The sequence below is a fragment of the Budorcas taxicolor genome, chromosome 6 (assembly GCF_023091745.1).
Source record: "Budorcas taxicolor isolate Tak-1 chromosome 6, Takin1.1, whole genome shotgun sequence".
Lineage (NCBI taxonomy): Eukaryota > Metazoa > Chordata > Mammalia > Artiodactyla > Bovidae > Budorcas > Budorcas taxicolor.
Genome location: NC_068915.1, coordinates 116,430,178 through 116,497,916, shown reverse-complemented (window position 1 = coordinate 116,497,916; position 67,739 = coordinate 116,430,178). Strand labels below are relative to the sequence as shown.

The window sequence follows — 67,739 nt, the reverse complement described above, 5'->3', positions numbered from 1 at the left end:
CGCGGAAGAGGGGTGGCACGGCAAGGTGGCAGGACCCAGAGGCGCTGCCAGAAACTCCCCAGGCCCACCCATGGTGCCCTGCTCAGCCTGGGCAGGGTGGCTTCCCTGGGGACTCTGTGGGCTGTTGAAACCTCCTGCCCCCCGGGCTTCGGGTCATGCGGGAGCCGTGGCCCAGGCAGGGCCCTGGCTCAGAGCTGAGGCCTCCCCATGGTGACGGGGCCCGGCACAGAAGAGAGCTGGGGGGACGAGAGGGCCCCGGAAAGACTGAGTAGGGGCCAGACTGGGGGGTGGGGTGGGCTGTCTCCGCCCTGTTTGCCTCCCACCCTGGGGAGCTGTGTGGCCTGGGAGAGGCTGCCCATCTCTGCAGGGACCCTGAGGTCCGGGGCTGCAGCCAGACCTCTCCTCCTGCTCCCAGCCCACCTGATGGGGGGCTGTCAGCACGGGGCCTCGAGGTTTCTGGGGCCCCAGGCCCGGCTCACAGGGCGGCCCGCTCTCTCACTCCTGCCCTGGAGAGCTGCAGACCGGGGCGGTGAGGCCCAGACACTGAAGGGGTGCACGGGGCCTTGGCGGGCAGAGGCCCCATCTCAGCCCACAGGGGCCCTCAGTGCCACTCTCCGCTCTGGTAGGCAGGGGGTGTGGTTGGGTGGGAGGCCTCTGCTTCCTGGCCAGCCAGCACTGTGACCCTGCTGACCACACCACTTGGGGCAACCCCGGGCCCAGAGCCTGACCAGCCAGTCCTGCCGCAGGCCCCAGCCCGCTCCTTCTGTGCACACAGATGTGCGGGCACATGGGGTGGGCGTGTGTGTGTGGACGGGCATGGTGAATCCCAGCGTGCAGCCGTGGAGGGGGCTGAGGGTCTGCACAGAGGGGTCTTGGGGCCGCGCGGTGACCCAGTTCTCAGCCGCCCATGGCACGGACACTCAGACACAGCTGCCGAGACCCAGCGATGGCGGGGGCTCGCGGAGCAGCCAGCCCATCTCACAGAGCGGGAAACTGAGGCTGTGGAGGTGCTGCAGGCACTAAAGGTTTCCCCTGGTTGCAGGGCAGGGCCGGGATCGCGAGAGCCAGACCGGGAGCTGGGCGCCCAACCCGAGCTGCTGCGGCCAGGGCCTCCCTGCCTGCCCTCTTCTGCTGAGTGGTTGGGCCCAGGTTTGGGGCCGGTCAGGTGTGGGGGTGGTTCATGTTTTGGAGAGAGGGGGACCACCTACCCCCTGCCCCTCCAGGAAGCCCCCTCCCCGCAGTCCACTTGGGGCACTGGGTTTTGGGGCCATTTGTGAGCCCGAGCGAGTTACACCCCTGAACGGAGCTGATGGCATGGTGGCAGGCTTCCCATCTCCCTGCCCCGCCCCCACCGGGGGCCCAGGCCCGCCGTGTCCACCCCCTGGCCCGGCAGGAGCCTGGTGCCAGCCCTTGTCCCCCGGACAGCCGGTGAGCGCAGCGGGCGCTATCTGTACCTGCAGCAGAAAGGGCCCGTCGCACCCAGGCCAGGTGTCGGCGCCTGGGAAGGGGCCAAGCAGAAACCCGAGCCCGCCACCCCCCATCTGCAGCCAGGCTGGCCGTCCCCAGAGACGGCACCCTGGTCCTCAGCCCCTCCCGGGGCGATCCGTCCCAGATCCGGGCGGGGGCCAGCCCCGGGGGGGCCTGCAGCCGCTTCCGGGGTTGGGTGGAGGGTGGGAGAGGCGGTGGGAATGGAGGGCCTGGTAGGCCTTGTGCCCCGTCTGCGTGAGGGGCCACGCACTTGGCATCTGAGCTGAGGGGCAACCTCGGATCCCTGCCCCCTGCCTGCTCAGACGCCGTGAGATCTGGGTCAGGACGGGGGCCGGGGGCAGCGGGGCACCCGGTGTGGGCTTACCGCTCTCACGCTGCCTCCCATGGGCACCCGGGCCAGACCATCCCCAGGGGGTGACCCCACCCAGCTGCGGTCCCCCCGCCTGGGGCCCTGCACACACTGCCCCTGCACTGGCCACCCGCGTCCTCGCCTCTGAAACCCCCGCCCGGCTGGGGCCTGCCTGGGAAGCCCCTTCTGAGCCCACGGCTTGGGGCCTGCCCCCCAGCCCTCACTGCTCGTGATGAGGGCTCCCAGGCGTGGGGCGTGTGTTCTGAGCCCTCACGACTGAGTGAGGGGGATGGGTGTTGGGCCCCCAGAACAGAGTGAGGCGGGCATGGGGAGCCCCCCAGCCTGCCTGGCCTTCGGCTGGCCCCTCGTTCCCAGGAGCGGGCTCCCCGGTCCAGGCAGCGCACGGGGCTGGGCCCGTCCCTGGGAACGCTCTCGGTTTTCCCTGCGTCCTCAGCCTTGCCGCTGACTGCTGGGTACTGCTGCCTTCCTGGACGCTTGGGCAGTGTGTGGGGGTCCTCGTCACCCCCCGAGGCCTCCCAGCTGACAAGCGGATGGCCTTGTCCTCTGCCCTAGGGTTCTCTCGTCGTGCCCTCCATCCTCAAACGTCGCCTCCAGCCCCAGCCACACGCCTGCTGGGGGCTCTCGGGACGCTGGCCTCCAGCTTGAACGCAGGTCTCCCCTGGGCTTAGCTGCCCCTCACCGGGGCAGCCCCACAGCCCTGAGTCCCAAGCTGTAGGTCCCGGGGGCTGTGGTCAGTCACTCTGCAGGCCCGGGGGAGACCCGGGTCCCAGAAAGAGCCTGGAAGAGAGACCGTGTGGTTCCGCCTGTGGCCCAGAGCTCCAGCATTCCCGAGAAGCCCGGCTCACTGGGACCCTGGCCTCGGACACCAGCCTGAGCGCATCAAAACCACTGCGCCGCGGGCCCAGGGCGAGGGGGTGGGCGGAGCTCTGCAGGCTCCGGAGGGTGGAGGTCACGGCCAGATAGAGCTGCCTGGGACCTGCTGCAGGCCGCCCAGAGGGCAGCCTGCACCTTTCCCCGTGGCGGCCCCTGGGGTGCACCCCGGGGCACATGGCCATCGAGGGCAGATGCCCTCTGAGGGCGTGACCTTGGACACGTGGGTCCAGCCTCACCCCTGAGGTCCTTGGACGGGCCGATCGACCCCAGCATGGGGGGTGTCTTCAGAGGGGGCTGACCTCTGGGACCCAACTGGGGGCTCAGGCCTCCCCATGGAGCTTGAAGGTGGTCAACACCCCCCAGTGGGAGACGGGCGCCCCCGGGGGCGGGTCCAGCTGGGGCCCTGAGGCCCTTCCCTTGACCGTCCCGGCTCTGGAGGACACGGTCACAGGGGCTGAGGTCGAGGCTGGAGTCCAGTCAGCCTCAGCCGGGCGGGCACAGCCACATGGACAAGTGGGCCCTGGGCCGACAGCCCCAGCCAGCACCACCACCCTCGCGCTCCACCAGGCCGGCCGCTGACCCTGACGCCTCCTGACTCTGGCCGCCCCTGACTGTGGATGAGCGTCTGTGTCTGGGTCGGGCACTGTGGGCGCTGTGCCGGGAGGAGGTGGCCGGTGCTGGCTCAGCGTTGCTGGCCTCCCAGGGCGGGCAGGGCGGCCCTCCCACCCCTCCCCATCCCCCCCGGGCCCAGGGCCCAGGCCCAGCCCGAGAGAACGCAGGCCTCCTGCCCCAGCCTGTCAGCCAGCCTTCTCCATCCGACCACAAACACTGCCACCAGGAAGCCCTCTGCAAAGATGCTCTTGGGGTCCCAGCTTTGTCTGGTGACCTCCAAGGCCCTCACGCACCATCAGTTCTGAGTGTGAGCAGGTGTGCAGTGGGTCCTGACCCAGGGACTCTGTTCTGTTGGGCGGTTCAGGGCGGAGGGGGTGCGGGGTCCGCAGGGAGGACTCAGGCAACCTGAAGCCAACCCCTCACCCACAGCATGTCCACTGGGCTCTGCCTTCGAGACATTCCAGAAGCTTTTCAGCCTCGGAGCCACCACCTGACCCAAGCCTCCTCGCCTCCCACTGGGACCCTGTTCCCCTCCTCCCTGGCCTGGAAGCCCCCTCCGCCCGGCACAACCTTCCTGTCTCACCCCAGTGAAAAAGTCCTTAACAGTTAAACCACCCCCGGCCCAGCCTCTGCCCAGCCTCAGGGTCCCCACTGTTTCGCAGGGTCCCGTGTTGGGCGGTCAGGGTCCAGGCAGAGGGCCGTGTGCTCAGGGTCCCTGCTCCCCGCCTGCAGCTCGGCCGCTGAGGAGGTGCAGGCGGTGTGGCCGTGGGCGGCCGAGAGTGGCCAAGAGCGGCCGTGGCTGCGAGCACTGTGGTCCTTACTGCCCTCCCTGCTCCGTGTCGTTTCCGTGTGGGCATGTGCAGCTCTCAGAGGGCTTTCGGCCAGGGCTGGGGTGCACGCGCCCAGGGTCCCCCCAGCAGCCTCCGCTCTGGCCGCCTGCCCCACCCCCAGGGCCTCCCCCACCCCCCAGCCTGGACCACTCCCCCACAGCACACTCTAGACTTTCCTCAAACACAACTTCATTTCCATTTGTGCCATTGATTGTCTGAGTGGACAAAGGCCTCTTTCAGGGACGTCAGAGGTTCAGCAAATAAATAAATGAATGAAGTCTCAGCGGAGGAAGAGGTGGTGGGAAGGGGCTGGGGGGCAAGCCGAGCGTCCTCCGCCCTGGGAGGGAGCCGGGGCTGGGGACAGGCTGGATGGCGGGAGAGCCGGGGACACGGCCACCCAGCTGCGTCAGGGGCCTTGGGGGCGTCTCACCTGGAAGGCTCCACAGGGCCAGGGGGCTGGCTCAGGCTGCAGACCGGGGTGTCCGGCGGTGACACGGGGTTCGCAGCCCCAGGCCTGGGTGATGGGGGTGGCAGGCCAGCCTGTGGTCTCCTGAGTGTCCCCCCACAACCCAGGTGCCAGCCTTGACTGTGTACCTTTCCCAGGGTCCCAGTTTGAACCAGGAGACAACCCTCAGCTCGGAGGAGTGGCACTGCTGGCGGATCTGAGATTCATGATCTGGGGGCTCCCACTTGCCATCAGCCCTAACCCTGGATGCCCCACCCTGTAAACCCAGAGCTCAGGGCACGCATGACTGCAACCAGGATGCCGGCCGGAAGAGGGCTTGTGCTCAGAAAGCTGCTCTGACTGAGAGCACGGCCCTGCACACCTCCACCCCCTGCCCAGAGCCTGATGCCCCCAGAATGGGGCCCAGGAAAAGGCCGGGCTCAGGGCCAGTCAGGAGACAGCAGCCCATGGGCAAGGCTCCCCGGGGAGTGTAGACGTCTCCATCAGGGCCCAGCCCTGGAAGGGACCCTGCCCCCCTACCCCGTGCACAGACAGAGCTGGAGCGGGAGGGCAGGTAGAGAGGGCTAGAGGAGTCCAGGAGGGCTGCCTGGAGGAGGGGGCAAGGAACAGCCCTTCAGGAGCGCTGGGGCTGGCCTGCTGGGTTGGCTGCTGCCCCAGCGCAGGCCGGGTCCAGGCCCCAGGGCAGCGCTGACTCCTGGCCATTCTGGGGACAACAATGGCCAGCATTTAAATTCCAATTGAGTCAGCCTGAGCGGCCCGGGCGTGAGAACGGGCGCCCCCACCCCCAGCCGGGCCCCGCCCGCCGCATTCCTGCCTCCCCGGAGATGGCCGTGGCCGGGCGTCGCCAGGGGGCCCGAACGCCGTGCTCAATGGCCGGGGACAAGGGGCCATTGAGCGGTGACGGGCAGGATTGAGCCGTCAGCGCCCTCCACTCGGGACCCCTCCTCCGTCCCAGCCCCCTCTCAGCGCCACCGTCAGCTGCTAGCATGGGCCCTGCGCACGCCCTCCGGGGCCGGAGCGGACATGGGCCTCGGGCCCCTCGACTGACCCGCTGACCGTAGGGCCACGTCTCCTCACTCGCCCCACCACAGTCAGAGAGCGGCATCTTAATCGGATCGTGTCACGCCCCTGCTCAGAGCCTGGGGGCCGCCCCCGGCCCCAAGATGGGGGTCGGAGGCCAGCTCCCCCTCCGGCCACCGGCCAGCTGACCTCGCCCCGCCAGCCCATCCCTTCCCCGCCCCCTTGCTGCCTGGAGGCGCCCGGTGGGCCTGCCCTGCCACCCGCCCGCCAGCTGCCCTGTTCCTGCCCTGCGGTCTCGCCTGGGTGCGCCTCCCCTTGCCCATCACCCCAGACCATCAGCCCTGCAGGTGCTCCGTGCCCGGTGCCCATCCTGAGCCGGCCCTCGGGGTGTCCTCACACAGCTGAGGAATCCAGGTTTCCGTGCAAATGAGCCGCTGGCCACGTGCCCAGGACCCCAGAGGGGGCACGGTGCCCTCATGCAGCCCTGTGGAGAGGAGGGCAAAGGAGGCATGCCTGTCCCTCCCCCCCCCCCCACCGCGGGGGAGGTGTGAGGCCCTGAGACCATCCCCTCCTCGGATCTGGGGCCCCCCGGCCCCCGCCACCCTGCGAAGCCGCAGAGGTCGGGGGTGGGCCAGGGGGTGCCTGTCAATGTCCATGTCCAGCCGGACAGGGTCACCGGGCGGGGTGCTGGTCCTTTGAGGCCAGGCTCAGCCGTTCTTCTCTACAGGCTGTGCCGGGGGCCTCATCTCGGGCCCCTGGGGGGAGGATGTCAGGCAGGGCGCCAGGGAACCTGAGCCCGGGAGGGGTGGTCCCAGGAGGCGGAGGATCCCAGTGGGCACAAAGTGCTGGCGGCCCAGCCCCTGCTGGCGAGAGCTCGAGAGCCGGACAGGCTGGCGCGGGGCCTGCGGGTGGCGCAGGGCAGACACCTCCTTCTGTCCTCCTGGGAAGAGGAGCTACCCTGCTGTGGCCTGGGTTAGGCGGGCTGCCGGGGGTCCAGAGAGAGTGGAGGTGTCCTTGGGCTGAATGGACAGCCTGCCACGTCTGCTGTGTATCCCAGGTGGTCACAGGGGCCTCCCTCCCCAAGACAGACAGGTGTCAGGGCACCCAGGCGAGTAAGGTGGGATGGTGCGGGGCGTGGGGTCTGGGCTTTGTGGGAACCTCCAGGGAGGTGCGGAGGGGAAGTCTCAGGCAGGCCTCCCCGCAGGCTCTGGCCACACTGACCACATGGACCACCACCCTGCCCCAGGGCTCCGCAGAGCGGCCTGAGCAAGTCATCCTCACCCTCCGGACCTGATCCAGGGCCAAAGGGCCAAAGGCAGGAAAAGGAAGCCTGCTGCTAGGGACAGCTGCCCGAGGCACCACTGGCCCTCTGCCTGCGCGAGGCATCCAGAATGCAGCCCACTCCCCCCCAGAAGCCCCTCCAGGCTCCAGCCTCTACCCTGAGACCTTGGTCAGATCAGCCCCACCCCAGCTCAGGACCCTGATGCAGCTGACACCCTGCTGGAAGGAAGCCCCCCAGCTGCCTGTCCCCCTGGACCCCGGCTGCTGGGCCCCCGTCCGGCCTCACACATCCCCCTGCCCGGCTCGGTTCTGTCGCCCGTGGACATCCACGGTCAGCACGTGTGGCCACCGTCCTCGTGTGGATGGCCTCTGACCCCCAGCCTGCACCACCGCAGGGCGTGTCCTGTGACCGTCCAGCCCTGGAGGCTGGCCTTGGTCTGTGTCCTCCTGAGACACCCCAGGGCTGTAAGCAGCGCTGGGCGCACAGAGGCGGTGGGGGGCGGCTACAGAATGGGGGAAGGAGCGCTGACTCTTGAGTCCGGCGCTGAGGCTGAGGGCAGGGCAGGGCCCAGCATGGGAGGCTCTCGGCGTGGCTGCGGAGCCCAGGCCTGGCCTTTCGCTGCCCCCCATCCCGAGGACCCCCAGGTCAGGAGCCATCCCCTCCCTCTCGCCCAGCTGTCCTTGCCGGCCCCACAGGCCTGCCGGCGGCCCCTTCATGAGGACCCTCGCCAACTTCGCCTTTGACAGGAAGCACGGGGCTGGCTGGGCCAGAGGAGCGGGGGTGCAGCCCCCGGGGCCGCCTGCCCAGGGCGCCTGCTGGCCTCCATCTCTCGCTCCTCATCAGGCAGGCTGCACTGGGGAGGCGGCCAGGCCTCGAGGACGATGAGGACGTGCTGCTGGGGCTGCTCTGGGACTGCCCGCCCTGGGGGCCCGCCTCCCAATGGCCCTGCCCCAGGGGCCGGCCTCCCGATAGGCCCCGCCCTGGGGGCCGGCCTCCTGGTGGGCCTTGTCCTGGGTCCAGCCTGGTGGGCCCTGCCCTGGGGGCCAGCCTCCTGGTGGGCCCTGTCCCGGGGGCCAGCCTGGTGGGCCCTGTCCTGGGGCCCCAGCCTCCTGGTGGGCCCTGTCCTGGGGGCCCAGCCTCCTGGTGGGCCCTGTCCTGGGGGCCCACACAGCCCAAGGCCTGTCCCTGCTCTGCGGCCTCTGGGTTGAGCCAGGCTTCTCACTGCCCACCCCTCACCTCTCCTCCCTCCCAAGCCCCGGGGCGACTCCACGCCGCGGGCTGGTGTCTAGGCTGTGGGGCCAGAGAGGGGCTCCCTGGAGCTGAGCTGTCCTCTGGGCGCTTGCCCGGGGCTGAGAGGGCACAGCTGGCCCTGCAGGAGCCCTGAGCAGGTGAGGTGGGTTCCAGGGAGGTGAGGGGACTGGGCTCCGGGGAGAGGAAGGCCCTACCAGGTGGTGGTGGTCTCCAGGTGCATGAGGACCGGGCGACAGGAGGGTGATCAGGGAGGGTGCTGGGCGAGCCCCCTGCTGGGTGGGGGTTCAGTTGGGAGCCCATGCTGGGCAGGACTACCTGCCTGCAGAGGAGGAGGGACGGAGGGGTCAGGGTGGGGCGGGGCGGGGTGGGGAGGCCCCTGTGTCCCTGTCAGGCGGCTCTGGGAGGGGACAGGAGCCAGCAGGGCTGGGCCCACCTGGGAGGCCCTGCCCCACTCCTGTCTCCCTGTGCCCAGACCTCGGCCAGCTCCTTGAGCCCCAGATGACCCCGGGCACCCCTCAGCTCCTCTTTGCCTGGGGTGGGGTCCGGGCCACAGCTGGGGTTGACCAGCATGGCTCAGCCCCTGTTCTGAGGTCATGAGGTGGCTCTCCTGTCCCTTCCGGGGCCCACCTGCAGGGTGAGGCCCTGGTCTCAGCCCTGGGAGGGGAGGAGGCCACAGATGCCCAAGGGCCCAGTCTCACCAGCCACAGCCCACAGGAGCATCTTCTTTCTCTGGTTGCCCTGGCGGCCAGGGAGCTCAGGATCCAAGCAAGGGCAAAAAGTCTGCCCCCGAAAGGCTCAGGATATGGAACAGTGGACTGGTTCCAAATTGGGACGGGAGTACGTCAAGGCTGTATATTGTCACCATGCTTATTTAACGTCTCTGCAGAGCACATCATGAGAAATGCCAGGCTGGATGAATCGCAAGCTGGAATCGAGACTGCCGGGAGAGATGTCAATCACCTCAGATAGGCAGGTGACACCACACTTATGAAGAAAGCAAAGAGGAGCTAAAGAGCCTCTTGATAGAAGTGAAAGAGGAGAGTGAAAAAGTTGGCTTAAAACTCAACATTCAAAAAATTAAGATTATGGCATCCCGTCCCATCACTTCATCGCAAGTAGATGGGGAAAAAATGGAAACAGAGTTTATTTTCTTGGGCTCCAAAACCACTGGGGACAGTGAGTGCGGCCTTGAAATTAAAAGACACTTGCTCCTTGGAAGAAAAGCTATGACCAACCAAGACAGCATATTAAAAAGCAGAGACGTTACTTTGCCAACAACGGTCCGTATGGTCAAAGCTTTGGTTTTTCCAGCGGTCAAGTATGGATGTGAGAGTTGTACTATAAAGAAAGCTGAGTGCTGAAAAATTGGTGTTTTTGAACTGGGGTGTTGGGGAAGACTCTTGAGAGTCCCTTGGACTGCAAGGAGATCCAACCAGTCCATCCTAAAGGAAATCAACCCTGAATATCCATTGGAAGGACTGATGTTGACGCTGAAGCTCCAATACTTTGGCCACCTGATGCGAAGAGCTGACTCATTGGAAAAGACCCCGATGCTGGGGAAGATTGAAGGCAGGAGGAGAAGGGGACAACAGAGGATGAGGTGGTTGGATGGGATCACCGACTCAATGGACATGAGTTTGAGCAAGCTCTGGGAGTTGGTGATGGGCAGGGAAGTCTGGTGTGCTGCAGTCCATGGGGTCACAAGTCAGACACGACTTAGCAACTGAACAACAACAACAAACGGGCTTAGGAATGTTTCTTTTTTCTTGGCCTAAATAAATCCACTGTGAAAAAGGTGTGTTTTCTCAGCAGCTTGAAGCTCAGACCTGCACAGCAGACAACCTTGGGCCTGCTTCTACAGATGCGATCTCCTTCTGTCTCAGCCCCAGTGCCTGTATGGGGACCCCAGCCCCCGCCCCCTCAGCTCCAGCAGAGCCTCCAGCCCTGGACCTGCAGTCGGAGCCCTCATCAGGGTGGCCCCTGGACCCGGGGTGGGGCAGCTCTGAGCCACTGTGTTCTTCCAGCTGGCCAGCCCAGACTCTGCCCTGCCCCCATACAAGCACCAAAGCCACCTGTCTGCGAGGATGAGGACCTGGGCTCTTCCCTGAGCCTGAGCTGCCTCCTAGGAGGAGGGGTGCCCTTTCTGCTCCTGAGGGCTTCCAGAGGAGGCCAGCCTTGAAGACCTGGGCAGAGCTGCCATGGTGAGTGCTGGGCTTGGTGACGCGTCCTGCCCTGTGCAGGGGACACACCTGGCGTCCCACTGGGCTCACTGAGGTCCGCCCTGCCTGGGTGCTCCCGGAGGGCGGGGCCCTGGCTGGAGGCGGGTGGCTGGGGGCTTGGTGGGCCCCGGGCCCTGGCAGGTGACCCTGGGAAGATGGCTTTGTTTAGGACACCATCAATGGGCCGCTGTGCTCTGCTAATCCTGCCCACCTGGCAAGACAGATGTGGCCTTGCCGGCCGGCCCCAGCCCAACTGGCAGCAGCTGGCAGCTGCACGCGGCCAGGGTCTGCTGTTCAGCCTGGGGGGCTGTGGGAGCCCCACCTGAGCAGAGAGGAAGGCCCGTACGTGGCCAGCTGTCCCCCAGGCTCCGCTCCGAGCAGTGAGGGAGGGCAGGCGGCCGGCTCCAGCCCCGCAGCTGCTCTGGCCCGGGAGCCCTCGCCTTTCTCGTGGCCAGAGGTCTCCCATCCCAGCGCCCAATGCCAGGTTGGCAAGGGCTCAGGAGACTCAGCCGGACTCTGTCCCCGGTCGCCTCGGGCTCTGCACCTCGAATAAGGGGACTCCCAGGAGACCAGGACCGAGGACGCCGCCCCAGGGGGCAGCGCGAAAGACCTGGCGTGGGGGCAGGCTGGCGTGGGGGAGAGGGCCCGGCTGAGGCCTTTCCAGGCCCGGCCGGTGGGGGGGCTGCAGGCAGACTCGGCAGTGGGCTTCCGGTCCCCGGGTGGTGGGAGCCGTCTGGAGGACAGGGGCTGAGACCGTGCCGTGGCAGCAGAGACGGGGCTGCAGTTGACTAGCAAGGTCTGCCAGGGCATAGGCTGGCACACACTGGCCTGTGTGCCACAACCGTCCCCCGGGACAGCCCCTGACCCCTCAGCGCCAGCCCCGTGGGTCACAAAGTACATCCCAGAAACCTCGCAGCCTCTATCCCCAGGGGCTCGGCCCAGGTCTCTGAGTCAGCTGGCTGCTGGTGGGGGCCCACCTGGTTCTGGGGGAGCCCCCTCTATGGCGGAACTGCAGGGGGCACAGGGAGGGACCGGGGCCAGCCCACCCCTGGCCTGCCCAGTCTCCTTGGCCCATGGCTCTTCTCCCCTTGCCGTCCTCACTTCTCAAACAGGCCGTGCACCCTCAGGAGCCTGCAGAGCCAGGACCACCTCCCTCTGAGGCGGGGAAGGTGGGTCTGGGCGGGGGCGGAGGGCACCTCGAAGGCGGAGGACCTTTGGCAGCCTGTGGCAAAGCAGCAGGTGGTCGCGGGCCTGGCCCCCTGCTGCTGAGGGTCATCTGGGGGTGGGAGGGCCTGAACCGAGAGGCTCCAGGGGTGGGCCGGCCCCCATCGAGTCTCCACCTGCCTAACAAGCTGGATTTCTGGCACTACCAGTTCTGTGAGCTCAAAGCAGAGAGCGGCCTGCAATCCCTGGAGCAATTTACGAGAAGTGTCTGGGCTGAGTGGTGTGTGTGAGCGTGAGTGTGTGTGTGTGTGTGTGTGTGCAGGTAAGCACATCTTAGGGGAAGGAGGGACACCCTGAGCCCCCAAGTCCGCGAGGCCGGGTGTCCAGGGGCCTCCCAGGAGTGGGTGCTGCCGAGTCACAGGGAGCCGGGGGGAGGGCTCCTGCCGCCCGCCTGTGACCCCTGGGGGGGCTGCCCCATTCTGGGGGCTGGACTAAGGGTGTCCTGGCAGTGAGGGTGGACGGGCCAGGGCTGGACAGGGTTAGGGCAGGGACGAAGGCGTGGGGACCAGGGGATGTCTGAGGCTTTCCACCAGCTGTCGGTTTTGAAGACTCATTGCTCTCTGCAGCCTCAGTAGGGGCTTCCCAGGTGGCTGAGTGGGTAAAGAATCTGTCTGCAATGCAGGAGACTCAGAAGCCACAGGAGAAGGCAATGGCCCCCCACTCCAGTACTCTTGCCTGGAAAATCCCATGGATGGAGGAGCCTGGTAGGCTGCAGTCCATGGGGTGGCTAAGAGTCAGACACGACTGTGTGTCTTCACTTTCAGTTTTCACTTTCATGCATTGGAGAAGGAAATGGCAACCCACTCCAGTGTTCTTGCCTGGAGAATCCCAGGGACAGGGGAGCCTGGTGGGCTGCCGTCTATGGGGTCGCACAGAGTCGGACACGACTGCAGCGACTCAACAGCAGCAGCAGCAGCAGCAGCAGCAGCAGACACAGGTTCAGTCCCTGGGTCAGGAAGATCCCCTGGAGGAGAAAGTAGCAACCCACTCCAGTGTTCTTGCCTGGAGAATCCCATGGACAGAGGAGCCTGCTGGGCTACAGTCCATAAGGCCCCACAGAGTCGGACACGACTGAAGCGACCAGCACGCATGCATGCACGCACGCACACGCGCAGCGTCAGCGTAGTCCTCCCAGGTGGCTGCAGTGCCGGAGCTGCAGGAGGTGTGGGTTCAACCCCTGGGTCAGGAAGGTCCCCTGGACACGGAAATGGCAACCAGCTCCAGTATTCCTGCCTAGACAATCTCATGGGGCTACAGTCTGCCAGGGCTGCAAAAAGCTGGAGAGGACTGGACAGGACTGGACGACTGCAAGCACATGCCCCACCCTCGGTGGCTTGGACGCAGCTATGGGGCCACCAAGTACCTGGCAGGGGGGCTGCTTCACCCCAGCACGGAGTGTGGACAGCCCCTCTCCTAGCCAGCCCTGGTGAGGCCTGTCCCCCAGCTGCACCTGGCCACGGGCACAGAATGTGGCCCGCGGATGGCAGGGGTGTGAGCTGGGGCCCGGGACTCTTCATGCCCTGGGGCTGGGCGCCTGGCCCTCAGCCAGGATGAGCAGGGCCCCCACCAGGACGATAAACCCTAAGCACCAAGGCCAGCCCAAGGCCTAAGCCCTGGGGGCTTCTCTGAGGGCAAGCATCGCAGGAGGCGACCTGTACAAGTCAGGGCAGGGCACCTGGGAGCAGCAGGACATCACGGCCACAGCACGCGGGGAGGCCTCCTTGACGAGCTGTGTGCCCCTCTGCAGCGGGCAGACAGCGTCTCTGTCCACCTGAGCTTCCTCTTCTCAGCCCCGCAGGTCCACGGGGCCGGGGTCGGCCCACCTTTGGGGGTTAGTCTGGGAACTGGGCTGGCTCAGAGTCTGCAAGGCCAAAGGTGGCCCTGGGCCAGGTGACGGGGGCGCCTGTGGGGATGGGGACACCCAGATCCCTGCGTGGAGGCTGTCGGCTGGAGCGGCAGGGCACACACGTATGAGCACACACACACACGTGCAGACACAGGTGTGCGAGCCTGGGCCAGGCTGTGCTGGGATCTGAAGCCCCTGCCCTCGCGGGGCGTGCACTCAGGCATGGTGGGGACCCCGCCCAGCCTTGTTCTGACCCAGTTTCCCGGGCCCGGCCCGGCCCTCGCTGCTCGGCCGGGCGGGCGGGCGGCGTCTGCAGCAGGAGCTCGCAGGGCTAGTCGGCCGGATGGGGGGCTGGGGCCCACAGAAGCTCGATGGGCCTCTGCTGGCTTCCCGTGCTGAGGGCTCGGGCCCAGGTGCCCCCGGGAGCCAGGAGGCCGGCGGACACACACACGCATGTGCGTGCAGACGTACGAGAGAGTCCGCGTGCCTGGCTCCCCTCGGGCCACCGGGCCCACCTGCGTGCTGGCGCAGTCACTCACTGTACTACCCACCCTGGGGGTGGCCCACATGGTCCAGAGACCCAGCCCCACGGCCCTCCACTGCTGAGCGGGCAGGGCGCTCCTCGGGCACGCTCGCGGGGAGGCTAGTCAGGGCCTCCTTGGAGACCGGGCCCTGCGGGGCTGTGGGTCAGAGCTGTGCTGGACAGCCTGGGAGGCATCTGGAGCGGGGTGTGGGAGGGTTGGGCTGGGAGGCAGGACTGGAGGCTGGTGGGATGGGCAGGGAGCGCTGGCCAGATAAGGCTCTTTGATCTGAGCTGAGACAACCCAGACCCTCATCCTGAGATAACCTTGGCCTGGGGCACTCCACCCCCACCCAGTCTGGCTTGAGGCTGACCCTGGCCCAGGGAGGGGCGGGGTGACAGGTCCTCAGGGCAGGTGTGGCTGGAAACTGGGGCAGGGTTGGCCCAGGCTGAGCCCTGGGGGTGCTCCCTGGAGCAGTGTGGCAGCAGGAGGGGAGCCTGGGGCGACCGGGCCCCAGAGCTTCGGGGGGGTCTCACCAGGCCAGGAGGCCGCCCCCATCCACTTTCACCCTGAGCCTGGGGGTCCCGGGAGGCCACTCCCTGGCGGTGGGCTGTTGGGTGGTCCGGTCTCAGCTGGGCGCAGAGCAGCGTGGGCACAGGTATGGGCGCGGCCCTGCGGTTGGGGGCGGGGGTCGTTTATCTCACTCAGCTGCCCTCCGCCTGGGCGGTGGTCGGCCGTCGGCGTCCCCCAGGTCTATCTGGACCACGCCCTCAGCGCCTGCAGGCCAGCCTGGGCGGACAATAAAGTTGTCAGCGGACTTGGGCTCTGGGGCAGGCAGGCAGGGGGGGGGGCTTCAGGAGGCCCCTCAAGGATGTCTCTATTAGGGGCCCTCCGAGCGCTGGGAGGGGCCAGCGCCGGCAGAGGTGGCCCTCGGACACCACACAGGCGGGAGGCACGCCCGCCAGCAGCGCCCGCCACCCGGGCCCCTGGATTCGGCCCCGGAGGGCTGGCCGTCAGGCAGGGGAGCCCCCGGAGGCTGGGGCCTGGGGTGGGGGGCGAGGAGGAGGCCAGGGCATCCTCCCTCCTAGCCCTGAAAGATCCCCCTCTGGGAGGGCCGCCTGGCCTGGCTCTGAGCGAGCGCTCAGCAGATGGTGTGGGGCAGACCCGGGGGAGGTGCTCCACGCCACTGTGCCTCAGTGTACCTTTCTGTAAAATGGGACAGTGCTGGCTGCTCAGGCAGTGCAGCTCTTCAGCTCAAATACATGCCTCCCAGAGCCCACGTGCGCGACGGCTCCTGGGGCTCCAGGCGTCCAGGGAGTGGGGCCCGGGGGTGCCCAAGGCCTGGGGGGACCCAGAGAAGCCCCAGTTCCCTGGGGGTGGGTGTGTGAGACTGCAGCAGGCTTCCCACAGGAGCATGTTCCTGGGCAAGACCCCTCACAAACTACCTTCCCTCTCCTTAAAGCCCCAACACCTGGGCTTGGGAAGGGGTCCCGGGGACCACCACTCCCATCCCTCCTTCCCAGTGGCCACTGGGGGAGATGGGAGGCCGTGGGGTCTGGGGTTGGCAGAGTCCAGCCAAAGCCTTCTCTCCCAGAACCCCCAGGGCCACACCGCGCAGGGAACACGCGCCTCCCCCAAGGCCAGGAGACCTCCCCGCAGTGGGCAGCTGCACCTGACCGCTGTGTCCCCAGGGAGGCTCTGCCGGCTGCAGCTCCACGCCCCGGGGTCCTCCCCCGGGGCTCCACGTCCTGGGGTGCCCCCGCTGCGGCCCTTCGCCCCCGGGGTACCCCCGTCACACAGGACTGACACTGTAGCTGGTGTGGGCAGTTGGCCCCTGCGGGCTCTTTGCCAGGGGCCACATCACCCCCAAATTCAGTCCATCTGTTCCCAGGTCCACAGGTTGTGGGGTGCCCCAGTCTGCCTCCTGGGGGGGGCACGTCCTGGCCCCAGCCTGGACCAGACAGTGTCCACAGCCTCCAGCCACAGACGCTGAGGCCACCGCCGCCTATGGGATCCTGTGGCCACTCTGAACTCCCGGGTTCTGGCTGGCAGCAGGCGGAGGCTGGTCCGTGGGTGACCCGTGCAGAGACCGGCAGGGCCAAGAGCAAGGAATCGAGGTTCCCCCGCCCCAGGAGGGCGTGTGGCTGAGGCTCCCGGAGCAGGTGACAGCCCCTCCCGGGAGGGCCAACAGGACCCAGGGGAAGGGGCATTGCTCGCAGGGCAAAGGCTGCCTGGCCAAGGGAGGAGGGTGTGACGTGCTGTGGGGCTGGCCTGGCGGCCGGGGATGGATTCCTAATTCAGCCGGAGCCTGTGGAGTCAGCCTTGTTTATTCTTGGCAGGAAGGCTGGTCTTGGGGGGTGGGGGCAGGGGGAGTAAAGCCTTTTCAAAAAATAATAATAATAAAAACGCTCATTTAGAAGGCTCCCAAGACGTGCTGAACTCCAAAAGGGTCCTGGAAAAAATGCTGAGAAGGTTTAAGTGTAAATGGACCCAAAACACCATAATTAAATTTCCCTTAAATTTACCAGAGTTTGGGGTCAAAGAAAAAATAAAACTTAGGGAAAATACACTTGAGGTTTCAGGCAAATGCCAAGTGCTTAGGAAAATAGATTTCTGAGCTGCTCAGCGGCTACCGGCCTGGCCCCCGCCAGCCCCGGGAGCTGTGGAGGCCTTAACCCCTCCCTGGCCAGCAGCGGGTCCGTCTCCACTGCCCTCCTTCCCCAGGCCACCCCCCTGGGGGCCACCACCACAGGCAGGCTGGCCCTCTCTGGCCAGACTCTCCCCCAGCCAGCACCTCCTGCCCTTGGGCGCTTTGAGGCAGCCCTCTGTGCCAGGCTCCAGTAGGGGCTGGGGGATACACCTCCCCGGCCCCCTCCCCGTAGCTGGGATGGCACCCAGGAGAACCCACGCCACACCCCTCCCACTGTCACCCTCCTGTCTACAGACAGCACTGCCCTTTTATTGCTCATCTGGGAGCAACCACATTTTCCAAACCTGAAGTCAGGATTTGAGGTCTAGCATTCAGCGTGAACCAAGGGCAGGAATGTCTGCACTGGCGCTGTCAGCGCACATCCGAGAAGACAGCCTCCGACAGCACATGATTCACGGTGTTGCCCTTTTTGCTCAGCCTGCCAGGAAGCTCGGAGCTAAAATTAAGGACCTTGTACAACAGTTAGTGTTGGCCACCGGACCTTGGAATTTCTCCTCTTTTCCATGTTCTTTAAAATCTCTGCTATAACGAGCAAGTCAACTGTGCTTTTTTATTTTCTGAGGATGAATTTAAAAGGCAGAAATCACCCACGATGTACAACAGGGCTTCCCTGCGGCTCAGCTGGTAAAGAATCTGCCTGCAGTGCAGGAGGCTGCATTTGATCCCTGGGTCGGGAAGATCCCCTGGACACGGGAATGGCTGTCCATTCCAGTGTTCTTGCCTGCAGGAGTCCATGGACAGAGGAGCCTGGCGAGCTATAGTCCATGGGTCACAAAGAGTCAGACACGACCTCTCTCAGGTCCACTTGTTTTTCCTTGGGGGGAGGGACCTAGTTCAGCCCAGCCCAGCAGGGCGTCCCAGGGCCCCTGTTCATCCCTAGTTGACCTGCTCTGAGCCCTGGGGCCCAGCTCCTGGGCCCTGACAGCAGGCAGGGGTGGCAATGACTTCCAAAGACGGTGAACGTGTGCTGGGAGAAGGGGGGAGCTCGGAGACGGAGCTGCCCCTGCAGGGGGTCCCCAGAGCCTCCTGGAAGAGAAGCTGGGCTCTGGACATCTGAAGGCCTCGGTCTCCCCCAGCCCAGCCCCAAGTCCATGGCAGCCCCTCCCTGGGCCCGAGTCCCTGAGGGGGCTAAGTGGAAGGCTCTGGCTGGGACTCCCCTGCTCTGGGCCCCTGGCTTAGCTCTGGCCTTGATGGGTGCCTATTGGGCACTGTGGTGGCCACAGTGGGCAGGAGAGCTGTGGATGTAGGCAGGGCAGGGATTGAAACTCCCCTGAGCTGAGTGCACCTTGGCGCCGTGAACCCAGTGTCAGCCCAGGCCGGGCTGGGGGGTGAGGAGGGGTTGGGGGGGGCTGGGTGCTAACAGCCCGCTGGGATCCGCACCCAGGGCCCACGGCGGCCCGCTCACCCGCACAAGCCCCAGCATGCAGGGCCGCCCAGCTCTGACTCACCCACCGGGCTGGGCTGGGCCCGGCTGCCCTCTGCCTCCACACCCACCTTCCTTCCCCATGCTGTGGTCCTTGGGAGGTGGGGTCGGTGTTTGGGGGTGGGGAGAGGGCTCCAGTGGGCCTGAGGAGGACTCAGCCCGGCCGAGCTGCAGGGGGTCTCGGGGGAGATGCCCTGTCAACAGGCTGTGATGAAACCCCGGCTACCAGGGGCACTTTGGGGGCCACCTCCATTGGCCATCCCGGGGAACTGGCATGGGGGCACGCCCGCCGTCTGAAGAAGGTCCCGTGGGACAGCTTGCTCCAGCTGAATGTGCTGACTTGGAAACAATAATTGTGGACAAATAAAATTATTTTGTCAAGAATAATAAAAATGCCTTTGAGCGGTGCCCTCCCCTGGTGACAAGGGTGGGGCCAAGTGGGCAGCGACTCCTCCGGGGCTGGCAAGAGCAGCATCAGACCCTCTGGAAGCAATTTGGCAGAGTCCTCTGCCAAGAGCTATGAAGATGCTCCTGAACTCTGACCTAGGTGCCACCTGATGGTGCCGTTGGAGACAGGCTGCAGTGGAGGAACCACGTCAAACCGTGGGCAGCACCAAAGGTACCAGCCACCACGGGGGGAGGGTGTGTGGTGAAGGGCAGGAGGGGGCCTCCAAAAGGGAGATCCGCTCCTGGAGCCTGGGAATGCGACCTTATTTGGAAAAAGAGACTTTTACAGTCATTAAATTAAGCTCATGAGATCAAGAGATCAGCCTGGATTATCTGGGTGGCCCTACATCCAGAGACAAGTGTCCTTATACAATGGAAGAAAAACCATGTGGCTATGGAGTGGAGACTGGGGTGGATGCAGCCGCAAGCCCAGGACAGCCAGGAACCACCAGCAGCAGGAAGAGGCGGGAAGGACCCTCCCCTGGATTCTGAGATGGGGCTGGGGAGTGCGGGGCCGGGGACAGCCCCACTGACACCTTGATTTCAGACTGTTGGCCCCTAGAACCGGGAGAGACTAAATTTCAGCCAACTGGTTTGTGGGAATTTGTGCAGCAGCCCTGGGAAGCGGATCTAGGGTATCGAGCACCCAGAGGCCAACCAGGGCCCTTCGCTGGAGGAAGTGGGTGCTCAGGGCCCACTCTGGTGGGCACAGTGGGAGTGCCCTCTGCCCTCGCCTGCTAGCAGTGCCCACAGGCCAGACCCACATGGAAGCAGACGGTGCCCCTGGCCAGTCTGGGGGACGTGGGCTTGACCAGAGCAGGCAAGCAAGGCGGCACACAGCAGAGGCGCTGACCTGCCGGGCGGGCACAGAGCAGCCGGCCCTTCTGTCAGCAAGTCCACGCTTGCTCTGCTCGCTGCACGGCAGCCCAGTGAACCAGAGCCGGTGGCTGAGAAGGTGGCACACTAATGTCTCACAACAGCAGCCTCACTGGGGTCTGGATGCCAGCTTCTTCCACAGATCAGGGATGGGGGGAGGTGAGGAAGCAAAGGAAAAAGTCCACGAATGCTGCAAATACCTCCTAGAATGGCAAGCCTTAGGCAGGATGATGTGTTGATTTCTTCCTCCCTGCCATCTGGACGAAGGTGGACAGGGTTCTCAACCAAGGCACTTTTTAACAGGCAGAGGAGCAGGATTCTCCAAGACAGGCCATTCTGTATGATTGTAATTAAAAAAAAAAAAGGAATGGCAAGCAAGTCAAACAAATAGTTCCAACATAGAGTCAGACTTGACTTTTTCCTGCGACACTTCAGGGTCCCAGGGTCTAGCTGGCCCCAAAGGCTGGGGTGTCTCCAGGCTGCACCTGGAACAGCAGGATGGCCGGAGCAGCAGGTCAGAGGCACTCTCCTCGACCAATTTGCTGATGGGCACATGGAGCCTGAGAAGCCAGAGGTGCTTGGCTGTGGGGCCCAGCTCCTGCAGGTCCCCCTCCCCCCTCTCCAGGCATCTCAGGCTTTGCCACCAGCTCCCCACCGCGGCCTTCCTCAGAGCCCGAGTCGGGGTCCTGCACCTGGGCCGCCCAGCCCCGCCCTCCATTCTCACAGCGAGCACCCTGTCTCCAAACTCCTCCCTGGGGTGGCGTCTGCTTGGGGAACCGTTCTGGCCGGGAACTCAGGCAGCTGAGCTCTGCGAGCATTCAGCAGGCGCTTCATAAATGCAGCAGCAGGCCCCCAGCTCGCGGGAGTGCAGGCCCCTAGCATCCCAACCCCAGGCGGCAGGCCGAACTGCCCTTGGTTGCAGGCTTTCTAGCCTGTGCGGCTCCGTCTCGGTGAAGCCTCCCTGACAAGTCTCACCCGCAGAGACCACCCCTCTCTACGCCCCCTCTCCATCCAGCCTTCCCCGGGCCTGAGCCCCTGGTCGGCGGCCCGGTGGCCACCCGGACAGCGCGCTGTGCAGAGAAGCCGGCGCTCGGCCTCTCTGTGCGGGGGGGGCCCGACGGTGAGACTGGAGGCCTCGCGGAGGAGCCAGCTCCCACGCCCTCCGAGCCCGCCGGGCGCCCCCGCCCCGCCCCCTCCAATCCCCTCCGCGGGCAGGGGCTAGGCCGGCCGCGGCCCCGCCCCCGGACCGCCCCCGGGGAGGGGCGCTTCCCCGCGCCCCGCGAGCCGGGGCGGGCGTGGCCGGGGCGGGGCGGGGCGGGAGCGGGCCGGCCCCCACTGGCTGCCGCGCGCCCGGCCGCCCGGGCTCAGTGCGCGGTGGCGGCGGCGGCGCGGGCAGCTGACGCCGGCAGCTGACGCCGCGCGGTCCAGCTCGGCCGGGCCCACCAAGCGCTGCCGAGCGGACGGCCGGAGGGACGAGGCGCAGGCGCTGGGCCGGCGCGCGGCGGGCGCGATCGGGAGCCGCGCTCAGCGAGTCGGGCGCCCGGGGCCGCCAGGTCGGTGCGTGGGGACCCGGCGGGCGCGAGGGGTCCGGAGCGCGCGGCGGGCTCGGATCCCAAGTGGTGTCTGCGGTGGGGCCCGGCCGGGGCGCGGGCTTCCCGCTCTGGAAAGTTTGCCGCCGCCGCCGTCGCCGCCCTGGGAGGGCTCTGCAGCAGCCAGGGAGGGAAGGGGGAGGAGGGACCGCGGTGGGGAGGCGGCGGCCGGCGCCAGGCGGCCCGGGAGCTCTGGGCGGCGGCGACGGCGGCGGCGGCGGCGGTGGGCGGGCGGGGCGGCCGGGGATCGGAGGGGCCGGGGCGCGGGAGCCCGGCCACCGCCGCCTCCGCCCCTGCGCGCCCCGGCCCGCCCGCGTAACGAGTTGCTTGCTTCCTCCCGCAGACTCCGCAGCGGCGCCCTCCTCCCGCCGGTGCTAGAGCCGGGCCATGGGGGGCAGCATGCTGGCGTGCGCCGCCTGAGGACGCCGCACCCCCCGCCCCCGCGATGGGCGCCCCGGCTCGCGCCCTCGCGTTTTGCGTGGCAGTGGCAGTCATGACCGGCGCCGTCCTCGGGTCCCCGGGCCTGGAGCCTCGCGTTGCACCGAGAGCGGCAGGTACGCGGGGACCCGGCGGGCGGCGGCGGCAGGGCCGGGGAACGGGCGCCGAGGTGGGTGTGGGGCGCTGGATGTCTTGAGTGGGCCCCAGGGCACGCTCTGCGCTGGCATCGCGGGGCCGGCGTCCGGGTTTCTGCCGCCCGCCCTCCCCGGGGATCGGGGCCAGAGCTGGCGCGGCAGTTTGTGGGGCGTCTGGAGCCGCAGGGCTGCCACCCAAGTACGAGGCTGTGGCGGCGAGCTGGGCACCGCGGTGGCATCCGCGCTCCCCGCCCCCCGCCGCTCCCCAGCCGGGCGCAGCCTGTCCCCCGGGCGCCGTCGGGAGGGCTTGGAGGCCGCGTCTCCACGATTCCCATTGTTCTGCGGGGTCCACACTGACGGAAAGCTCCTGCTGTAGGTGCCGCTTCCTCAGCCCCCTCGGGGCCCAGTTCACGGCTAGCTGCAGCCAAAGCCGACTCTGGACTGTGAAGGGAGGGTATGAAAGTGCGTCAGCCCGCGGCTGGGCCCCAGCCCCTCAGCGGCCTTGCACGTCCGGGGGACACCTTCTAGTGCCTCCGTTCTCTCCATCCCAGCTCTCACGCCCCGCGAGTTAAGATGACTGCCCCCCTGGGGCGCCAGGCCGGGCTGGGAAGTGGTTAGCGCGAATGCCCGAGCGGTGGGGGGCTGTCGTCCCCCTTTGGCGACCAAGGTTCGGCGGGACGTCGAGGGCTGGCAAGAAGGGCCGGTGGAGCACGGACAGCGGAGGGGCTGAAGCGCGTCTTGGCCCCGGTCCCCGCCCCACACACGCGCCGGGCCCCCCGAGGTGCAAGCGCGCACCGCCCCCCGTCCGAGCGCTCCGGGTGCCCACGCCCGGCACGCGCTCTGCCAGGCTCCCGGTGGCGGCCTGGCAGAGAGGGGAGGCCCGGGGGGCGTCCGTAGGGAGCCCGCCTCCCTGGAGACCGACGACTTTGGGGCGCTGGAGAGGGTCGGGGCGTGCGAGGGGCTGCGCGCACCCCGGTCCCCGGCCGGGCGGCCGCGCGGAGGGAGGCCTTCGCCCGGTGAGCTCACGCCCCACCCGGGCGGGACCCGAACAGCCGCTCCTTTGTACCTCGGTGCGGCCACAGACGCGCATTGATGGCGGCCCGGCCTCGCGGGGAGGTGTGAGCCGGGCGGCCGCGGGCGCGCGGTGCCAGGGAGGCGGCGGCCGCGGGCTGGACGCAGGCAGATGGCGGCCCGCCCCTCCCCGAGACCCCTGCGCCCCTTCCTGCGGCGGCGGCGGCGGCGGCGGCCTCCCGGAACAATGTCATTTTTTTATGAATGAAAGTGGGCCCGGCGCTTGAATGTGCGTGTCATTCAGCGGCGTGACAGAGGCCGTCGGGAGGTCAGCGCGCGCTTTTAGCGCCTGCTAGGGCGGCCCCCGCTTCCAGGGGCGCCGAATAGGCGGCCGCGGGGGGTAGGGGGGGCCGAATTAGCATTCGCATTCAGATAAAGATATTACTCCCTACGGCTGGGGAATGTCAACTAGCCCCGGGGGAGGGGCGGGGGGCGGGGCCCGGGCCTCCTGGACCCCCTGCGGCGCAGGGGGGTTGAGGGGGGCGGGCAGAGGGCCCCCCACCCCCGCCCCGCTTTAAGGGACTGCCGGCGTCCCCCACCAGATGCGGGCCTGGGGTGGAAAGACCGAGTACCGGGGCCCTGCCTCCGCAGGAAAGTTGGTGAAACAGGTAGAGTTGAAAGATCAATAAACTTAATCCGGTTCCTGAAGGAGCTGCAGAGGCCTCGTGAAATTTACAAAGGTCCCAGCCTGGCTCTCTCCCAGGACCATAAGTTATGGCGCTGGAGCTGGCAAAGGTCAAGGACAGCGGAGGAGGTTCCGCAGCAGGACTGCCCGGCCACCCCGGGAGCCCCTCTCCACGTGGAGCCACGTAGGGAGGGGTCCCTGGGGGCGCAGGGCATGTCTCAGGAAGGCCCTGGTGGCAGCCTCCCCTGCCTGCTCCCAGGCAGGGCTGGACTTTGAGCCCCACGGGCCTCTGGGTGATTCATTAACCTGGGCTGAGCCCGAGGCTGGACTTCTGGCCTCTGAGCCCCTGCGTGGAGCTGCGGAGCGTCCCCGCCCTACCCCCCCAGGCCCTCAAGTCCCAGATGGCACACCCCATTTTACAGTTGGGCCCAGAGAGGAGCCGGGGTCTCGTTGAGGAGGTGGAGACATAGTGCCCAGGCGGCAGTTTGGGGGAGGGGGTGGCCTGGCTGGCCGGAGTGATTTACAAGTGAATGAAGGCTTGTGGTGGGGAGCCTCTCTGGGGGGGGTGGGTCCTTCACCCCAGGCTCTGCTGGGCCCCGAGGGGCTGCTTGCCTGCCCCAGGTCCGGGTGCTTGCCCACAGCCTCAGTTTCCTTGCCGGTCCAGGAGTCCTGGTGGCCGCTTGTAGGAGGATTAGGCTGGATAATCCTGTAAACCCTCATTAGCCTCCGAATTAGTTAGGCCTCGGAATCCCACCCCTTTCTTTTTCTAACTTTGTTACCAAACCTTTCAGATTCTTTGTGGGGGGGGGGGGAGGCCCTGACTTCAGGGTCCCACCCTTTTGCTAACTTTGTTACCAAACCTTTCAGATTCTTTGGGGTGGGCGGGGGAAGGCCCTGACTTCAGGGTCCCACCCTTTCTGTTTCTGACTTTGTTACCAAACCTTTCAGATTCTTTTGGGGGGGGGGAGGGCCCTGACTTCAGGGTCCCTGTGGGGTGCCCTCTGGGCTGTTTAAAGCATGTACCTGGTGGTGGAGAGCTTGGCGCGCCCGGGACCTGAGGGCTCTTCTCTTCCAGCGGCTCCGGGGGCTCCTCTGAGTCAGGTCTGAATTCAATCCTTGTTCTCCTGGTCTCCCCCAACCCGGGCACACCCCATGCGTTGAGGGGGCCTCAGCTGTAGTGAATGAGTGAACTGTAGGACCTGAGTTTGAGCAAACTCCAGGAGATGGTGAAGGACAGAGGAGCCTGGCGTGCTGCAATCTTTGGGGTCGTAAAGAGTCGGACAGGACTGAGCGACGGAACAACGGTAGTGACTCCAAACCTGAAGTGACCCCGAACCAGGAGCAGGTTCCCCCAGCAGAGGCTGCAGTCGTCCGCACAGACAGGCTCCAGCTCTGGCCGGGTGGACAGCAATCCTGGGGCATAGCCCCAGGGCAGAACGGGTCTTAAGTCCCCTACATGGGTGGCCTCCCTGTTCTGACAGTGGGGGAAACTGAGTCACAGGTGGTGAATGGCAGGGTCACGGGGATTCTGGGCCTGGGAAACAGGGCCAGAGGAGGGCCTGGCGTGGCTCCTCCAGGGCATGGTACCCCTTGGCGCCCCTCACTGAGCTTAGGCTCTGGGGGTGCATGCGGGAGCAGGTGCTGTGGACCCTCGGGGACAGACACTGGCACGTAGCACCCGGGCACCCACCAGGCACAAAGGACGTTTGGTGTCTGCCAGATGTGGCCCCTGTGGCTGTGCGGGTGTGGGAAGGCCCCCTTGTGTGGATCACGGAAGGCTTTTCCTGAGGCCCCTGGGGACAGGGGCTGAGTAGCCCCGCACGTGCCGCCACGCCGAGGCAGTTCGCCTGCTGCGCCCTGTCCGTCACTCTGCACCTCCCTACCCGGCCGCCCTCTCGGCCCTTCCTGGTCTCCCCAGGGTCCCCTGTGGCGCAAGGTGGGCTGGTGGGCTGGACCTGCAGGAAGGAGTGATGCCACCATCGTCCCTGCCCAGGTCCGCAGTCATGTGGGGGGGCAGGATGGGGGGCAGGTCAGAGGTTGGCCCTCGGCCGGGTCCAGGCCCCGCCTCCCCCCGCCCCCCGCCCAGCAATGGCTGCAGGCGAGTCCGGCCTGGGGTCCATTCTGAGTCCTTCCAGCCCCTGCTGGACCGGGTTGAAGCGGATACTTGTGCGGGTGGCTTGACCTGCCGTCACCTCCCAGACCAACCCGGAACCAACCGCTGTTGCCCTTGGGCCGAGGCCTGAGGCTGAGGCGGCCACAGCTAGCCTGTTCTTGGCCTTCTGGGGGGCCTCAGCCAGTTCCCAGCCCTGGGTGGTCCCCACATGACGCCGTGGCTGGGACTGGGGACTGCCCTTGAGGCCGGGAGCCCCTGACTGGGGCCCAGGGGATGCAGATGCCTCAGGTGATTGAGGGACCCCCCTGGTGGGCCCTGAGCCGGTGGGCCTCTGAGGTGGGCAGGCTGAGTGGGGCCTGTCTGAGGAGTTGGCGTGGCCAGAGTGGGCAGCTGGGCCTCGAATCTAGGCCACGCGTCGGCAGAATGACAAGTAAGGGTGCGGCGAACCCAGCTGGGTCTGCGCGGTGGGACCACCCAGCCCTGTCCCGGGCCCGAAGCCCAGGCTGCCAGGCATTGTCCGCCCTGGCAGCGAGACCTGGGCGGGCGGTCAGCCCCTGGGTCTTGGGCCTTGTTGGCCCCATGGGATCTGGGTGGGCTCTGGGCAGGGGGAGGGCCCGGGGGCTGAACGGACATCCGCAAGGACCCCCCAGCCCAGCTTCTTGGCACCTGCCGGGGAGGTGGGCCGGGGCTGCCCGCCTGGCCTGGGGCCCCTATGTTGGCCCCTCCGCCGGCCGAGCCTGGAGCCCTCCTCCTCCTCCCCTCCGCGTCCCCGTCTGTACCGTGGGGTCCTCAGTCCCTTCACCCCACCAGCCAGACCTGGTTCCACACTTGGGTCATTTCTGACCCCTTTTCTGGTGCTCACTGCCGAGCCTAGTTTAGGTCCCAGGTGCTCCCTTCTGGGTTGGCGTGTAGACCGGCCAGGCCCTCGAGGGCCTCCACCCCAGGCCAGCCTCTCCCGTCTCAGTGCCCAGACTTTCTGGGAAGTTTGGGGTGCTCCCTTCTATGCTGGGCAGTACCTGTTCTCAGGTCCCGGGGTGAGGAGCACCCCCTCCTGGGATCGGTCGCCTGCCCCTGCCCCGTGTCATCCCCACCTGACGTCCCCATGACGTCGGCCATGCACGCGCGCCCACCTCCCGCCATGCTGAGCCCATTTCCAAGTGGTTGGAAAAAAAGCAGGAGGAATACTTCACGACACTCCGGAGTGTCCCGTGTCCATGCAGCGTTTGACTGGCGTAGCCCCCCACCCGTCTCCTTGCGGGTCGCCAACATAGGAGGGTTGGCCCTGGCACCGCTGACGGTCATCCCCGCCCCGGCCTGCCCTGCAGGACGGCTGGCAGGACTGCTTCTCCGGCCTCTGCTTCCAGGCCCCAGATGGCCCGGTGCGTCTGGTGCTGCATGGGGACACCCGCCTCACACCCCCATCTTGCCTGCAGAGGCCCCGGGCCCCGAGCCCAGCCCACAGGAGCGGGCCTTTGGCAGCGGGGACACCGTGGAGCTGAGCTGCCGCTCGCCGGCGGGGGTGCCCACGGAACCCACCATCTGGGTGAAGGACGGCGTGAGCCTGACGCCCTCGGACCGCGTCCTGGTGGGGCCACAGCGGCTACAGGTGCTCAACGCCTCCCACGAGGACGCCGGGGCCTACAGCTGCCGCCAGCGCCTCTCCCAGCGGCTGCTGTGCCTCTTCAGCGTGCGCGTGACAGGTACTGGCGAGGGCACGGCGGCACGGGGAGCCCCGGCGCCGTGAGGGTCCTGCTTGGCTGCAGGGCGCTCCCTGCATCGCCCTCTTGCCTGCGTTACAGACGCTCCGTCCTCGGGGGACGACGAAGATGGGGACGACGAGGCTGAGGACACAGGTGAGACCAGGCTCCAGGTGCGTGGAGCTGCCCGGCTGGGGACCTGCCTTCCCACTGGGGCCCCGCCCCGCCCGCCCCATGAGACCAAGGCCTGGGGACCACCTCCATGGGGTTCCTTCTGTGTGGGGCGATGGGTGCCCGCCTCTGGGCTCTGGGGGCAGGTGAGGGGTGGGGTGTGCTGCAGGGCCGGGGGCCGGGGCTCCAGGAGCACCCGGGGGGACTGGTGTGGCCAGGGCTGGGGGAGCCAGGCTGTGGTCAGTTCTGCGTGTGCGTGAACCAGGGCAGGGGGCAGCAGATGGGTTCAGGGAAATGGGAGGCACCTGGGATCGCCTAGGCAGAAGGGGTGGCCGTAGGCATCGGGGGGTCTGGGTGCCAGGGTGGCCGTGGGTGCCAGGGTGGCCGTGGGTGTCTGGCTGCCAGCGTGGCCGTGGGTGTCGGGGTGTCTGGGTGCCAGCGTGGCCGTGGATGCCAGTGTGGCCATGGGTGTCGGGGTGCCAGCATGGCCGTGGGTGTCTGGGTGCCAGCGTGGCCGTGGGTGTTGGGGTGTCTGGGTGCCAGTGTGGCCGTGGGTGCCAGCGTGGCCGTGGGTGTTGGGGTGCCAGCGTGGACGCAGGTGTCGGGCGCAGGTGTATGTACTGGGAAGGGGCTGCCGTAGTGGTTCCTGGTGGCAGCTTGTGGGTGACGGTGCCCAGGTACCTGGGCCTAGAACAGCAAGCGGCAGGTGTGGAGGGGCCGGTCTGGGGAGGCGGGCTGTCTGCTTTTGGAGGAGCTGAGTTTGTAATGCCATGAGATGCGGGTTGGGGGTGTGGGGACCCGGTGGGTGCCCTGTCTGTCTTCTCCCTCCGCCCTGGTGGGTCCCGCCCACTCTAGGGTGGTCTTCCCCTGTGGCTGGGGCACAGGGAGCCGGGCAGCTGGTGGGGCTGCCAGCATCCCCAGCCCAGCCCCAAGGGAGAAAACCAGCTGGGCTGTGAGGGTGGGGGTAGACCGGCTCGGAAGGCAGGGTGGGGAGCAGGGCCTTCCGACGTCCTGTCACCCATGGGGCAGAGCGTGGCCTGGGGTCTTGCAGAAGCCCGCGGGCTCCTGGCCGGCCTCAAGGCTCCGGGTTCTCTGGGTGGCTAGGCGTGGTGCCCATCCATCGAGCTGGCCATCCTCACCTGGTGTGCCCTGGTCCCTGTGCCAGTTGGTGGGCCCACCCCTGATGGGCCCGCCTGGGTGGGTGGTGATCCTGAGATGCCTCTGCGCCCTGGGTCACAGTGCGGCGCCCTGGACCCCCCGACTGGAGCTGGTGTTTGAGGAAGGTGAGGGGACCTGGCTTTGGGTGTGCCCGGAGGTGGCATTCAGGCTATTGGAAGCTCGTCCAGCCCTGGGAGGGGGTCTCCGAAAGGCTGACATCCCCTCCGCAGGCGGGAAGCAGGCCGGAGAGGGACAGGCAAGCCTCTACCCACCCCACCCTGTCACAGCCTTCCCTCCCTCCCCGGACAGCAGGGGCCCCTTACTGGACGCGGCCCGAGCGGATGGACAAGAAGCTGCTAGCGGTGCCGGCCGCCAACACGGTTCGCTTCCGCTGCCCGGCTGCTGGCAACCCCACGCCATCCATCACCTGGCTGAAGAACGGCAAGGAGTTCCGGGGCGAGCACCGCATCGGAGGAATCAAGGTGGGCCCTCGGCGGGTGGGGGTGCGGGGCGGGGCCAGGCGGCGCTCAGACCAGCTAACCCACCGTCCGCTCACCCGAGTCCACCCGCAGCTGCGGCACCAGCAGTGGAGCCTGGTCATGGAGAGCGTGGTGCCCTCGGACCGCGGCAACTACACGTGCGTCGTGGAGAACAAGTCTGGCAGAATCCAGCAGACCTACACCCTGGATGTGCTGGGTGAGGCCTGGGGCGTGGGGGCGGGGGCCGGGGCGGGGCCGGGCAGCGCTCAGACCAGCAGCCTCTGAAGCCCTCCCCACCCCGCAGAGCGCTCTCCGCACCGGCCCATCCTCCAGGCGGGGCTGCCCGCCAACCAGACCGCCGTGCTGGGCAGCGACGTGGAGTTCCACTGCAAGGTGTACAGCGATGCCCAGCCGCACATACAATGGCTCAAGCACGTGGAGGTGAATGGCAGCAAGGTGGGGCCCGACGGCACGCCCTACGTCACCGTGCTCAAGGTGGGCGCCACCGCCGGCCGGCCGGGCGGGGAGGGCATACCAGGCGGGAGGCCTGTCGGGCTGGGCCTTGGGGGAGACGCAGCGGGGTCGGCCTGGGGGCAGGGTCTGTCCGCGTTGGCCTGCAGACCCAGAGCGGGGCTCTGCCAGCCCCGGCGCCTCCCTGGGCCCTCAGGGCAGGGCTGTGTTCCCACGGCCCCGGGGTTGGGGGCCACCCGAGCTGGGGCGATTGCGACATTTGCTGCCCAAAGAGAAACATCTGTTAAGACACACGATGGGGCTGAGGGGCGGGATCGGGAATACAGACTCTGGGCGGGGCAGTACCCGGAGTGCTCAGGCCTGGCAGCGTTGGGGCGGGGACCCCAGAGGTGGGTGGCCTGAGCGCCCCGAGGAGGACCTCTCTGAGGGTTAGCGGGTGGTGGGGGTGTGTGACGGGCAGCTGTGTCCAGTGTGAGCACAGCGCCCGCCGCGAGGTGTCTCCATGCCTCCTCCAGGCAGCCCTCCTGGCTGGTGCCGCCTGGTCTGCCCACCTGTTCCTCGGGGTTGGGCGAGGGCCAGCTCCTTGGCAGTCACACCCGTGTGTCCGGCGGGGCCCCCGCGCCTGAGCCGGGTCTCTTGTCCCCGCAGTCGTGGATCAGTGAGAGTGCGGAGGCCGACGCGCGCCTCCGCCTGGCCAATGTGTCCGAGCGTGACGGGGGCGAGTACCTCTGTCGAGCCTCCAATTTCATAGGCGTGGCTGAGAAGGCCTTTTGGCTGCGTGTTCACGGGCCCCCAGCAGGTAACAGCTCTGTCCCACGCCTGCCTGGCACGCCGAGCTCCAGCTCTGATGCCCTGGCCCTGTGCCCACCCGCACGCCCCGCCACTCCCGCCCCCACGACCCTGGCTCACACTCTGCTCCTGGCGTGGCCGCCTCTGCACCTTGACCCCCCCGGCCTCCGTTGTGACCGCCTGCTCTGATCCCCCACGGCCTGCGCTGACCCGCCTGCACCTTGTGTGTGCCCCCGGATGCCCTTGCCCTGGGGCCGAGCCTGAGCGCCCGCCTTCAGCTGCTCTAGCACGCGCGCCGTCTCTCTGTCTGTCCATCTCTCTGTCCCCTCCTCTCTCTGGCCCCGGCTCCCACGGCTGCTCACTTCTGCCTGGCCTTGTTGCCTCCCTCCCTGCCCCCCTGGCTCCCCCGCCTGCCCCTTTCCCCCGGTGCACGCTCACCCTGCCTGCTGCGCTGACAGCCAACATGTCTGGCTCACCTGGGACAGAGGACTCGCCGGTGGAGGGACTGGCTTCGGGCTCGGTGTGGACGCGCGGGGCAGAGGCCACTGGGCCGCGGTGGCGGCGGTCGTGGTGGTGGCAGCGGCGTTTTCCTTGCAGCCTGGCCGGAGCGGCGCCGAGTGGACTCTGGCTGCGGTGCCCGTGGGCTGCTGTTGGTGCTCTCCTATCGCGCTGTGTTCTCTCTTTGTAGACGGCGGGCGCTAACACCACCGACAAGGAGCTAGAGGTTCTATCCTTGCGCAATGTCACCTTTGAGGACGCGGGGGAGTACACGTGTCTGGCGGGCAATTCTATCGGGTTTTCCCATCACTCTGCGTGGCTGGTGGTGCTGCCAGGTATCGGCTTCTGCCGCTCTCGCTCTGTCCTCTTGGGGCTCGGGACGCGCCAGTGCCGCCGGGGAGGCCAGGGGACTGCAGAGCCCTCCGGCCAGGTTTCACACCCGGTCTGCAGGCGAAGTTCGCTCGGCCCTGTCTCGGGCCGGATGGGCCCCCCGCCCCCGATAGCGCCCCGGCCCAGCGGGGCCCCTGGCAGCTGACGCGGTGGTGCTGGCGCCTCCCGGGTGGCGGGTGAGGGTGCTGCTGGCTCTGCTGGGCTCTCTTCTTTCCTGGGTCTGTCTACGCTCCCTGTGGCCTGCGCACTTCTGGCTGCTGAAGACTCAACGAGGCCTTGGCACTCCCCCCAACCCCACCGGGGGCGGGGTCTGTACCCGGTCCTGGGCCCCCCGCCGTGCCCGCGGCTCCGGCTAGGGGCAGTGCGCGGGCTCCCGCGACGCTGGGCTAGGCCGCTGACACCTGTGTCTTTGCAGCCGAGGAGGAGCTGGTGGAAGCCGGTGAGGCTGGCGGTGTGTTCGCGGGCGTCCTCAGCTACGGGCTGGGCTTCCTCCTCTTCATCCTGGCTGTGGCCGCCGTTACGCTCTACCGCCTGCGGAGCCCCCCCAAGAAGGGCCTGGGCTCACCCGCGGTGCACAAGGTCTCCCGCTTCCCGCTCAAGCGACAGGTAACAGAAAGTAGATACCAGGTTCCGAGCCCGCCCGTGCCCTTGCCCAGCCCGCTGCCCCAGCCCCTGAGTGTGTCCCGTCTGTAAAGTCTGAGGACATCAGGGTGTGGGCCGAGCCCTCCCCGGTTTGCACAGTCACCCCGTAGAGCCAGGTTACTCCGGGCCAAAATATGTTAAAAACCTCCATTTAGCACCACAGGGGCAGAAGTCAGGTCCCTCTCGGGCATGTGGTCCGCGGGAGCCGCACTCCGGGCCCTAGCTGCCCGGCCTCGTGGCACCAACCTGCCTCTGCCGCCCCAGCAGGTGTCCTTGGAGTCCAGCTCATCCATGAGCTCCAACACACCACTGGTACGCATCGCCCGGCTGTCCTCGGGCGAGGGCCCCACCCTGGCCAACGTCTCTGAGCTCGAGCTGCCCGCCGACCCCAAGTGGGAGCTGTCCCGGGCCCGGTCAGTCGTGTGCGCAGGCCTGGGGCCCTGACCCAGTGGCGGGTGCAGGGGCACAGAGGGTGGGGGTCCCATAGTGGGGAGGGGTTCCCACTCGGGCCTGACTGAATTCATATGGGAGGCAGGCAGGCCTCTGATGAATATGGGGCTGGATGCCCCCTCTGAGACGGGTGAGGGGGACCCACTCTTGGAAAAGTGCCCTCACAGTCAAGAGGTCAGCGGGTAGTGTCCTTTACCCATTAGCAGGGCTGCCCGGGCGAGTGTGGAGGGCTTCCTGGAGGTGGCAGCACCGACCTCATGCTGCCTGGAAGAGGGCCTCAAGCAGGCAGGTGTGCTCACGGCCTCTCTGCTTCTGCCACCAGGCTGACCCTGGGCAAGCCTCTCGGGGAGGGCTGCTTCGGCCAGGTTGTCATGGCAGAGGCCATTGGCATCGACAAGGACCGAGCTGCCAAGCCCGTCACGGTGGCCGTGAAGATGCTGAAAGGTGACGGTTGGGTGGGGATGTGGCGAGGGGGCCCGTGCCAGGCTGGACGGCCCTCCCTGACTCAGCTGCCCATCCCCGCACAGATGACGCCACGGATAAGGACTTGTCGGACCTGGTGTCCGAGATGGAGATGATGAAGATGATCGGAAAACATAAGAACATTATCAACTTGCTAGGCGCCTGCACGCAGGGCGGTGAGAGGCGGGATGGGGGCGGGGTCTGCGGGGGGCGGGGCCTGCACACAGGGCGGTGGGGGCCGTGGGCGGGGCCGCACGCAGATGCTGTGGGGGTGGGGCGGCGGGAGGCCCGCAGGGCGCCCCTCTGAGCCACCCGCGCCCCCAGGGCCCCTGTACGTGCTGGTGGAGTACGCGGCCAAGGGCAACCTACGGGAATATCTGCGGGCGCGGCGGCCCCCAGGCACTGACTACTCCTTCGACACCTGCCGGCTGCCCGAGGAGCAGCTCACCTTCAAAGACCTGGTGTCCTGCGCCTACCAGGTGGCGCGGGGCATGGAGTACCTGGCCTCGCAGAAGGTGAGCGGGGCCGGGGGCTGGGGAGACAGGCCCGGTGGTTGGAGAGGCCGTGGGACTGGCTCAAACCCGTGCCCCCGACTCCCAGTGCATCCATAGGGACCTGGCGGCCCGCAACGTGCTGGTGACCGAGGACAACGTGATGAAAATCGCCGACTTCGGCCTGGCCCGTGATGTGCACAACCTCGACTACTACAAGAAGACAACAAACGTGAGCTCAGCCCAGGGAGGTGGGGGCCCTTGGGCCAGGAGGGCGCCTGGCAGCCAACACGCCCCCTTCCTACCCCCAGGGCCGCCTGCCCGTGAAGTGGATGGCACCCGAGGCCTTGTTTGACCGTGTCTACACCCACCAAAGTGATGTGTATGTGGCCCCAGACTTGGCAGGGGCGTGGGCGAGGGGTGGAGCATAGGCCTCTGGGGGCAGGTGCTGGGAAGGTCTTGGGGGCAGCCCCCTGGCGCGAGCCCTGAGCTCCAGTGGGGTCTGTTCCAGGGCTGACGCGGCTGTGCCCCCCACTACCCACAGGTGGTCCTTCGGGGTCCTGCTCTGGGAGATCTTCACGCTGGGGGGCTCGCCGTACCCTGGCATCCCCGTGGAGGAGCTCTTCAAGCTGCTGAAGGAAGGCCACCGCATGGACAAGCCGGCCAACTGCACGCATGACCTGTGAGTGCGCGCCCGCCACTGCGGAGGGGGAGGCCAGTCCCGAGGGCAGGGCGCTGGGAACGCAGGGCGGGGCCGACTTGCGTGTCCCCCAGGTACATGATCATGCGTGAGTGCTGGCACGCCGCACCCTCGCAGAGGCCCACCTTCAAGCAGCTGGTGGAGGACCTGGACCGCGTGCTCACTGTGACTTCCACCGACGTGAGTGTGGGCCCGCCCCGCCCTGCTCCGTGAGGGCTCCTATGCGGAGCCAGAGCCGCGCTGACCACAGCCCGCCTGCCGCCCGCAGGAGTACCTGGACCTGTCAGTGCCCTTCGAGCAGTACTCGCCGGGCGGCCAGGACACCCCCAGCTCCGGCTCCTCGGGGGACGACTCCGTGTTCGCTCACGACCTGCTGCCCCCGGCCCCACCCGGTAGCGGAGGCTCGCGGACGTGAAGGGCCGCGGCCAGCCAGCCGAGCCCCCATCAATGTGAGAACAGACCCCAGCCCACCGTGCTGCCGCTGGCGTGCCATGATCCCTTGGTCCCGCCGGCCCGGGCCCACGACCTGGAACGGGTGGATGGATGGACAGACAGCGTCACCTGTGTGTGTGTGTGTGTGTGTGTGTGTGTGTGTGCGTGCACCCACGCATGTGTGCTCTGGGGTCCCTGGGGTGCTCGCCCTGCTGTGCGGTGACCTCTTGGCCACCTGGACTGGCAGCTCCAGGGACCAAACGTAGAATGTAAGGGGCTTCTCCCATGGGGCCCTCCCTGGGCTCCCTGCCCCCCCCGCGGCCCCCCACAGGGAGCACCAGGGGCTGGCCAGGCTCCGTGTCCAGAGTGGGGTGAGGCCCCTACAAGCACCCAAGCTGAGCCTACAGGGAAGCCCCCATGTGGCGCACCTCCCCCCCCCCCCAAGTGGCACCTTCTGCCTGGGGTGTTAGCAGCCCCCACCTCCAGGCCTCCCCACTCCCCACCCTGTCCCCCAGAGACTGAAATTACGGGTACCTGAAGGCGGGAGCCTTTAACTTCTATCTGAAAGGTTTATTCCAGAAATGAGTGTACATTTATATAAATAGATGCTGTGTATATGATATACACATACATATATATAAAAATATCTATATGGGAGAAGGCAGGCCGGTACAACTGACGCTCGGGACCCTGAGGGGGCAGGGGCAGGGGGCGGGGCCCCTTAGCTGGGGGAGGCCCCGGGGACTCACTGTTGAGACAAATGCAGAAACCTCGGAGTAGGGAGGGGCTTTTCTGTCCTTGGACCTGTATATTTGTAAAGTTATTTATCGACCCCCAGAGCCATGTCCTGTCGCTCCCCAGGGCCCTAGGGTTTAGCCGCATGGCAGAGGTTTAAGTTTTAACTTATTAACAGTGAAAAGGTTTATGCTTCGTTTAGGGGATTGCTGAGGGTGTCTCCAAGCCTGCACCCCAAGGCTGGAGCCAACCCCCAGGCACCCTAAAGGGTCGTTAATAGTTTGAGATGATTCCATGAGGATATTTTATTTCCTTTGGCCTTCTTTTGCAGGAGAAGTAGATTTCTATAGGATTTTTCTCTAGGAGATTTATTTTTTTAGACTTCAAAGCAAGCTGGTATTTTCATACAATTTCTTCTAATTGCAATGTGTTCCAGGCAGGGAGGCAATTTCAGGGGGGCCACCCCTGCATGCAGGTTCAGATGTTATTAGATGTTACAAGTTTATATATATCTATATATATAATTTATTGAGTTTTTACAAGATGTATTTGTTGTAGATTTAACACTTCTTACGCAATGCTTTTAGACTTTAATAGCTCGGACTGCTACCTTTCAAAGCTTGGGAGAGAAAGCCACAGATTCAGTTTCGTTACTTTTTGTACTGTTAACTGCCCTGAGTTTGGGCGGCTGTTCTCTGCTTGTCAGCAGGCTCAGAGTGGTCTCTGTTCTCAGGGACCCCAGCCTTGTGGGGGCCAAACCGGCAGACGTGCTTTCCAAAAAATAAACAGACACCTGGTTCAGATCTGTGCTTTCTTGCCTTGTCTTTCTTGTCGTGGGGTCCCAGGCAACTCCCAGGTCCTCCCTGCCCTCCTGGGACAGGTCCCATCATCTGTCCCCTGAGGAGGGTGGGCTCCCTGGTTGCAGCAGGGTTGGGGGCCTCCAGACTGGACTGGCTGCCTGGGTCTCACTCTCCCGGCTTTCCAGCCCAGATCTCTGGCACAGAGGCCCACTTCTGGCAGAATCTCGAGATCACTGGTGGTTTTCACTGCCTTGGTCTGGGGTCTCCAGGGGTAAGGGATACAGATGATGTGTTAGTGGGAAGGGGCAGTGAGAAGAGGCTGGGCCTGGCCATCCTGTCTGTCCCCAGCTCATGGAGTTCAGGGACTCTGGGGGGTCACGTCCAGGTACTCGCTGCTCCAAGGCCTCCGCCCCCACCCTGTCCCCTGTGTCTGCTGACCCAGTCAGCTGGGGAAAAGGAGGCTTCTAGGTGGCTGCCCCTGCCACACCGTGCCCCCCCACCCCGCCCCGGGGCATGGAACCCCATGTAAACAAAGCCCTGGGCTCTGACAATCTGCAGTCCAGGCCACACTCCTGCTCCTGGCTGGCTTCCCTCCCCATCCCAGGCCTGGCACCCCCTTGGGCCCCACCATCGCCCCCTGCACAACTTCTGGCAGGCACTGTGTGCCAATACTCTGGCTGGCCAGTCAGGGAGCTGAGGCCCAGTAACAGGACCTGGGCCCGCCTACTGCGGAGTTCAGAGCCTGAGGGAGGCAAGACAGCAGAGCGCAGCAGGCGTGGGGATGAGTCTGGGAAAGCTTCCTGGAGGAGGCAACGGTGGTGCCCGGTGGGGAGGCTAGGGTGGGTTCAGGGACAGGTGGCCGTGCAGACTCCCGTCCTGCCTGGAACTGAGCACCGGCCAGGGCTGGCTGTCGCTCCCCAACGTGCCCCTGCTGTGCGACCTGGTGGCCCTCTGTCCCTCATGTCCCACCATTTTGAAGGACAAGCCAGCCCCGGGGCACTGTGAACTTCTATTCTGTTTTCAAAGAAACTTGCTTCCTTGATCGCTGTGCTCAGCTTACCTTTCAAGTGAGGGGTTTCTGGGCCCTCTCTGGAGACCAGTAGAGGCTGCTAGGGGCTTGCCTCTGGACAACCGTGCCGCCCAGAGCCTGACTACTCGGGAAAGCGCCTCCGGCCCCTCCCAAGCCTCTCCAGCCTGCCAGAGACCCCGTGTTTGTGTCCAGCGCGCGGGGGACACGCGGCGATAGCGGCGGAGAGGGCAAGGAGGCCAGGGAGAGCCAGAGCGCGGAGGGCGCGGGCGAGGCCACAGCCGGGAGGCGGTCCCGGCCGGGACGGGCGCAGCGCGGGCGAGGCACGCCCTCTAGCGCCGGCCGGGCAGCGTCCCCGCCGCGCCCCGGGCTCCTCTTTGGCCTGGCCCGGGGCTGGGGGCTCGGTGCGCTGTCTGAACAGCCAGGGGCCCGGCGACCGGAGGGCCCGGGGCCCGGGGCCCGGCTCGGGGGCGGCCTCCTGGGACACAGGATGGAAATCCAGGGCTGGCTGGCCTCTGACCAGAGAAACGGGCCCCGGCGGGTAGGCTGGGGCGCCAGGCAGCGGGGCCAGGCAGTGGCCAGCCCACTCCTCCGCGCGCCCGCACCTGCACGCCCTTCACGCGCCCGGCCCGGCCCCGCCCCGCCCCTCCGCCCCGCCCCGCCCCGCCCCGCCCCTCCGCCCCGCCCCGCCCCGCTGCTCCGCCCCGCCCCGCCCCGCCCCTCCGCCCCGCTGCTCCGCCCCGCCCCGCCCCGCCCCGCCCGCCCCGCCCCCCGCTGCTCCGCCCCTCGCCAGCCTGGCCCCGCCTCCACCCGCGGCAAGCAGGTGGGGGTCCCGCCCAGGCCCGGGGCGGGCCGCAGGGGGCCTAAGGTGCAAGGCATAAACACCCTGCCCGCCCTCGGAGGCTCTAGAGCCCCGTCTCCAATCCTGGACTCTTGGCCTGGCCTCGCCCTCTGCCTTCCCCTCACGACCTGGGATGCATCACCGGGCTGGTGTGTCTGCACCTCCGTCCTGGCTCCCTTGCCTTCGGAATCCTGTTCCCACCCTGTGGAGCCCCCCTGCCCACCTCGCCAGGCTGGACACTAACCTCACAGTGTCCTCTTTCCCAGGCAGGTGAGTGAGCGCGCTTGGCTGCAGCTGTCTACTTCTCGGCCACTGTCTTGGAGGAGCTGCGGCATCATACATGTAAAAACATGTGCCCCCACCGGGGACGAAGGTCCCCAGCTACCAAGAGCAGGCTGTAAATCAGGACCCCATCTGGCTGTCCCTCCCCAGGCCTCGTCTGAAACAGCCCTGCCCTCCTCCGCTGCATGTGGCTTGTGGAGGGGGACAGCCGTGGACACGCTGGTGGCTCCTGCGGGCCAGACTTCCCTGGCTGGGCATGAGGCACTGCCTGGGGCACATGGCTGGTGGCCCTCACATCCCGCTCCCCACCAGCCACTCCAGCTCCCTGTCCCCATGACAGCCATCCCAGGAGGCTGCACCCAGCACAGGTGGCTCCCAGCATTTCTCCCAGCCAGTCCACAGGCTGGAATTCTCCCTGAAGAGCTTCCTGGGATGGGCTCCACTTCCTCCTGAGAAGGCCAGGTGCCCTCCCGTCCGTCACCTGTTCTCACTGTGACTCTGTCACCAGGGCCGGAGCTTCCTCAGCATCACCTGGATGTGTGGACTTCGTTTACGATCGATTAAGTCTTCGCTGTTATGGACACTCACTCTGACCTCAGTTTGGCCAGAAGCGCCCCTCCAGGTTGCTGCAGAGTCCCGACTGCAGCTGGGCCCGTAAGTCACCCCTGCCCCGCCCTCGGCCAGTTGTGCCCCCTGGGGCCCCTTCATGTGGCCTTCTGAACTGCACGTGAGAAGCCTCTCATCCTGGGGCACCAGCTCGTGCCTGCAGTTCATGCAGCCCTTGCCCCTGGGCACCTCCCAGCAGAGTGGACACATTCAGTGCAAGGCGTAACGGGTCTGGGCGCCTGCTGGGGGCGAGATCCTCCCACCCGGTCACGGGCCGCACGTGAGCGCAGAACCCATGGGGCGGAAACAGGTGCCGAGGCCCAGCTCAGGGGCAAAGGGTGTCGGGGCTCAGCAAGGGCGGAAGGAACCCCCCATGGGGCTGCAGCCAGCGCAGGGGGGAGGCCGCCTGCGGCAGGCTGGACTTCCCCGCTGGGAAGGAGGGCGACAGGACGGGGCCTGTCCTGCTCCTTGAACTGTCTGCCTGGCAGCCCTCCCGGCTGGGCGTCAGTTGTCTGCCCAGGCAGGGCACACCCCTGGAGCCGAGATGTGGGCCTGGGGGGCGGCAGGCCTGGCTGGTTCTCTTGGCTCTGCCCAGGTGTCGGGGGGCCCGCAGGGCCTTGGGACCCCTCAGACAGGGGCAGCAGGTGCTTCCCCCGACCCAGGGGCCCTCAGTCTCTCAGGATTTCCCCCTCCTGGTGATCCCTTGGCCAGGGTCCCAGCCCTGCCCACTGGGGACCACCCCCCAGGCCCGCTGTGGAGAGGAGAGGCTGCCACAGCAACCTGGTCAGACAGAGCATCCTGTGACAGTCCAGTCATACAAGACGGCACTTTATTCAGCCTTCTCCTCACACGAAATCGCGGGTCTAGTCTCCAGCAGTCTCGAGGACAGGCGACCCCAGAGGCCGGGCTGGAGCACAGCGGGAGCCAGACACTCAGACAGCCCTGCCACTTCCCACCCCAACTGTAGACGGGCCACATGATTCAGAAATTGTGCTCTGAGCTGTTACCCAAACATGTTTGGTATTTTAATAAAAAATGCTATTTCTAAAAAAGGTGTTGACACGCAGCCCAAGGAGGAGGCCCTCAGGTGAGCTGGTCCTGCTGCTGTGACGGCCACTGCCTGGAGGTGACGCTGCACAAATTACGCGGTGCCTTCGCTTTCAAATCTGGAATTGGATACTCCAAAGTGACTCTGGAAGCTACGTCAGTCTCCTGAATCCTTAATAATGGGGGGTGTTCAGGTGGCGCAAAGCAGGGAGAACGCCGCTGCGCTTCCAGCGGGCACGGCGTCACAGCCCCGGGGACTTGAGCACGCTCCTGAGAAAGCTCAGGAAGGCGGGGGCAGGCCCCGGACACCCAGCTGACAAGACAGCCGCCCTGCTGCCGCGTCATACCCCATGCTCACTCCCAGCACTGTTCACCGGTTATAGCCGCACCCGGGCACTCTGCTCAGCTGCAATAAATAAAGTTTAGGACAGTAAAAACAAGCGACTCGAAAGGGAAGCCTGCAGCAGACAGGCCCGGGTACAGATGCCGGAGAGGGGTCCCGCCGTGCCGGGGTGGGGGCAGTGGGGAGGAGGTGCTGCCGTGGGGTCGGGGGCTTGAGAACATGAGGGGGCTGCGCTGGGTGCCTGGTGAAGGCGGCAAGGTGAGGACGGGGCCGGGAAAGACTAGCCTCTCCTCAAGCACGCCGGCCACCACGAGCGCCACAAGCAAGCACACTACTGCAGCGGAAACCCAGGCCACTCCACACGTGAGACAACTCGTAAACACCGAGGGAGCACCTACAACACACCCCTGAAATAACCGAAATAAAACCCTTTAGCACCCACCGCCCCCACAAGGGTGTCCACTGGAGGACTCAGAGGTACTCCGCTCGTCCAAAGTCCGTCAGCGGCTGAGCACAAGGTCTCAGGTCACCTGGAAGCTGTGCCCCTTTGCTCGTCCTGCCGGCCCCACCAGCCTCAGGTCTCCCAGGGCCCACGTCGGTTCACCACGGAGCGCTCTGGCTGGCCCTGCCCAAGCCAGATGGTGCTGGGCCACGGCCACCCGGCTCCCGGACCTGCCGCATGCCCGTGGCCAGGGGCCTCAGGCAGACACAAGCCCCTTGAGCGCCCCCACAGCCTCTGGGGTGAGACACGCGGTGAAATCCATCTGAACACCCGGGGTGTGGGGTGAGGTGATGACATCCCAGCTTAGAAGCATGACTGATTCCTGCACAGGGGAGGCTTCATCTCCAAGGGCTTCACCAGCACCTCTCCTGGCGTAACTGATGCTCACTTTGCTCAGCTGGGCAGACTGTTGCGTGAGGAAGCTCAGCGCTAGCTAGCTGAAGGATCAGGTGAGAATCCAAGGTCACTCAGGAAAGGACGTGGATGCCCACATGAGAGTGTCAGACGAGGTTCCTAGGAACCGTGGAGACGGTGGGCGTGGTCTGCTCACTGGTTCACACTGATGCTCAGGAGTCCAAGTCCGAGACACGTGAAGCTGCTTCTCCAGGCCAAGGCAGCTGTGTCTGCTGGGCGCATCCCTGCATGGGTCCTCTCCTCCGCGGCAGACGCTACCAGGGGGCAAGCAGGGAGGCCCGAGCCACCTCAGGAACCGGGGGGCTGTGCAGGGCCACAATTCCCGCTGGCCGGCCACCCTTGCCCGCCACGGCTGAGACCCCATGGCACTGGGCCCCTGCTGACCCAGAGAAGCCTCCCTGGACGGGCGCGGGGGCTCCAGGCTGACTCAATCTTCATGGAATGATGAATGTTAAAAATTACTTGATTATGAAGTTTCTGATTTATTCCAGATAAAATATTAGGTCCGTCACTAAGAATCACTTCAAAGCAATCAGCATCACGTCGGGACCACTGCAGCGGGAGGGGGTGCGTGGAGGCCCGCGTGCCGGGGGGCTGGGCCGGCCCTAGTTCTGCGCCTCGGCCGCTTCCTTCTCCGCTTTCTCCTTGGCCTTCTCCTTCTCCTCCACCTTCTCCTCCTTCTCCAGCGTGGCCACGATCTCGGCCACCTGGCTGGTGGAGATGTGGACGTCTTCTTTGTCTACCAGCTCGATGACCTGTGCACATGGGAGGGGGCGCAGGGCTCAGGCCGCTCTGCCCCTCACAGCAGAGGCTCCCCTCAGAGCACAGCCGGCGGGACATGGCGACTGGCCAGGCAGGCCCTCAGCACTGTCCCCCTGGGGGCTGGGGTCCTCCACCCGCGCTGGCCTTCTGAGGACCAGACCCCCGACCCCAAGGAGCCGACAGACTCCAGAGCCCAGGTCACACACGGCCGAGAGAGGGGCTCTGGGGGCAGGAGGCCTGAGGTCGCAGCCCTGGGCAGGGCACCAGCTGGGCCTTCCGGGACCCAGGGCCGCAGGCAGGTGGGCTGCACAGCTCAGAGGCTGCAGGCCAGGCTCCGTGGGGCAGAGCGCCCGGAGTACCCAGGAGGGCTGCGGGCAGGCCCTGCACCACCATGGCCAGGACGCTGGGCAGCTGATGTTCCGGGTGAGAGTCCCCACTGGGCTGGAGACACAGGGGCCCCAGAGACGCCGGAGCCCACAGGCTCCTGACGAAGGTGGAGCCCAGCACTGGGGGCCAGGTGCCTCTCAGGCCTCAGGGGCCCGCGACCCACCTTGACGAGGTCGTCGATGTCGACCTTCCCGTCCTTGTTGTCGTCCAGGGCCGAGGCCAGGCTCAGCAGCTTGCTCTCAGGAATGTGCTTAATCTGCTTCATGGCGCTGATGAGCTCGGAGACGCTGATCACTGTCTCTCTGGGAACACAGCCTGCACATGGCACCTCACCCCCGCGGGCCCGCAGCCCAGACCTGACTCAGCAGCCCTCCACCCAGGGCCCCCTGCCCCATCAGCTGGGTACCCCAGGCCAGTGAGGACAGAGGGACAGAGGCCACCACTCCAGAGCAGATAGAGGGGCAGAGGCCACCACTCCAGAGCAGATAGAGGGGCAGAGGCCACCACTCCAGCGCGGACACGGGCAGAGGCCACCACTCTGAGTGGTTGCCGGTTGCACACAGCCGCCTGGCATGTCCAGCCTTTCCGGGGCGATGAGGACAGGGGGCTCCTCAGGCCCATCTGTGCCCGGGGCAGGGTGGGAGGGGCCACACTGCCCTCTGACACATGAGACAGGTGAGCCACAGGGCACAGCAGGTTAACCTGAGGGAACGCTGGCCCCTGCACAGGGGTCATGACTGCAGGAGCTCAGGAAGAGGGAGGAGGCAGGAGCGAGCGCGATGGTCTGAGGACACAGGCGCCCAGCGGGGCTGAGGCTGCAGGCAGGAAGGCAGGGAGAGGCTGGGGGCACTGTGACCCACGGAGGCTCTGGAAGGACCCGCGATGGCAGCCTGAGAAGGGTGGGAGGGGTGGATGCAGAGAGAGCAGGCAAGCTGCCAGAGGCCTTCCCCACGCGGCAACAGCACCAGCCTGCGCGTGTGCAGTGTCTGCGCGTGTGCAGTGTGTGTGTGTGCACACACGGAGTGTGCTAGGAAGACCTGACTCAGAGCCGCTTCAGTGACAGTGTCATGGAGAAGCTGCACCTGCTAGATCAGAGGGAAGGGGTGGCTGGCAGGTACGCAGGTTGAGAATGGCACTGAGTCAGAGGCCCCGGGACGGAGTCCAAGGGCCCACTCACCCAGCAGGCGCGCCCTCAGCGGCGGGGCCCAGCTTGCCCGCCTTCTGGTCGGCCTCCAGCTGCGCCAGCAGGCTGTCCATCTGCCCGATCATTTGCTGCACACGCTTGGTCAGCCTTTTGCTGGCTTTAGACTCTTCCACGTAGATTTCTTCGCCAGTCTTTGAAAGTTCCTTCTTGATCTCCTGTAAATCCTAATAAAATTATTTAGTTGTAAACAGACCATCTTAGGGCAAAACCTTAAGTTTACTTTTTGTAAAGTAAGTGGGGTCAGTCCAGACTGCATCATGGAAGTGGGAAGGTCTGGGCTGTGGTGGCACAGGCCCGTAGCTCCAGCCACAAAGCTGCTCACTTATGCCTGTCCACCATGCAAGTCTGTTCTCATCTTTGAAAACTCAAACATGGTTTTCGTATCAAAGGAAATTCGGACTCTTTTCTGAACCCTGACTGTTCTCCTAATGGATAAAAGAATCAAGGAATGGGACTGTCTGCTTTCCCTAAAAGCAAGTGTTACCGGGAACAATGGGAGGTGACATGGGAATTAGAGGACCTGCACAATGAGAGGGCTGCCACGAGGAGGAGGAGGAAATGGCAAATTATTTTTACAAATCTCAAAAAGGGAAAAAGAGCTAGTATGTAAGAAAGCCTATTTTGGGAAGTCAGGAACAAGCGTTAAGGCTTCACACACCAAGTGCCCAGGCTGCTCATCTCATGCCTTCACATGCTCAGAAACCGAGAAGACGCCTGCCCGTCGCCTACAAGGGCGAGTGGCCAGCACTCCAGGGGGCGCGGCCCACGGGAATGCTGGAGGAGAGGCCGAGTAGGACTTCCTGAAACTCAGCTTTCCCTCCGAAGACCTGTGGGCCAGCGGGCCTGGCCTGCTGGAAGCGTGGCCGGGTGCTGAGCGCGCCCCACCTGGCTGTAGTCCTGGACGTCCCCCTTTAGCAGCTCCAGCTCCTCCTTCTCCTTTGTCAGGGACTTCTTCTGCTCCTTCAGTTTTGAGCACGCGTTGCTGAGTACGTCAATTTCCTCTTGAGTTATTTCTTCTTCCTGGAAACAAAACCAACCAGCAAGCCAAAAAAACCTATGTGAAACAGAGTAACTGGATTCCCCGGAAGGGCTGGCCACCTTCCTGTCCGAGCCGTGTGTCCTCGCAGGTGGTGGCAGCACGCCCCGGTGCGCCCCCCCCATGCCTGAGGGCGCCTGTGCAGGCTTGCCTGGCAGACACCCACAGAGCCACCACCAGCCGACCGAGAAGCAGCGTTGCCCCAAAGGCTTCCTCGTGTCAGGAACCCCCCGCCCCGGGACTTCTGTCACAACAGACTCATTGCTGGGGTTCTGACAAACGGTGTCACACGGCTCGAGCTCCGTCACGCTGAGATGCACCGTGATGGCATGTTCCTTCAACCGCCACGTACAGTTCCATCCACCAGCACAAGGAGCCTGCTCACCCACCATCACGGCTATTGTTCGCTGTTGTTCGGTCGCTCAGGCGTGTCCGACTCTCTGCGACCCCACAGACTGCAGAACGCCAGGCCTCCCTGTCCATCACCAACGCCCAGAGCTTACTCAAACTCATATCCATCGAGTAGGTGATGCCATCCAACCATCTCATCCTCTGTCGTCCCCTTCTCCTCCTGCCTTCAATCTTTCCCAGCATCAGGGTCTTTTGTAATGAGTCTAGAAAACATGGCTGGTCCCTTGAATTTCCACATACGTTAGAATAAGCTTGTCAATGTCAACAACAAAGGATGCTGGGATTGTGGTGGTCCTTAATCCACAGATCAGATCAGTGAAGTCGCTCAGTCGTGTTCGACTCTTTGTGATCCCATGAATCGCAGCACGCCAGGCCTCCCTGTCCATCATCAACGCCCGGAGTTCACTCAAACTCACATCCATCGAGTTGGTAATGCCATCTAGCCATCTCATCCTCAGTCGTCCCCTTCTCCTCCTGCCCCCAATCCCTCCCAGCATCAGAGTCTTTTCCAATGAGTCAACTCTACGCATGAGGTGGCCACAGTACTGGAGTTTCAGCTTTAGTATCATTCCTTCCAAAGAAATCCCAGGAACGATCTCCTTTAGAATGGACTGGTTGGATCTCCTTGCAGCCCAAGGGACTCTCAAGAGTCTTCTCCAGCACCACAGTTCAAAAGCATCAATTCTTCGGTGCTCAGCTTTTCTCACAGTCCAACTCTCACATCCATACATGACCACTGGAAAAACAATAGCCTCGACTAGACGGACCTTTGTTGGCAAAGTAATGTCTCTGCTTTTGAATATGCTATCTAGGTTGCTCATAACTTTTCTTCCAAGGAGTAAGCGTCTTTTAATTTCATGGCTGCAATCACCATCTGCAGTGATTTTGGAGCCCCCCCCAAATAAAGTCAGCCACTGTTTCTGCTGTTTCCCCATCTATTTCCCATGAAGTGATGGGACGGATGCCACGATCTTCGTTTTCTGAATGTTGAGCTTTAAACCAACTTTTTCACTCTCCTCTTTCACTTTCATCAAGAGGCTTTTGAGTTCCTCTTCACTTTCTGCCATAGGGTGGTGTCATCCGCATATCTGAGGTTATTGATATTTCTCCTGGCAATCTTGATTCCAGCTTGTGTTTCTTCCAGCCCAGCGTTTCGCATGATGTACTCTGCATAGAAGTTAAATAAGCAGGGTGACAATATACAGCCTTGACGGACTCCTTTTCCTATTTGGAACCAGTCTGTTGTTCCATGTCCAGTTCTAACTGTTGCTTCCTGACCTGCATATAGGTTTCTCAGGAGGCAGGTCAGGTGGTCTGGTATTTCCATCTCTTTCAGAATTTTCCACAGTTTATTGTGATCCACACAGTCAAAGGCTTTGGCATAGTCAATAAAGCAGAAATAGATGTTTTTCTGGAACTCTCTTGCTTTTTCCATGATCCAGCGGATGTTTGCAATTTGATATCTGGTTCCTCTGCCTTTTCTAAAACCAGCTTGAACATCTGGAAGTTCATGGTTCACGTATTGCTGAAGCCTGGCTTGGAGAATGTTGAGCATTAGCTGGGGAGAATTAACGTCTTACCAACATCAAGTCTTCATGTCCAGGAGTGCAGTGAAGCTTGCTACTTACTGCTTTAATTTACCTCAACAACAGTTTATAGCATCCTGTACAGGTCTTCGTGCTTATTTCCAAATTAATCCCAAGTAGTTCACTTTTGGGGTATGATCTACCTGTGACATGTTTCTGAAAATTTCAACTTGGCTGTTCATCTCTAGCACTAAGCACTATGCACTCTCAGGTGGTCATGTCATCGGCGAACAGTCCACTTCCATGTGACTCCATCTTCTCCTCGTCCAACCATCCTGGCCAGACCCTGTGGCCGATGCGGAGCAGGTGGGGTGCAGACACCCCCAGCCGCCGGGTGTCCTCTGATCAGGGGCGCCCCTCGCGGCCCTGCGGTCAGAAGGCTCACCCCACGTCAGCTGAGAACAGGGCTCAGTTCAGCCCAGTGCTTTCCGCACCTTTGCTGAGATGACCGCTCACGGTCTCGCTCTTGTCTGTTAACGTGCTCGTGACACTAATGTTTCTGTATTCCTCAGACAGACCCCACCGGGTCAGGGTGCGTTTTCTGACTATTTGGCCACGTCCATCCTCATCCAAGAGCACCCGGCACTCATCCTGACCGCACTGGCCCCTAGCTGCCGCGCGCAGGCCTTCTTCACTGGCGCAGGATTCTCTCGGCGCAGAGCTCAGGCCCCAGAGCGTGTGGGCTTCAGCAGCGGCAGCTTGCGGGCTGAGCCTGTGGGGCCCTCCCGGACCAGCGATGGAACCACGGCCCCCGCACGGGCAGGCGGGCTCTTGACCACTGACCGCCAGGGCTGCCGGTCACGATGCACCGTCCTTCTCACAGCAGGCGCCCCTCACGTCCTGGAGTCTGCGGAGCACAGTCTGCTCAGGACAGACCCCTTCTGCGGCTGCCTCTGATGCCCCTGGTGTGGCCTCGGGAGGTGCTCATCTCAGGGTCCTCCTTCTCTTCAGCTTCCTGCCAAGAGTGCGTGCGGCGCAGGAAGGACTTCCCTCCGTGTGCGCAGCAGTACCGTGCGCTACGTTGCCCCGAAGCCTCTCCCTGTGGTGAGGTTTTCGGCGACAGTTTCCTGAAGCTACTTGGGTTCCCTGTCCCTGCAGACGGCCGACACCCCAAGACCCCTGCACTGCAGACAGGAAGAGGCACTGCCCTGCTCTCTGAGGCATCTTTCTCAGGAACTGAGGTTCTTTGTTTGAAGTTTTGTGTGCTTCCTGCTAAGTCATCCTTGGCAACCCTTAGTTCACAAGCTCTCCTGAGAGTTGAAACATCCTTCTGTGTCTCAGTCCTTAATCCAGTGGCAACAGGATGCCTCTCTCTCCACAAAGACAGCCAGTCATCCTGGCCTGAGTGCGGACTGAGGAGCCCTTCCTCCAGGCTGCGCTCTGCGGCCCCGACCAGACCCCGCCTCTGTTTCGCTTCCCGCCTCAACCCCAAACTGTCTTCAAAAAGACCCTGGTTCCTCCGGCCCTGACCGTTCCCAGGTCTCCTTTCAAGCTGAGGCCAGCCCAGGCTCCCAGGAGCCTCTTTCCTCGAGCCTCACGTCGGTGGCGTGGAGTGCTGATCTTCACCTGTCTTCCAGGCCATGACCAGGTGAAGCAGAGCCCACTGGGTATATCCCAGGCTACGCCAGCCCCCGTGCACCACTGCTCCCCGAAAGCTGCGCCTGCAGACACAGCTCACTTCAGCAGGACCCCCCAAACTGACACTTCATGCCTTCTCTTCTCACATGAACAGCTTTTCTCCATCCCGTGCCCCATCACAGGCCCTTCCTACCCACCGGCCTGGAGGGCTAGCGTCCCCCAGCTCCTCCGAGGCCCTGCAGTGGGGCTTTCCCCTCCACTTCCGATGACCCCATGCTCCCCCTCAGGGCTCCATCCTCACAACGTACCCCCTGGGCCCTCGGCACACCTCACCAAGCCCAGCCCCACCCAGGTGTTGACAGGCGTGACCTCACAGGGTCCCCCACCCCACAACTCGCTGGGAACCCCCAGACGCAACCTGCACCCCGCTTCCTCTCTCCTGCTCCAGCTACTGATGACGCTGCTCCTGCCCATGAGCACATCCCCCACCCAGCTTCTTCAGAAGCTGCTCCGCCCGCCACGCCCCTGTACCAAGGCCTGCCTGGCAGCAGGGGCGTCCCCGAGTGTGGGTCATGGCAGGATGGCGAGGCTGCCAGAAGTGAGCACCCCAGAACGCAGCGTGTCAGAAGGTGACAGCAGGTGGGCCTCCACAAGGACCTCACCAGCCTCCCTGCTGGGCGTTCTGCCCGAGGAGCACAGGCTGAGCCAAGGCCGGGCCGCCTCCCCTCTGGGCTCGCTCTCCAGGCCCCGCGACCGTCCACCGTCACCCTCCGCAGCCAGGCTGCAGCCATCCAGGCCCGCACCCTCGGAAGCCCCTGGAGCCGCTGGCATCCGGCGGCTGCACACTGCTCCCTCCGGCGAGCGCTGTTACCTTCAAGCCTTCCAGGACGGGCGCGCTGTCCTTCAGGACCTCGGAAGGCAGGGTCACAGCAGGCTCTTCCAGCTGCAGCTCAGCCACCGGCCTCCCCGGGGCGCCTTCGGCCACTACCTCAGGCTCCGCTTCCTTCTGAAACGCAAGGCCGCTGCCGGCTCAGCACCCCCAACAGGACCGCAGTCTTCTGGGGCGTCCACACCGGCAGACACACCGCGGGCCAGAGAGCCGTCTCCGTGAGGGTGGTCTGCGGAGCCTGACCGGCCGGCAGCAGGCCCACCCCCACGAGGCTCCCCTGCAGGACGCTCCAAGCCAGCGCCGAGTGGGGTGAGGCACACTCATGCCGCTCCTCCTCCAGGCCCCAGTGTCCACAGGGCCTCGGGCCCAGATGGCAGCGCCCGCTTTGCCCCCGCCCGCCCCGCTCACCGCTGCCTGGGCCGCGGCCGCCTGGCTCTTCCGCTGCAGCTCCTTCTCACGGAGCTCCTGCTGGATGGCCGCCTCCTCCTGCAGCGTGGCCTCCAGCTTCGCCTTGTTGTCCACCTGCTCACCCTCCAGCTCGGCTGCCTTCACCTGGGCTTCCTTCGCCTTCAGGGAGGGGAGCCCGTGAGCGTGCTGATGCGGGGCAGGCGTCCCCGCCAGCGCAGCCCCGGCGCCCAGCCGGTGCCTCTGGGCGCTGTCCCTTCCAGGCCTGATTCCCAAGGAGGAGGACCCCAAGGGTCACCTTCCCACGTCCCGCAGGGCCCTCAGGGGAGGAAGGACAGACGAGAGTGAGCTGGGGGCGTCTCCCTGAGCAGTAAGGGGTCTGACAGCAAGCGGCAGAGGGCCCGGCCACACGCACCACGATCTCCGGGAGGGTCTGCAGGGTCGACTTGAGCTGGTCGGCGGGCGACAGGGTCTCGGGAAGGTACATGGCCCGGGACAGGATGAGCAGCGACGTCGGGATCTCCTGGTGCAGGTGCAGCTCCAGCCACTGTGAGCGGGAGGCGAGGCCCAGGCTCACCTCCAGCCCGGCCGCCTGCAGGGCCTGGCCGAACCCTGCCCTGCTCTGGTTTGCGTCGGGGAGGGGAGGGGGGCGCAGGCTGGCAGCAACCACCGCAGCAGCACCTGAGTGAACCCCGTCGCCCGAGCAAGCCCTTCCAGAAACACCTCAAGCCCTACAAGGGGTCTGTTGGCCGCCACGCTCACACTCGCTGCCCACCTCAGGCCCATGAGTGGCAGACGCCCTGCAGCGAAGCCACGGAAACTGGGGAACACTGAGCAGGATGAGGCGCTGGGGCTGCTGAGAGCAGGGCCTTCACAGGTCGGGCTGGCCTGGGTCTCACTTGCCTACACCCCCGGCCTCAGCAGAGGGACGTGTGGGAATCTCCCAGGAAGCTGGCCTGTCCCTCGGGCATCCTCACAAGACCAGGCGGAGCGGCGGGAAAGACTCCAGTGGTGACCCAGAGCCTGCGAGGGTGGCCCAGGGCCCTGCCCAACGCACCTGCTTCAGCTGGCCCCGCAGGCGGTCTTCTGTGACGCCCAGGGCCCGCATGCCTCGCGCCCGACACGCCGCCTGCAGCTCCTTGACGTTCAGGCTGTCCACGCCCTCCTCAGCGATCAGCTGTCAAAGGAAGAAGCTGGTGACCTCTGGAGGGCTCACCCTCCTCAGGGAGGGTCTATGCTGTCCCCATGCACACACTGGTCTAAGCGTGTGATTCGAACCTCCCTAACACACTCTGCCAAACATGAGACAAACATCCCCGCCCCTACCCAAGGTGCTAGTTCTGAGTTTGCAGGGACCAGACAGTCTGACAGAGGGCGGGACCTCAGGGTCAAGGGCCAGGCCCCACCGCGGGATGCAAAGATGCCCACCAAGCCCAGGCCCCACTCTGCCTGAACCCCGCAGTCCTCCCATCGCCCCACGCGGCCAGCGTCCTCTGTGTCCCCAGGACGGCAGAGGAAGGACTGGACTGGGGTGACTGCACTCGAGACGCCTCCTGACCCTCCCTGTGCAGCCTGAGGCCACAGCGAAGCACACAGGAGTGCCCGAGCAGGAAGCACACAGGACTGCCCGAGGCAGATGGCACAGCCCTGGGGTCTCGAGGAGCCTGTGCAGGGATGACGGACGGGAGAGAAGGATGATGGGCAACAGTGCCCCCTGTCAACCCGGGGACAGCTGCAGCACCACGTGCAGCCGTGTGGGTCCCCGCCACACCTGACGGGTGGTTTCAGCGCACGGCCGGGAGGCGATGCTGAGCCGCGCCCGCGAGGACCTCACGTGGCCCCTTTAGACACAGCCACCCCCAGGCACAAGTGTGCTCTACCCTCTGTCGTCCACACGCTGCGGAAGCTTCCAGGAGGCCCTGAAGACCCACGCAGCCCCTGTGTCGGTGAGCATGACGCACCCACAACGGTCCTGCTCCCACCGCTCGCCCAGGGCAGGACGTCTGGCCTGTCCCCAGCGCTGAGTGATAATGAGACGCGGCGTGAGGACTTGCCCTGCCCGTCCTCCAGCAATGCCCGCGGCCCCTCTGCGCGCACCCCTTGCGCACAGCTGCGTCCTTTTCCAGGGGCTGCTCTGACGGCAGGATGCATCCAGGTCACCACGAGGTGACCTGCAGGGGCCTCACCCCATCCTCCCCCGCAGGCTGAGCTTGTCCCAGCGCCACCGCTGGGCACGGAGTCCATCCCTGCTTCCACGGCCGCACCTCGCCTCACGAGGGTGACTCGCCAGCAGGAGCGAAGCTTGCTGCTTGCCAGACACGGTCGCTTCCTGATGCTCCACCACAGCCTGGCTTTCCTTCATCTGAGAATATCCTGATTTCCCCCTCATCCCAGTTTTCTCTGAATCTTTAATTCAATTTTTATTTTTGCTGAGTACAGGACTGAGCTGACAGTTCTTTCTTTTTTCCCGGCACACAAAGAAACACTTCCCAGTTCCCCCTGGCTTCCAGGCTTCTGACGAGAGACGCACTTCCACTCAAGCCGTCCTGCAGCCTCTCTCAGCACTTTCAGAACTACTTGTCTCTCCGGCGCCTGTCCGGTCCTGTCTTCGTGGGGGTTTCTGTGGGTGCGTCCTGTCTGGGACTCACTTGGCTTCTCACGTCTTTTGCCGTATCTGGGAAACGGCCAATGGGCAACACGCCCCGCTGTCTGGCCACTCGGTGCTGGCGCCCACCCACTGCCTTTCTCACTGAGGTCCTTCCTCCTGGTTCTTAGCACGAGGAGCGATTTTCAAAGGAGACTGGACACCCCAGGTTGGGGGCTACGAGGTCCTGGCACTCTCGCCTTCTGTCCTAGCGGGCTCTCTCTACAGCACTCTGGCGGGCGTGTGACACAGACAGTCTGGCATCTACCAATCCAAACTAACAGCCACAGTTGTCTACATTGCCCCTGTGGACTTTCCTGGGTGTACAAAAGTCATATTTCAAACTCTCCAACCACAGACCCCGACCTCTGTTTCCCTTCCTGCCGAATCAGAGACGCCTCCAGCTGACCACTCCTGCCGCACCAGGGGTACAGGCCAAGCCGCAGCTCCGCCTCCGCTCATCTCCTGGCCCGTTTCTGCGAACTGTGAGCACGTGCTCCTCCAACAGCCCTGAGCGCTCTGTGACGTCAGTCATACCTGTGAATTGCATTCTGGGCATGTTCTGGAACAGGTGGGGTGTGGCCTCCACTGAGGCCGGGGCAGAGGCTCTTCCGACTGCTGGACCGGGTGGGTGGACTCTGGGCCCGTTTGCATGCTCGCTGGCTGGGAGGGGTAGGAGAGCCTCCTGCCTGGCCCCTCTTGACGCCACTCTAGCAGGGAGGACGGGGTGGGGGAACGAGCCAGCCCTCACGGACCTCACTGACAGAGCTCCGCTGGCACGGCCCCCACCACCCAGCGTGTGGGGGACGAGCTTCCCGTGGCGTCTGGCTGCAGCAGAGCAGGCACTCTGTCTTACCAGGTGACCCCTTTCCCTTGGTCAAAGGGTGGGCTTTCAAGGTATGTCCTCACCAGTGATTTCTGGCTTCTTTAGGCCCAAGGCTGGGTCTCTGAGGCACAAGACCTCCCAAGTCATTCCTGGGGTCTCAGGGGCTTCTCCCTGCTTTCCAGACTTCTTATGCATGTTTTCACCTCATGTCAGGAGGAAAGTATGCCCCGTCCACTTCTCAACAGCAAAGATCTGGCCGCCCCCCACCTCCCAGGAATCCCAGCACTGAGGTCAGGCCGCCTGTTCAACGTCACGCAACAGCAAGTGGCAGGGCCCAACCAAGGCTGCCTGCTTTCAGGCCGCCTGTCCCCAGGTGGGGCAGCCACATGGCAGGCTTTCCACAGAGCGGAAACACCACGTCTCTTCATGCCTACAAAATGCGGTACTGATCTGCTTCTGGAGAACAAGACGGAAATTCCCGTTTTACCTGAAAACGGGAATCTCAGAGGATGGATTTAAGAATAATCAGCTCAAGAGGAAGAGAGGATAGGTAACCAGATGTACTGGGGGGCGTGGTGTTGAGACGATGGAAGCACCAGAACCAGGAAACAGGAGCACAAAAACACCGCCTCGGATGTTACTGCAAGACTGCTAAATGCAAACAAAATCTGAGGCACTGCAGAGAAAGACGGCCGTCTTCAGAGGACAGCAACAGGCCTGGCGGCTGACACGCACTCAGCAGCATCTTTAAACGTGAAAAAGACCTGTGAGCCCTGGGTCCCCTGCCCAGCGACACCCTGCAGGAGGGACGCTAATACAGAGGGGACTCGTCCAGTGGAGGAAACAGGCAAGAAGGCCCGGGGTCAGGAGGAGAAACACGCGGTGGAGCACAGACATTAGCTCAGGCGCAGAAACGCAAGCAATGCTCACAAGGGAGAGGGCAAGTGCGGCGGGGACTCTGCGGGGCCCCAGCACGCGTGTGGCCCGAAAAGCATCTACTCTGCCAGAGTCCTGTACTCAGGGGAGCCGGCTGTAAACTCTAGAGAAACAGCTCAAGTAACAAGTAAATAACAAGCTAACGGAGAGAGGACACAAGAATAAATACCTAATTAACGCAAAAGAAGGCAAAGAAAGAGATTAAGTGGGACGTAAGAAACAGGCAGGAGAAACGGGAAGAGTAAGGACTAAGCGCAGCAGCTGCGAGACAGGAGGCCGTCCGCGCAGGCCAGAGCGGCAGCAAGCACGCGCGGCGGCTGCAAGGACGGGGAGCCGCAAAGGAGGCCAGCAGCAAGCTGGCCCCGCTCTCAGACACCAGGTGCCACAGACTGAAGGCCGAAGGGGCACCTGAGAGGATGCGGGGCTCCTCGAGACCTCTCCCCGTGAGACACATACTCGAGGTGCGCTGCAGGCCAGGGGGCAACCAGGTCGTGGTCAGGACCTGCTTTTGACTTCCTGCCCTTTAGTCCGGAGGCCCCAGTTCTAGGTCACTATTTCTATAGGATCTATCAAAGATCTGGGGCAAAATCTACATTAAAAAGTAATGATTAGAGTGCTCTTTAGGGAAGCACAACGTTAGTTAAAGTAATGGTTAATAAATCACGACATACCTGTATAATGAAACATTAGGCTGCCGTGAGACCCACCTTCTCAGTGCCTACCTCCTGTCACGGAGATGGGCTGCCACGGTGGCTGAGCCCCGCGCGGCCCCAGCACTCGCCCCGGAGCCCGGCCGCGCGCCCACCTTGTCGTCCGCCTTGATGGAGCGCAGCCGCATGGTGAGCTGGAAGCGCAGGAAGTTGTTGGTGCCGATGGACTGCAGCTCCAGCAGCTTGCACAGCGCCACCAGCTGTGGGCGCGTGAGGTTGTCCAGGGTCAGCTCATCCTCAAACAACTTGGAAAAACGCATGATTTCCTCGTTGCTGGGCCTCTCGCCCGTCTCTCGGATCTGCGGGAGCCATCGTAAGGGTCACTACCAGCAGGCTGTGTGCCCGCCCCCCCCCCCCCGGCAGCCCCACAACTCTCGGGCACACGCCTCAAGTCAGGACAAAGCAGAAAGGCAGCTCAACGCTCAGGGACCCCCACAGGGAGCGGCCCCTGGGACCGCCGTTATGCGGCACACGGGTCCGGTCCCTGGACCTCGCATGCTGTGCCAGCAGGGCAGAGATGGCCGGCAGGAAGAAGCCGGGGTCTCTCCATGTGGGGCAGGAGGCCCGCCTCCCCCCTGACTGTGGACATGGCCATGGGGCAGTCTGTCCCCTCCTCCCCTGTCACAACTGTGGGTCCTCAGTTCCTCCCCCAGGGCCGAGGCAGTCAGGAGACCCAGATGAGGCTGGTGGACGGCAGTGCACATCTTTAGGACAGCGGTGTGGCCTCCACGGGCATGGGGCGGGACCAGTTACATCCCTCCAGCCCCGGCCCTGAACCCCAGCCTCACCATGCACAGTGAAAGAGGGGGAAGGGCGGCAAGGAGCGCCTCCGGAGAAGGCAGGGGCCCCAGCCTCTAACCAGCTCCGGGGGCCACAGGCCCAGCCACGGGGATGCAGCACCACAGCACCTTCTGGAAGAACACGGAGAAGTCTTTGGTGGCACTCCCCTTGGCAGCCTTGTTCTTCAGGGCCATCTCCTCGATGGTGTCCTGCAGGAACTTGGCCAGCTCCAGCTTGACCCGCAGCTCCTTTTTCAGCCTCTCCTCCTGTGAGGTCAGAGAGGGCACTGCACCCCAGCCTCCAGCCGCTGCCTCCTGGACGGTGCAGCCCCAGCAGCAAGTGCACGTGCCCCAGCCCAGCCTCCCACATGCCCCCTGACAGCACTTCCTCCACTGATGAGCTGTGTTCCAAAACCTTCTAGCTCATGACTTAGGCAATTCTGTGTGACACACTCGCCCCCTGCAACCCCCAACCACAGATGGGACCACAAATTCCATAAAGAGCCAGCCAGTAAAGCTTTTCAGACCCTGTGGGCTGAGCCACGGGAAGCATGAAGGCCATCAGACAGTACACACACAGCGGGGCACGCGTGTCCCCAACAGGCCTCACTGCCCGGGCGGGCAGGGCCGGTGCGGGCCTCAGCTGGCCAACCTCAGCCTAGAGCCGTGCCATGCCCCATGGACGGGTCTCCCCTGTGGCTCGGGGAGCAGTGCTCTAGGGAAGCTGTGACCTATGACACTCCTGAACAATGCAGCTCCATAACTGCTTCAAGCCGGGGCTGGAACAGGCCGGTCACCTTGCTGGACTGGGTCTCGAACGTGGACGGCAGCATGTTGGGGAAGAGCTTCACAGCGACGGGCAGCAGGAACTCCATGAAGGGCACCACCACAAAGACCAGGAAGGGCACCAGGCGGAAGAGGTCAGCGCAGATGCGGAGGAACTGGACGGGCAGAGGGCCGAGGGTGATCGGGGAGCAGGCCTTTCCACAACGGCCAGGGCAGCGGTGGCGGGCCCTCCCAGGGAGCGGACAGGGCTCCACAGGCACCCCAGGGGCCAAACCGTGGGGTTTCAGAAAACCTGGGTGCGGGGCTCCCCGGCAGGCCAGTGGTTAGGACCCCTCACCCCCACTGCAGAGGGCACGGGTCAGACCCCTGGCTGGGGCTCTATCACCCACACTGTGTGGGGTACGGCCGAAAGAGTTTAAAAAAGGACAAGAAAAGCTGGGTGGGAGCTAACCCTGTGTGAGAAGTGGGGCCCGTCACCAGCAGTTGCTGCACGTGGGCCGGCCCAGGGCTTCCGCAGTCGCCCCCTGGCTCGGCAGAGAGCTGGACAAAACCATGCCCTGAGGACTGGCCGTCAGCGAGGCCCCAAGGAGGCCTGCAGCCACACCTCCGGATTCCACACGCTGATAAAAATCAACTCTGTTTCTCTACACGCTCAATAAACAAATGGAAAATGAAGTTTTTTAAATTCCATTTACCTACAATAAACAAAATATGGAAGCAATCCAGAAGTCCACGGATGGGTGAACGAGTAAACTAAGTTGTGGTCTATGCACAGGATGGAAGGTTATTCAGCCTTAACAAGGAAGGAGAGTCTGACCCCTGTCACAAGGGTGAGCCTTGAGGACAGTGTGCTCAGTGGAACCAGCCGGTCACAAAGGACAGACCCTCTGCAAGCCCACTGATATGAGGTCTCCCTCCTCTGACTTCCCGAGGAGTCAGATCGAGACACGGGAAGTAGAATGGTGGGGCCAGAAGCTGGGGCCAAGAGACGGGAAATGTTATTTAAAGGAGGCCGTTTCAGCTGAGGAAGAGATTAAAACTGTTCTCGTGGTACCGACTTCACCACAATGTGAATGGACTTAATGTCACAGACTGTTTATTAAAAATGGTTGAAAATAAATTTTAGGATGCATATTTTCCTACAGAGGCAAATTCCATTTAAATATCATGAAAAAACATGGAACCACACACAGCTGCGGAGGAGAGAGGGAAGAGCCCCGTCTGACTCCCCACACGCCCCGGAGGGGCCCCACTGTCTATTCTCCGACATAGGGGGTCTTCATGCCCTGCTGCCCCAGCCCCGGTCAGCTATGCCTCCAGAGCCGGGTCCCTCTTCGGGGGCGGTGCGGACGCGCCCATTACCTGCCTGCGCTCGCGGCGGGTCAGGCTGTGGCCGTGGAGGATGCGCCAGAGCGTGCGCGCCGCGATCTTGGTGTCGATCCAGAGCAGGCGGAAGCCGTGGTAGTAGTGCTTCAGCTCGTCCAGGACGCGCTGCCCCAGGGGCTTCCGCACCGCCGCCTGTGCGGGCGGGCTGTACACGGGGCCGCCTTCCTCCAGCTTCTTGTTCTTGTCCTTGAGGGACCGGAGGGACTTCTCCACCACGGAGTCATCGCCCAGCGGGCGCGAGCAGTGCCAGCAGCGCACAGGGAGGAGCCTCGGCGCCGCCAGCACCGCGCACGCGCGCTCGGGCCTCAGCGTCCAGCAGCCCAGGGGGTCGCCGCGGAAGGAAAGGTACACGGGGTGGACGGGGGCGCAGCCGCCCAACGGAAGAGGCCTTGAGGAAGAAGAAAGTAAGTCCCGGTGAGGCGCCAGCCGCCTGCCGAGGCGGCCCAGCGGGCCAGTCACACCTCCCAGCCAACTGTCCCAGCTGGACAGACAGACTCCCGGCCCCTTCCTGGCAGGGAGCCACGCCCACCGTCAGCGGTGAAGGGGCCGCTCACAGAGGTCTTGTGGGAGGCCAGGGGGGCTGGCCGGTGCCCACAGCCTCAACGGAGCAGGTCAGACACAAACAACCAGCAAAGGCTCAACCCCCAGGGCAGACAGACTCAGCCTCTGCGTGGGGCCCCTGGGCCAGTGCTTTCTCCTAAGAGGCGAGTACTACCGAGACCTTCCGGCTCCTGAGCAAGTTCTGAAATTTAGGGAGAATGTTCCAGTCAAGAGTGAGCCGGACCCGGGCATCAGCGGACCAAAGGCCTTTGTGCAGGACAAAGGCGCAGAGTAGAGCCTGCAGCCCAGGCCCGCCCCTCCTCCCGCACCGCCCCCTCCGCCAGGCCCAGGCCTGTGCCCGCTGGACACCCCACAGGGCGGGCTCTGCCCCGCGCTTCCTCGGGTCCCTGACCCTGCAGGGCCACCCTGTGCTTGCCCGCTCAAATCCTCACATGCGGACCACCTCCCCCTGGACCGCTGGCTCCAGGAGGCCCAGCGAGGAACGAGTGAGCTGCCCGCACATCTCGGCACCGTCTCCACTGGCACCACATCAGGTCCGCAGGGCACCTGAGCCTGCAGCAGCAAGAGAAAACCAGTGTGCTCCCCCACGCGACACAGCTGTGCGCGCGGGGTCTGCCTGCAGAGGGGCCACTCGAGCAGGGCCGCTGGCTGCAGCCTGAGTTTCTGGAGCCTGCACCGGGCACTCTCCAGCTCTCAGTGCCCATCCAGACCTAGCACGGCCCTAGGTCTCGGCACAACCAAGAGGCCCTCCTCCAGTGGCAGAAGGCCTCTCGGAATCCATCATCGAGACAAAATTTACGTGCAGTTCTCCTTCTGAGTTTCACGCCTTCGTATCTCACCTGTCCCTTAGAGACCTCTCCCTCTCACGCACAAGTCCACCCTGGGGTGGCCAGAGGCCCAGCGACAGGGCCGTTTATTGCCGGCACACCCTCACTTCTTCCCACCTGTCCGGCCATCTCTGCGCACCTGGTGTGCTGCCAGCAGCGGGGACTCGAGGTCTGTGCAGCCCGGCCCAGGTCAAACTCCAGTTTCGCTGCTGACTGCCACGTGACCTGAGACAGGCAGCCTCCCCGCTTCCGCGAGCATCCCTTGGGGATGAACCCTGGACAGCTCCTCAGGCCCGCTTGGGGTGGAGACACCGCCAGTCGGGGTGGAGGAAGCTCTGCCCTCGCACGCAGGGGCACTGCACGGCCACGTTGGCTCTGGCCAGCTAGGCAGGGGCGGCCATGGCCTCTCTTATGTTCCAGGCTCTTGCTTCTGCCTTAAAGGGCCAGGCCAGTCCTGTCCCACCGGTCCCTCAGCCCTGCCCTGTCCCGAGTCCCAGCAGCTGGAGAACGGCCTCGCCCAGAGCCCAGCGGGGCCACACCTGCAAACTCTGCCCTCCCAGCGGGCGGTGACCACGCCCACCCAGGAAGGTGCCTCGCCTCCTGTCTTCACCAGGCTTAACTACCCACTTTTCCAACCCCTCTACCTAGGAGGCAAGTGGCTTCCACGAGGTGTGACGTCAGTGACAAGGCGCAGCCAGGAGGCGAGGACAGAGACCCCGGAAGGCAGGCGCGGCAGAGCAGCCCGTGGTGCGTCGGGCGAGGGCTGTGAGGGCCCAGGAACCCGGCTGCCTTCAGGCACAGTCGAGAGGTTATCAACCGTCTAATCAGGGAGATCTAGCTATCTTCTAAAAGTACAAATTATATAATTTATCACTGAAAAAAATCTCCAACAAAACGAAGCTAACCTGGGCACCGCTGCCTCTTGGTGGGCAGAGGGCGGCCCCGCTCTCCCCAGCTGCCAGGGCCCAGGCGTCCATGTCCTGGAAGCGCCGGCCCCTCAGCTGTGCGGAGCCAGGACCCCACCACCCACCCCAGGCCCTGCAGCTTTTCTTTTCCTTCTCTCTTTTGGGATAAACCACCTTCAGAGAGAGAGTGTGTGTGTACACACCATGCCAAGTGAAAGCAACGTCTCAACAGGAAGCACATGTTGCTGGAGGAGGCCCGGCCTGTCTGCCCTGAGGACGCGGATGCGCATCCACCTCAGCCCAGCGCCCTGCCAACACCTTCCGGGAGAGAAGTGAAGCAGGGCCAGCAGAGCGCCCAAGGCGCCCGCTGCAGCGACCCGAGCAGCTCTCCACATGGCCACGGCTCGACCTCGTGCACACCTGCCAACCCAGGGGTCAGCGTGCCTACATAGCGGCCCGAGGTCGGGCCAGGGGGGTGCCGACCTCTGTGGCCCCTCAGCTCCTCAGGGCAAACAGGAAAGGGAAGGCAGGATGCAGAGTGCATCAGGCAACAGGCACCGTGGCCCAGGAGCTGCCCCCAAAGCGCAGGCGCCCAGGGACCCAAGGGGACCCCACCATCGGCGCAGGACAACGTGCTCGTCGGCTGGGACCCGGGCACCGCTGCCCACAACACCCGCTGGAGGCTTGGAGGCCCCAGGACAGCCTTGTGAGGGCACTTTAACTTTCTAAACGCTGTGAATTTATACAGCGCTAGAGTCACTATAACACACGTCACGGTAACGCGTGAGTGACTACAGTTCTCTAGTCACAGACCTGGCTACCGAGACTGGAAAAACTACACCAGAGGCAAGCGCATCGGCAAGGAGAAGCCGAGAGACACGACGGTGTGCTTGGCGGTTAACCACCAGGTGAGCCGGAAACAAACTCACAGAGCTGAGCAAGGGGCCGCACACATGCCGCCAACAATCACGGGGAAAGCGGACACGGGGAGCTCCTGCACCTCCAGACGGGGCGCTCTGCCTGCGCAAGGAACCCCCCCCCCCCCCCCCCCGAGAGAGAAGGTCTAAATGAGGAAAACAGCTTACCGCGGGAAGACTGAAAAGTCAACATCCCAAGTGACGTTGCAAGCTTAATGCCATTCCAGGTACAATCCCCAAAAGACCATTTCAGAGCTGAACTCATTCAGAAGGTCGTCTGGAAGGCAGTGGGGGAACAGAGGCACCACCAGGGGCGGACCCTCCCTGCCCAAGGGCGGCGGGCGCACCAGCCCCACGAGCACTGGGGTCGCCGACCCGGGACACCGGCCCACCACCGGGCTGGTCCAGACCGGCGAGGCCAGTCCACACGCAGCGGTAGCCTGTTTGGCAGTCACAACCTTAAACCCAACGACTTCACACCAAAACCTGACAGCTGACCCCGCGGGACCAGACCCTGTACAGCAATCCCCCAGCCACCTCCCTGGGCCCCCAGCCCCAGGAACGCCAGCCACAGGCTACAGAGGCCGCTGGGGACGCTGACAGCTGGCAGGGCGCACTGCAGCGAGAGCAGAGAGGGCCTAGGCTCGCACGCTAACGCCTCCACATCATAAAGAGATTTCATGACAACAAAGTCTGGGGACTGTCAGGAGAGAAGCCTAATCAAATCAAAGCCCGGAGCTGGCTGGGAGCACCCCGGCAGAAAGAGGGGCCGGCAGGGGCTGCTGCGGGGAGGGGCTTTTGAAAACACTTCGTCGTATCCCCATCACACACTGCACACGCACCCCTGCCCCTCCACGAAGGAGCTGCTCTCAGGCAGAGAGGCTGGGCCGGCTCTTCATTCTAGCACTTGATGTTAGAACCAAAAACTGAAAATACGCTTACACACACACACTTTTGCTTTAACAGCCAAGCGTGAACAACTTGTGCAGTCTTCGTTTTAGGGAATTAAATCTGTCACAGGAAGCAATCTCCCGGAGTTTCAGAGCCAAGAGGAGGCAACAAACCAACGAAAGAGCCCAAAGCAGCCAGCTCCAGGGACAAGGGGTCACCAGGGGCTGGACACTGTCTCACAAGAGGGATCGTGGGCGTCCACTCCAGGCACCAGGGTAGGTGCACGTGGCAGGTGCACACAGGCGAGGGTCAGGAGAGCAAGCCTGGGGTGTGGGCAGGGGTGGCGGCAGACGGGGAGTGCAGCAGCCCCACAGGAAGAAATAGGGAAGCCCTCCCGCCTCTCAGCAGTACCACAGACCTCCCGCCTCACTCCAGATCCGTCCCCAGCACCGGCAGGGAGAACCCCGGGATTAGTCCACAGGGTCCTCTGGGAAGGACCGAGCGTGGCGCAGGGGAGGGTCTGTGTGCGTTCACAGAGAAGCCCCTGGAAACAGCAGCTGCGTGAGGATGGAGGAGACTCAGCGCTCTGCAGACAGCAGACACCACTGCAGGTTTAGAGCACAGATATAAGGGCCTTTCTGTGGCCCAGGGCTAAGGCTCCACACTCCCAACGCAGGGGCCCAGGTTCAATCCTCGTCAGGGAACTAAATCCCACATGCCACAACTAAGACTCAGCACAGCCTAATAAATTACTTTAAAAAGACCAGAATAACACACCAAAAAGGCTAGTAATACCTGTAACAGGTACTGGGATTATGAGTGTTTATTTCCCAAATATTCACTGAAGAATGTGGCTACATATGTCAAGGTGCAAAAGATACAGATTTAAGGGAACAACGTAGGATATACCACCTACACAAGCCGGGAACTGCAACACCTGAGCACTTTCCAGCCCCCACGTTTAAACAGGCAGAAAGTGACGTTCATTTACTCACACGTAGCTCATCAGCCCCACGGCGCCGGCACCACTGAGGCGGGCCGGATCCCCAGCAGGACCTGCGACAGAACGAAACACAAAGTCAGTCTCAAACAGTGGCTTCATGCAGGCGTCTCTCCCATCTGTGGAGCCAGCTTCCGGAAGCCCACTCTGCGTGCTGCGAGGTGAGGGCTCTGCCCCGGGCGGAGTGCAGTGTCTTGGGAGCGTCCCTGGCTGAACGCACCTTAAGTGGGGGACCAGACTCTAGTGGCCGTGGGCCCAGGGAGCCTGGGCCTTCAGGTCTCCCCAGGTGGGACCACCCCGACTCACTCCAGCTGCCTCTGGTGGAAGAGGCAGGGCACACGTGACCCCCAACAGGCAGACAGCTGCACAGAGCAAGCAAGGTCACGTCAGGTCAGCTAAGTTCAGCTGCTCAGTCGTGTCGACTCTTTGCAACCCCATGGACCGCAGCACGCCAGGCCTCGCTGTCCATCACCAACTCCCGGAGTTTACTCAAACTCATGTCCATCAATCCAGTGATACGATCCAACCATCTCATCCTCTGTCGTCCCCTTCTCCTCCTGCCCTCAATCTTTCCCAGCATCAGGGTCTTTTCCAACGTGTCAGCTCTTCACATCAAAGTATTGGAGTTTCAGTTTCAGCATCAGTCCTTCCAGTGAATATTCAGGACTGATTTCCTTCAGGATTGATTGGTTTGATCTCCTTGCAGTCCAAGGGACTCTCAAGAGTCTTCTCCAACACCACAGTTCAAAAGCATCCATTCTTCAGCACTCAGCTTTCTTTATAGTCCAACTCTCACATCCATACATGACCACTGGAAAAACCACAGCTTTGACTAGATGGCACGGGCCCCGTCCAAATGACCCAACACTCTCCATGCCCATGTGAAGGGTGGGGGTTATGAGAAAGACCAGGAAAACCAAAACCAAGAGACGACCGTTTCTTGGATAAACCATGCTGCTGAGCACACAGCACATTTTTAGGGTTCTGATATACTTCTGATGCTTTCTCTAACTCTAGCTCCCAAACCCTCACTCCAGCCGAGGTGGACCCGTCTACCTTGTCTCCCGAACAGAAGCCTCCCCACAACCTTGCAACAACCAGACCAGCTGCCACAGCACCCAGAGCGCCCTGGCAGCCCCTTCCCCTGCTCTCCCCACGCAGAAGCCTTCACAGTAATCTCAGAGTGGGCTCCAGGCTCTGCAGGAGGTTGCCAGGCCCCTCAGTCCTCCCGAGGGCCCTTCTGTGCTCCCTTTCCCAACACCCACCCCGCGCCTCTGGCCCTAGCTGCGTCTCCCACGACTCGACTCGACTCTCCAGAGGGAGCGCAGACCCACAGGGAAGGGCTCCGTCCCACGGGGCTGTCACCACTTCGAATGCCAGTTGCAAGTGGGGTCTGCAGGCTGCCCACACTTCTGCCAACTACAAATCTGGGAGTTCCCATGACCCCTTCAGTTTCAATAATTTGCTAGAATGTCCCCCAGAACCCAGGAAAGTACTCAAGCCAACAGTGTGGTTTATTATCAAGGATACAGGTGAACAACCCGATGGAAAGGGATATAGTGTGAGATCTGGGAGAGTCCTTGGGTACAGGAGCTCTTGTCCTCACTGCCTGGTAGGCACCCCCAGTCCAAAAGCTCTCCAAGCCTCCCGTTCCAGAGTCCCTGTCTTCAAGGCCTATGGATTATCAATTACACCCTCGGTCACTGGCAACTGAACTCCATCTCCAGAGCCCTCCCCTCCCTGTAGGTCTGGAAGGTCCCACCCTCTAATCACAGGTTCGTAGCTAGCACAAACTCTGGTGTGTGGGAAATGCTCATGATGAATAGCGAAAGATCTGCTTATCATTCAAGAAATCCCGAGGGTTTTAGGGGCTCCGCCAGGAACCCAGGATGGGGAAAGAAACCAAACTCCTCTCTTCCTATCCCGCACCTTTAGTCACCTGGCTTCCAGGAACCACGTTCTCTGGGTTCTCCCTGCTAAACTCCAGCAGGATCCTCCCCAGGCACTCCATACCTGAACACACGTGGGTACACGAGGCCCTCTGGTCCAACGGGCACCTCACATGCAACAGCGCTAAGAACTCCTGGCTCCCCAGCCTGCTCCCTTGTTTCAATAATGGCGGGAGGCCAGGGCTTCTGTCTCATATCCAGTCCTTGGCAAATCAGGTCAGCCCACCTCTGCAAGTCCCGGCCGACTCCCAAGTCCATGCCATGCACAGTAACTTCCTCCCAAAGAGCACAGTGTGCAAAAGGGCGGGCAGTAACTCCACAGCAGACACCACCTCAGCGCGCTGATCAAGGTCAGCGGGCCATGTAAGCCCAGCTGCAGGAGGCAGCTTGGATGGAAGGGATGGGGACACACTTCTTCACCTCCGGGGTCTTCCTCCCAAACCCCAAACCTCAGTCCAACCATGAGAAAAGCACCAGACAGCGGGGTCGCACAATGTGCCTGACCAGACCTCCTCAAAACTGTCAAGGAAAGTCTGGGGAACCATTACAACCAAGAGACCAAAAAGAAATTGTGACTGAATGTAATGGGGTGTCCTGAATGGGGTCCTGGGACAAAAATAAAGGACATCGGAATAAACTATGTGCAGAATCAGGGAACCCTGAATACCTTATGCACTGTGTAATACTGTGCGTTTACTAATCATGGCAAGACTCAAACTGATGTAAGGTGTTAATAATCGGGGAAATGTGTTCCAGAAACAGGCTGCCCCGAGCTCAGCTGGGAGCATCATTTCGAGGGTTCTGGGACTGGCTCCCTACAAGCCCAGCCCTGGGTCCTAACCACCTCTCAGCCCCTTCATGTCTTAGTTACTATGGGAAACACCTGTGTTCCCGGAATGATTCAAGCACTAAGCAAATTCAGCTAATTTTTAAACTGCAAATCATGCTACAGAAATGTGTGCAGCCAAAGTATCTTTACCACCATCCTTAAGCAGAAAGAAAAGAGAGCAAGCGAGCCCTGAGAGAGAGGTGAGGATTACAAGCTGGACTAGGCAGCCAGACAGACTCTGGGTTCACAGAGTGCTCGCGGCGGCTCCACGCCCTTCTCCTGACTCCAAAGGTCTAAGCAGCTAATCAGCCATCAGTGTCAAAAATGACAAGAACCATGTTTTCTAGGGTGCCTTTACAAAGGGCAAATACCTTGAAACAGGTAATTTTACTCGAGAATCTCAATCTCGTTGGACAAAATAATAAGCAACCAACTGAGAAAGCGTAATATAAAAAGGGACACGGAGAGCGGGTCAGTGCAGGCGCCCTCCATGTGGGCTCCCGAGAGCCCTGCCTCAGGTGCGGTCTCCGGGTCCCAGCTAGCGTCTCTGAAGCTCCAGGGACGAGGCCTGCCTGAGGCCATAGGGAAAGGGCCTGGGGCCATGCACGCCCATATGGAACGCCATCAGGGTGTCAGTCCCGTGGACGTCCCGCAGGACGGGTACCAGTGCCCGCCGTGCGCCCCCCGCCATCTCTGCAGCCCCGAACGCGGCCCGAGGGCAAGACTGTCTTCGCGAGTGGGCGCCAGGTCCGCCCGGCTCGACCACGAGGGGGGAGCGCCGACACCGCCCCAGGCTGTCAGCGCGCTCTCTTCACAACTTTCCCGACGCAGCGGCCGGTGGCCGGGCGACTAAGGTCACGGCGCGACTGAGTCACGGGCCCGCTCCCGCCCGCGCCCTCCCCACACCCCGGCCGGGCGGGGCGGCCGGGCGGGGCCGCGCGAGGCGACCCCCTCGGGGGGACCCCGGCGCGGGGCTGGGCCCGAGCGCCGCGACCCGCCCGGTCTGAGGGGGCGGCCGGCGCCGCCGCCTTCCGCGACCCGCCCATCCCGGCCCCAGCCCCGCGCCGTCGGCCGGGCGCCGGCCGCTTACCCCTCGGCGCGGCGGCGCGCGGCGGCGGGCGGCGAGCGGGCCCGCGGCCGCGACAACTCCTCAGTAAGATGGACGCCATGTGCCCAGCGCGCCGGCCGCCCGGCCTCCTCCTGCGGCGGCGGCGGCTCGTCGCCGGCCCGCGGCGCCTCGGCCCGCCTGCGGACGGTGGAGGGCGGCGGCTGGTGGCAGGCGGCGGGCGCTCAGCTCAAGGACCCGGCGCCGGCAGCAGCCATGTCCCGGCACCGACGTGCGGCGGCGCGGGGCGGGGCGGCCGGCTCGCCGCTCCCATTGGGCCCCTCGGGCGCGCGGCGCCGGCCCGCTCAGGGGCGGGCCCACGCGGCCGCCGACGGCCCGTCCCGGCGTGCCCCGCGGCCGGACGCCGACGGCCCGTCCCGGCGTGCCCCGCGGCCGGCGGCCCCTGCGGCGCGCTGCATGCTGGGCTGGCCGCCCGGCCGCGCGGGCGGGCTGACCGCGGCGCGCGCGCGCTGCGTCGTTCCGCGTCTGCGCGCCGGCGGCGGCAGCGCAGGGGGGGCGGGAGGCGGCCGTGCGGCTGGAGAGGACTCCGCAGGGTCGCCTGGCCCCTCCCTCCCGGGCTTCTGGGGCCGGGCCCCGCCGCGGGACGAGGGGCGTCGGCGGGCGGGCCTGTCCGGCTGAGCCCCCTGCTCGGGCTCGGCCCAGCCGGGGCCACCGCACGCCACAGCGAGAACCCCGACGTCGGGGCGGCGTCCCTGGTACGCGGGTCCTCCCCGCTGGCCGCTCACGCGTCTGCAGCCGGGCGGCAGAGGCTGCGCACCCCCGACCTTTGTGCCCCGCCTCCCCCTCCCCACAGATGCGGTCAGCTGGTTCTCGGGGGGTCGATGAGGTGATGCCAGAAAAGCAGGCTGGGGGCCGTGGGGGTCGGTGGCTCCCGGGGCCCAGGGGCGGCCTCCCCAGCAGGTCACTGCCACCGGCCCGCACCTCACCCCTTCTCGGGGAGCCCCACCCTGCTCCCCGCCCCACCCCCAGCCTTTGCCCCTCTCAGGCCCTCCTCCGCCTGGAAGATCTTTTCAGTCCTCGCCCGCTCTGCCTGCCTATCTTATTCGCAGAGGTAACCCCGGGTCACCACTTGGAGAGGTCCAGCACCTTGCAAGAGTGCGCGCCTATTCTCCGCCGTGCGGGAGTGTGGGACTCCTGACCGAAGCCGGCGCCCCAGTCTTCAGCAGCCGCTGGCATGGCCGTCTCCCCAGGAGGCTCCCCCAACACAGCCCTCACTGTCAGAAGGAAATAGCTTGCCAGAGCTGCCAGGTGCTGGGCCAGGTTGGCCGCAGTCCCCACCTCAGGCGGGAGAGGGTGACGCTTGTCAGTGCAGGGCACCTTGAAGATGTCAGGAAGTGCCTGTATTGGCCCTGGGCGGTGAGTGCTATGGCCTTAAAATACAGGGTTAATCTAAGCTCACAGATCCTTGAAACCCAGGCCCCACCCCAACCCCTCACCCCCTTGCCAACAATCCATAAAGCCGGGTTCCTATCCATGCCTCGGGATGGGGAGGGGAAAAGAGGGTCACAAGGAAGGATAGTCCTACCCCTTCCCCGCCAACCGAGGGCTAGGTCT

At 64.2% G+C, this 67,739-nt stretch overlaps 2 protein-coding genes across 3 annotated transcripts; one reads left to right on the top strand and one right to left on the bottom strand.

Annotated features, from left to right (window-relative positions):
- The first annotated feature begins 21,492 nt into the window (after positions 1-21,492).
- On the top strand, positions 21,493-34,941 carry FGFR3 (fibroblast growth factor receptor 3). The gene is made up of 17 exons (XM_052641598.1): positions 21,493-21,601; positions 26,862-27,128; positions 27,228-27,281; positions 28,764-28,936; positions 29,027-29,150; positions 29,238-29,428; positions 30,882-31,026; positions 31,497-31,687; positions 31,991-32,136; positions 32,496-32,617; positions 32,701-32,811; positions 32,960-33,150; positions 33,236-33,358; positions 33,438-33,508; positions 33,671-33,808; positions 33,901-34,006; positions 34,095-34,941. Exons 1-17 carry the CDS (start codon positions 21,493-21,495, stop codon positions 34,239-34,241), a joined length of 2,409 nt encoding a protein of 802 aa, XP_052497558.1. The 3' UTR covers positions 34,242-34,941.
- A 4,420-nt stretch (positions 34,942-39,361) lies between these two features.
- LETM1 (leucine zipper and EF-hand containing transmembrane protein 1) lies at positions 39,362-66,228 on the bottom strand. Of its 2 annotated transcripts, XM_052641677.1 has the most exons (14): positions 66,150-66,228; positions 62,277-62,337; positions 57,157-57,568; positions 55,806-55,949; positions 55,138-55,275; positions 54,325-54,528; positions 50,171-50,290; positions 49,529-49,660; positions 49,117-49,275; positions 48,691-48,825; positions 44,094-44,228; positions 43,182-43,372; positions 42,168-42,306; positions 39,362-41,610 (listed from the first exon to the last, which is right to left on the bottom strand). In XM_052641677.1, the coding sequence occupies exons 1-14, from the start codon at positions 66,226-66,228 to the stop codon at positions 41,461-41,463; spliced, it is 2,199 nt and encodes a 732-aa protein (XP_052497637.1). In that variant the 3' UTR covers positions 39,362-41,460. The 2 variants fall into 2 exon arrangements, with proteins under 2 accessions (XP_052497637.1, XP_052497638.1); XM_052641678.1 differs by lacking the exon at positions 66,150-66,228 and having other exon boundaries at positions 48,691-48,822; positions 62,277-62,332.
- Positions 66,229-67,739: the final 1,511 nt, after the last annotated feature.

Coding starts and splice junctions, on each gene's coding strand:
- FGFR3 (XM_052641598.1), top strand. CDS start 21,493: ATGGGCGCCCCGGCTCGCGCCCTCGCGTTTTGCGTGGCAGTGGCAGTC. Junction 29,151..29,237: donor CTACACCCTGGATGTGCTGG/GTGAGGCCTGGG, acceptor CCCACCCCGCAG/AGCGCTCTCCGCACCGGCCC. Junction 33,509..33,670: donor TACACCCACCAAAGTGATGT/GTATGTGGCCCC, acceptor CACTACCCACAG/GTGGTCCTTCGGGGTCCTGC.
- LETM1 (XM_052641677.1), bottom strand. CDS start 66,228: ATGGCGTCCATCTTACTGAGGAGTTGTCGCGGCCGCGGGCCCGCTCGC. Junction 55,950..57,156: donor CCCGCCGCGAGCGCAGGCAG/GTAATGGGCGCG, acceptor CTGCCCGTCCAG/TTCCTCCGCATCTGCGCTGA. Junction 55,276..55,805: donor TCGAGACCCAGTCCAGCAAG/GTGACCGGCCTG, acceptor CTGACCTCACAG/GAGGAGAGGCTGAAAAAGGA.